The sequence below is a fragment of the Barbatula barbatula genome (assembly GCF_947034865.1).
Source record: "Barbatula barbatula genome assembly, chromosome: 15".
Taxonomy (NCBI): domain Eukaryota; kingdom Metazoa; phylum Chordata; class Actinopteri; order Cypriniformes; family Nemacheilidae; genus Barbatula; species Barbatula barbatula.
In genome coordinates, this window is record NC_136778.1 from 19547248 (window position 1) to 19605205 (window position 57958).

A 57958-nucleotide genomic window follows, 5' to 3' on the forward strand; every position below is an offset into this window, starting at 1 on the left:
AATTGACTATTTAGAGATATGTTTTTAAGTAAAATGATCATTTTGTTCCATTCTGTGAGTGACAACATTTCTACCAAATACCAGAGAATTGAAATGGGACAAACTGGTTCAAATGATATATATTTTTAAAAGATTTAATGTTAGCAAGTGTTAAATAATTTAAATAAAACAAGTTTATAACTTCAGATTTAAACAAAATATACTGATGTTTTCACATGTAAAGTATTGTAGGCACAGTTAAAAAAAATATATATATATATATATATGATGGGATAAGCCTGAGGTTTTGCAGTAATTCAAGACACACTGGACTGGACACAAATTATACACGTAGAGCTGCTTATTTTAATATACCGACAAACTGGAATGGACTATAAAATGTATCGCCGCTAGATGGCGGTAATGCAGTATTTAGGTATGTGAGGCTCCAAAAAACAAAGAAGAAATTGTCCCTCTTGCTTTTCCCTCTGACGTTGACTTGTCGCTGCTGACGTGTGTTTGCTTTTAGTGCGACTGCTGTTTGAGTTTGTGATCATTTTAAACAATTATCAAATTCTTCATTAGTTCGAGTGCAAAGGTTTTGTTGAATATATAAAGTCATGGAAGCCGATTGGGAGGAAATCAGACGTCTAGCTGCGGACTTTCAAAGGGCTCAGTTTGCAGAGACTGTTCAAAGGTAAAAAAACACTATTATTATTATTGTTGTTGTTGGAATTAATATGGTGGTAGTAGTGCTGAAAGTGTTGTTATAAAGCCTACAGTTAAAAAAGCTAAGAAATAAATAGGACATTGCTGTCATGATGATGGCAATTCCTTCTTTACTCGTGTGTTTCCCGTCGTGCTTGTTTGTATGCGAGTTTAATCTATGGCGCACAGTTAGTTTACTCTGTTTTAATCTATTTTGAGAGTGAAATTTGTTTCCGGCTGCAATAGATCCATATGACTACGCGGACTCGCAAATACTGCTGTTAAGTTGCATAGCATGTCATCTGGCTGTTCTTTGCGTCTGAGTGAATGAGCTGCACAGTTTAACATAATGGAGTCGTGACCAAAAGTATTGGCATTGCCATCATCAATTTTGTGTTTTGCAAAGTTTGCTTCTTCTGTATTTGTAGATTATTTCGCCACGTGTTTCTATGGTATACTGTATATCTTAAGTTAGCACATCTTAAATTTTAAATATGTTTATTGGCCAAAACATGATATATGCAAAGAGTCCATATTTACAGTGTTTGTTTGGCCTTGCAATTCGCTCTGGGATACTGGATATAGGTACCGCAGTGAGGGCCACAAAAACTTACAAAGCATTATCCTATACATTTTACATAGGTATCTGCAATCAACTGGGATCGAACCCACAACCTTGCCTTGCGCTTACCACTGAGCTTACCACTGATCTACAGGAAAGCTTGAGCCACCCACCTGGCAGCCAGATCTGCATTATCTTTGAGCCTTTTCAGAATGGTATTTGCTGTTGTGCATTCATCCTAGAGGTCATCCACGTAGGGCTGTGACTAGGGCTGCAAGATTTGAAAAATCTGCCCTTGCCCTGTCTGCTTCACAAAAGTGAAGCTGCAGAATCTTCTCCCACATGAAGGAGCCATAAAATTGGTAATTTCTTCTCTGAGTTTTAGCTTGAAGGTAGACATAATGGAATATATCTTAACACAGGTGGTTGAATCACTTTTCAGCTTCTTGAGAAAGAGGATGTAATTGGAGAACAGAAGAAACTTCCACATCATCCGGATCTTCCTCAGTTGAGGGTTTACTGAGCTTTAAAAGATCTTTAAAAGAGGTTGATTAATTAAGACCTGATAGCAGTCCATGTTTTCAAAAGACAGGAGATGGCTGGAATGAGAGTCAGCCATATTGTTGAAACTCCACATCACAAAACTGGCAAAAGTCTTTGTGGGATTCCCTTCATTTGGAAGATGTGGAGAAGTGGCTCTGCTCACAGTATGCACATACATTGTTCAGTTGTTATCGTGTTCTGTACAGTAATGCACTCGCACAAATGCTCCCAAATATATTTTGAGGTCACGCAGGTTAAATTTAGGGAACATTGCAATTTCACCGGCTCCCATCCCGCCTTCCTCACCACATTGTCCAAGATTAATCAGCATATGTCCCAATAAATAAATAAAATACATTTTATTAAAGAAATTATGTATTTTTTCTTGTATGTTTACATTCCTTCTAGATAGATCAAATATGTAATTTTTTATCATTCCTTGGCAGTTTCACCATTTGACATTTTCAGGTCTTAACTTTTATAAAAAAAAAACGGTGCAGATATTATTTGTAATTACACAAAATCTACATAAATGCGCAAAGTATATCTAATGCATGCTTTTAAAACCAGTGTTTAAATGATTTAGATTCTCTCCTCTTGAATATATGCATAAATGTGCAGTTTGAGTAAATCGATTCAATAAAATAGAATATATGCATACTTTGTATCTTCGAATAGTCTTTAGTTTGATCACATTTATAAAAGACAGATACAGCTGTACGATTATTTCCGAAAACAGAAGACCTCCTGAAGGTGTGCAGGGGGCTGAACTAAAGCACGAGCACACAATACATCATCGCATAACAACATTGCATAACAATCATAATTGCAGATATCTTCTAACAAAAAAAATCTTCCTTTTGTTCTAACAACAAAAATACTTCGTCAAGGCGTTATCGGCCTAACTATCTGTCGTGACACAATACAACTTTCCCTAAATTATGTAAAATTACTTGGGAGTCAGTCCTCACAGAAATCTATGGATGAATATGTGTGTGTCAGCTAATTAAACACCCAGAGAGAAGCCACTCGGGCGTAATTGCCCATCCCGGTGTCGATTATTTGTTCGATTAATCTATGAATCGGATAAAAAATAAAAAAGCTTTAATTTTCAACCCTTTATTGAAAAATAGAACTGACAGTGCAAAACATATTTCGAAAGCTTTATTATTACTTATTATATTATTATATTATTTTTACAGCTTGCTGTGGTGTACATGATGCATTTCCCATCAAGAAGCCTCTCATGGTTTGCTGTTTTTTTCTGGAATCAAAAAGATAGTATGAGTATGTGTAATAGCACAAATTACTTTAACTTTAATACATACTTGTTGTTTTAGCTACTAGTTGTGTTATGGCAAGTAACACAAAGAGAAATTACAGAGAAGGCACGCGCACACACACACACACACACACACATACATATATATCATCATAAGAATACATTTTTAAATATAAATAAAAAAATGTACAATTTAAAATATTACAAATTAAAATTAATCGTTTTCTATTTCAATATATCTCAGTATTGCTGTTTTACTGTCATTTAGATCAAATAAATGTAGCCTTGCTGAGAATTTATACAGGACAACAGATTGAAATATTAATGGGCAAAAAGAGGGAAGGTACTAAAAACTTGTTTTTTGTCTTGCTAACTATATAACGTTACCACCCCTGCTTTAGCCTACTACTGTTATTAACGAGCTAACGCTAACTTGTCATGCTTATTAAACTGTATAACGAGTAAACACCAGCACCAGAAGAGCTACTGGAGGGACGTTACATTCATTTTACTTCAAAACAGAACAAAAGTAGTAATTTGTAGTGACTTACCCTGCTGTTGAACTCCCTTCCTCATCAAGGACTCCAACATATTTACGTTTTAGGTGCTGTATCATCACCGTGGTGCTCCCGTTCCAGGCCATGTCGCCTTTGCATATCTTGCAATGAACACACTTTTTCGATTAATTTAGGGTGAAATATTCCCATACCTTGGATGATATATATCTTGGTCGTATTGATTCATCTGTCTCAGCCATGTTTAAGAACAATGTTACGGGTCTCTCTGATGGTCTTTCCTCTACCTCCGCTCTGCTTTTTTAAATGTATTTTTTCTCCGCTCTGCTGCGCGGTGCGATCAACTTTTGTTTATACTCAAACATGTGGTGTAAGTCGCGCGACACAACGAATCGATAATGAAATTCGTTGCCAACATTTTTAATAATCTATTTGTATCGATTCGTTGTTGCAGCCCTAGTGTGAGCAAACACACAAACTCCCTGAGAATTCCTTGGAGCAATGTGAGATGTTATACATGCATGTGATACAGTGCAAATTCCTGTAACTCTGTGTCTGTAAAAAAAGTTTTAATTAGAATTTTACTAATCATAATCTAGTAACAGCATTTGATGATTAAAATCCACAAATGGAAATTCTTAATAAATGACATTAGAATACTGTAAGCACAAATCTGATCGGTGGACTTAAATTTTACCTTATTTTTCCCATCTGTCCTTATCACTTCTCCAGTGGTTGTAGACTTCGTCCAGGTTGATGGCATGATCCACATTTTTCCCTCTGAAAACTCCCTTGTTACCTTGGCTTCGCAGCATGTTTTGCAGAGCAGCCCTTTCTTGCTCAAAAAAGAAAAAATCTCATCCAGTTTCACCTCTTGTTCTTCTGTGCGCACATACTCCGACAGCCATTCCATCTTAAAAGAACCGCATTTCTTTTTTACTTTGGCGTGGTGAGTGGATGTGCCACTAACCTAAAAACCTAAAGCTATAAAGTGGCACGTACGCATAAAGTGCTGTTAATGACATTGATTGGCTGCGTAAGTAAATAAGTGTGAGCAGCATCATGTCATTGGCAGGACAGTGTTAGTCATTGTTTTACTGTAGTTACCACTTGTTGTCACCTGTCACTCACTGACTTACATTGCAAAATGGTACAAAATAAATTTTTATGCATTTATTTAAAGATCAGGTAGGATTTTATTTTATGCGCTGCATAGATATGCTGTGCGTGGAGATCACGAGAGCCGTGCACGATTGCGCAAGCGTGCAGCTTGGAGGGAACATTGGCGAGTAGTGGTCGGGCGGTGAAGCTAGACTGCCTCCAACACGAGAAGCAATGTGCTGTTGAGTATAATGCTGACGAACTGACACAGGCTAAAGTGATAATGACAGAATTTTGTCACATCAAGAAGGTATTTTTACATGGCATACTAAAGCAGCACATTCGCGTTGCTCTCACCCAGCACATGCAGAAAGAGCGTCTACAGCACCTTGCCAAAGTCTATTTAATGAAAGTCATGCCACTCAGCGGCCTTTCGGATAGCTGAGTCATAGCAAGAGCGCATCCAGGCAGCTACAGTATTTAGCATTGCATTTTTTCCAATTTATTGCAATAGCAGTGGTGCACCTTATTATATTATTGTTGACCTTTCCCATTGAGCGCTGGTGTTCGCAGTGTTACGCACGTTTACTTCCATTACAGCAATCGCAAGTTTTGCATTACGTTATTTTAAATACTCTGATGTGCACAACGTCTTACAGAAAAAACACTTTCATGTGTCAAACCATCAGAACCGACCAAACCGAAAACCTTGGGGGAAAAACTGAGGTTCGTATTGAACCGTTGGTGAGCTGTATTGTTGCATCCCTAGTTCTGTGCTTGTATTAGGTGTGTGGATGTGATGATGGGCTGGTGGAGGTTCGGTTTTGTTCGGTCACTTGTGTTTGTATCCTTTTGACTAAAAGGATGAACACAATAAAGAAAAATAACATCCTTTTTGAGATTTGAATTATAGAACCATAGGAGTTTGTAAGCTTGTGTAAAAAGAAGGGTTTTTGATTTAAAATTATTTTGTGTGTCTGACTCCTGTACAATTGGCTGTCATTACACTGATCATTTTCATGTTTAACACAGGTTGTCTGAGAGAAACTGCATCGAAATAGTAGCCAAGATGGTGGAGGATAAGAGGCTAGATGTGCTTCACACTTTGGATGGGAAAGAGTATATGACTCCTGGGCAGATAAGCAGAGAAATCCGTGATGAGCTCTACATGCACGGAGGTCTGTGATCCCACCACTTACATGACATGCAGTGAGCTCTTCAAACTTAAAAAAATGTGACCAGTTCACTCACCTTCACATTTTTAACTAATGGGTGTTTTATTAACTGTGATAATAGTGTCTACGGATTTTATTTTAAGACTTTTCATAATCATTATCTAACAATAAATAAAACTAACATTTTGCTTTATCTTTTAAGGAAGGATTAATCTTGTGGATCTTCAAAAGGTTGGTTTGAGCTGTCACTTAACACATAACATTTAGTATTGAATTATATTTGAACATCTTGTTATTATATCACAGATTATCAGTGTTGATTTGGTCCATGTGGAGAGCAGAGCAAGTGAAATAGCTAAATCAGACAAGAGCACACAGCTGATTCTTGGCCAACTGATTGATGAGTGAGTGAAATCTAAAGACCTTTTTTCAGTCTTTTTCAATACATTTAGCATTGTTGCCATGCTTTGTATTATCATATACTGTTCCTAAAGTCTGTTAAAAATAGGTGTTGCACTTCTGCTCTCCCCAAATAAAGTAAATACTTGGATTGCCTTGCTGAGGAGGTAAATGATAAACTACAGGAGGCTGGACAGTTTAACATCGCAGAGCTCTGCAAAACATATGATCTACCTGGAGAATTTCTTACTGAAGTGAGTATAGTCTGTATCAAGTATTGAATTTCTGTTTTGTGATTACAGTAGGTTAGAGATAATTGCAGAGTAATCCCAGACAGGGTGCAATTGCTTACAAATCTATAGGGAGACAGTTATTTCAGAGCTGACACATTTTTTACAAACTTGACATCAAAATGTTAAACCATCATACATGCATCCAAATATATGTTCATTCCTGACATTTTGTAAACAGTGGTGTAACACATCGCTGTAATTGAGTCCAAATGTGATGGATTTTCTGTGTTTTGTATAAAACCATTTTTCATTTAAAAAAAATTCTACACTAGGAGCTGAATATAAGGCTGGGCAGAATTATCCAAGGACAAATTGATCAGTACAACAGAGGAGTGATCTTTACCAAAGCTTTCCTCTCCAGACACAAAGCTCGCATATGCGGGCTGTTCAGTGCCATCACAAGGTCAGCAACCCTAGATCATATTTCTCACTGTGAATGATGTACAGTTTATGGAAAATTAGAAGTCTAAGACAACTGTAAACATAAAAAAATTAATTCGCTAATTAGCTCCGCCTTGACTCAGTTGCACTCTGCAGTTCCATGTACAGCCGAAACTGAGAGCTGACACAGCTGTGCGGTGTTTAAAATGATATATTTGCCATCGGTTTGTCTTAAAGCACATTAAAAAACGTCTTGGTTACGTATGTAACCTCGGTTCCCTGATGGAGGGAACAAGACATTGTGTCGAGACTGACAGAATGGGGATTGACTTGAGAACCAGTAATCTCTGACTTGAAAAGGCCAATGAACTTGGCAAATGGGGCGGCACTCCAGACTCCGCCCCATACATACGGGAAGATGGTGCCCATTCACCTTTTTGGGCTGAGGAACTTTAGAGGCACTCTTGTGCGCTGCAGCGTGCCGGCGCTCAGGGAACCGAGGTTACATACGTAACCAAGACGTTCCTTTTCTGTCGGTCTCTCGACGTTGTGTCTGACAGAATGGGGTTACCCTGGAAAACACCACAGTACTGCGCCGCATTACAATTTACAGCGGCACGACACTGACTGGCCTGGTGAGTCACAAATTAACATCCTTGCGAATCGTAACCATCCAGTAGTGTAGTAAGACATCAATTTGTGTGACCACAACGAGAGGTTCTTACTACCAGCCGTACAGGCGGTGGCCTAGCTACTCTGGAGGCGAGTAGGCCGCCCGTCACCGTAAGGAGCACTGGGAAGTGCTACCCCCTCGCCTGCGCTACCACATCTGCCGAAGGGAGATCATATGTGAAATACCTACACAGTCTCACCAGTTGGGAGAACTCATGGGAGTTGTATTGCGGGCCCAACCCAGGGGAGCACGCAAGTGGTGGAGACCACCGAGGGGAGGTCACAGGTTCGCCGACGGGAACCAAGAGTGAGAAAGCGTCAGACGGGACTACCCAAGGAGGGGAGTCACTACGTGTGGAGCACTAGCCCAGGTACATGGGTTCACCTCGTGTGGGAAACTCAAATATACTGGGCGTGAATACGAGCTGCTCTGCCAGGCTCGTACTCTCCAAGTGCTTGGTGATGGAAGGAATGCCTATACTTCGTCTAATGGAGGAAGTAAGGAGGCTGGAATAGCGCACTTACTTGCCTGAAGAGGGGAGAAGGCGCTTTGCAGGATTACACCCTGCCACCGCCGGTCTTACTCAAGACCTGGTCCGACACAGGTTCGATGCCCATGTGGGAAAAAAAAGGCTGGACGCAGCTCAACCTGCAGCTCAACCCGCAGCTCTGCAGATGTCTGCCAGAGAGGCGCTCTGAGCCAATGCCCACGAGGAGGCTGCACCCTGACGGAGTAAGCGTCACTACAGTGGACAGGGGCCTGAGATCGGCAAGCCAAGGGATGGCGTCCACGATCCAGTGCACCAGTCTCTGTTTGGAGACAGCCCCCCGCTGTCCCCGACACAGACAAAGAGTTGCTCAGAGCGAGAGCTCCGCGTTCGGTCCGAGTAGAGGCGTAGGTTGTGGACTTCCTCCCAGGGGCAGTGCTGTGGCCTAATGGTAAGAGCGTTGGGCTTGTGATCAGAAGGTTGCTGGTTCTAATCTCAGTGCCAGCAGGTCATGACTGAAGGGCCCTTGAGCAAGGCACCTTACTCCTGATTGCTCTGCATTAATGTGCCACTGTATAAAACTACTTGTAAGTCGCTTTGGATAAAAGCGTCTGCCAAATGTATAAATGTAAATGTAAATGCCTCGCAGGTTGCCCACCACCTAGTCCACTGGGCATGTGGGGGTCATGCAGGTATGGAGTCGCCAACCTCTGTGCAGCCCCCCACCTTAATGAAGTAGAGGTTGTCACCCCTAAAACATCTCCGCTAGGGGGACGGGCTCGATTGCCCCCTTCTCCAGAAGGGTGGAGACCTCGAGCCGAAGTACGGGAGCGAATTCGCCTCTGAGGATAGAGAATGTCCCATGACTTGGGAGAGTGCCTAGGTCTCTTAGCCTGGTGGATCTGCAGGATGGCCATGGCGTGAAGGGTGAAAAGCGGCCGCAGTGAAAGCCCTCGACATCAGTGATGGCGAGGGTGAACACGCTTTGGAAGGGAGCCTTGATTGCTGCCTCTAGGTAGCACGTCTGTGGACACAAGTGCACTTGTGCCACGAGAGCATGCTCTTCCTGGGATACCGACATAGCCTTTAGCTGCTCCAGAGTCGAGGGAAGTCACATTGACCGAGCCCAAGTTCCGCTGCTCTGCGTCGTAGATCCAGTAGAAAGAATCGAAGATCGCTCAGCATAAGCCTCGCAGGTTCCGAAGAACCAAAAAGGTGAATGAATGGGCACGCCATCTTCCGTTTTATTCCTGTATATATTGGGCGGAGTCTGTCGTGCCGCCCCATTCGCCAAGTTCGTTGGCCTTTTCAAAGAGTCCGAGATGACTGGTTCTCAAGTCAAACCCCATTCTGTCAGTCTCGTCACAACGTCGAGAGACCGACAAAAAGGGAACAACACATAACCATATAAACAGGATTTAAAAACTTGAAGTCTTCCAATAATATTTACTACATAACGCAATTAAAACAGCATCTGCTTGTTTTGTCATCCATTGTCTAGCGTTACATTATATAATCACAGTCTTATTCATGTAAATCACTTAATTTGAAACCGTTGGAATCGGTCAGACACCGCACCAGTTTTAAGTTCTCTTTTTCGTGCTTGAATGAACAAAACCACACAAGATTGAAGGGCTATAAGTAATGTTAAAATAAATAAATAATCAGACTTCTGTTGCAGTGCTAATGTTAGAATGTTGGCGTTCATTCATAAAATGATGCTGTTAAAGAAATCTGATGTTTCTACATTAATTTGGAGATTCAATGTGACATTATTTAATTTAAAGTATTATGTGCGATTAATCATGATTAATGGCAGAAAATATGTGTGATTAATCAATCTTTTTTTAATCGATTGACAGCACTAGTAAATATGATTAATGTTTAAAGCATGGTACAGAAATATTCTCTTCTTCTGTTAATATCAGCCAGTTTGGGAATTAAGTTTTCTGTTTTTAACATTAAAATTCTCATATTAAATTTAAAATAAAATCAAACTATCTGAACTAACTTAAAGTTCAACCAGTATGTTGTCATTTCTCTGTCCTTTGTTCATTGCCGTGTTATGTTTACCATTTCTGTTTCTAGGCCTACGCAGATCAGCAATTTAATTAATATGTATGGTTTCCAGGAGAATCTGTTGTACTGTAAGTATTGCAAATTGTTGTTAAAATAATAATCGGTTAATTAATTCTGTGTAGAGACAGCTTGTGTGTGTTTTGTTTTTCAGCTGTGCTGGAGGAACTGGTCAACTGTGGTCGTTTGAAGGGCTCAGTGGCAGGAGGAAGGCAGGATAAAGCCATTTACATTCCTGACATCTACTCCAAGACCCAGAGCTCTTGGGTTGAGTCCTTTCTCAAACAAAATGGGTATTTAGGTGGGTTCCCTTTTTACTATACTGTATAGTATAGTAAATGTATAGTCCTGTCACACTAAAATGTTGCAAGGATGGCAGGTTTGCAAGAAGATAATTTTTCTGTGGTATCATTCTGTAGATGCTGTTGATAGAATTTTCCAAAAATCTCAGATTCTAGTGATGTAAAGTTGACTCATTTATTGACGCAAGACCACAACAAACGAAGACAGTGCAGGGCAATGGGACTAGGTTTGGAAGCACAGGGCTACAGAAGGACTAGCAGGACGGTGTAGGGAACACCCTGGCAGAGTGGAGAACGACTGAGCGGAGAGCCTGTCACAGTGATGCAGAAACACCAGACAGGGAGCCAAAACTTTAACCAGGGGAACTGCCAGAGAAAACTCTCGGCATGAGAGCTGGGTCAGAAAATGGGTTATGTCCCAGGAGTCAAGACAGAAGACAGCACCAGAGACTCAGCCGGGAGGAAACTGCACGGATGACAGAGTACATGAGTACCCCCATGGCCAAAGCACACTGGAAACTGTGAACATATCTCCAAAAAAAAGATGGCTTGACTGGACATAATACTTAAAACTAATTACACTGGAGAGTTGACTTAAAATTACAAAAGATAACTAGACTGGACATACTAAACAACTTGACCAGTCTCTTAATTAGACAAGAACAAAGAACCTCAACTGAGCAAATGTCTTGACCCAGCAAGACTTGACTAGACTGAAAGAGCAGTATAATACTATGAACACTCAACGAACTGGAAAAGACAAGAGAAACAAGAGGAATTAAAGCTGCAAGCAGCATTTAGCGGGTTCGAGCACTTTAAGGCATCTAAAGTATCTTTGCCTTCATCAAGTAGGCCGAGGACTCTCATCCTAAAGGCTTTAACCTTAATTAAAGCCTATACAATTGTTTATGCACTCCTAAAGCGTTATTTCGCCCCCCGGTGGCCGAATGAGTTCATATTTCTTACAGACCTTCAGGACCACGAGTTGAACAAGCCCAGCGAGTGTCGTTTCGATCGGCCTCCGTTAACCCTGTCTAATGAGTGCTCAAACTTCATTGGACGATGACCGCCATGTTTCTTTAGATACGACAATGTCCCTATATACAGTCATGGTGCATGACACAAAGACACACCATACCAAATAATAAGTCGATCGGGCAAACGGTTGGGTAGTTATAGCCCTTTTCGAATTCATGTATATTATAGCGCCACCTAGTGGCCAAACGCCAACTCCTTTTTACTGTGACCCTGGATTGATAGTCTACAGATATGGTCTAATCCCCATGAAGATTGCTCAAACGGTTCACGAGTTATGGCCATTTTAGTAAAATATGCCACTTCCGCTTCAGACGTTTTGGCGCCCCCTAGCAACGGTGAATTGAAATTTAAACTTTTTTTGGATAATTATTCACATTCACACTCCACAGAGTTCTACAGCTTTGGTTTTGTTCCGATCGTACCAGGGACTAGTTCTTTTTTTTTTATAAAATGCAAATTAGCGAAAATATTTGCATACCGGAAATGAAATCTGAGATATACATTTTTTTAGTTTTGAGCCAATGATTACAATGATATAAAACACTTGGGTGTGCGACAAACGCTTTAGGGGTTACAAACGCAAACACATTCAGCATCGCTGTAGCGCCCCCTATGGTCCGACATGGCTGGCTCAGAGTATTTGAGTAGCGAGCAAGACTACTACCATCTGACCGAGTCTCAGCTCCGTCGGCCTTACAGTTTAGGCTGCCCATTCAGTTTTAGGGCAGAATAATAATAAAAAGAATAAAACTAACAAATACAATAGGTTTCTAGCCCTACGGGCTCGAACCCCTTATAAATAGGAAGGGGAGTGAGGGTAAAAACAATGACAGGTTGTTCATGGATTAACAAGGGGTCAAAACGCATGACGTGAGCACATGGCCATCGGTCAAAACAACAGCCATGTGCTCACCACAAAACAAATACACGGAAATAAAACAAGGACAGACTAGAAAGAACACGTGACCTTTCTCCAGGGATGCCAACTTGTCACCTTTCATTGAAATTTCCCTTTTTGGATCCAAAACCGTTGGACAATCACTATTCAGTTTGCGGGTTATGATTTGAATGCACATACTCAACTCATGAATCACTATTAGATGCAGTCGAATTACTCAGCAATGGAAAAAGGAATCGTGCTGGACTACCTTTTGTCTTTCACGTCAGCAAATGAGTGCACAGAGTGGTCTATCCACACAATAGCTGCAATTTGCATCCATGTTTCTCAGACCATTTTTTTTCTCTGCAGAGTTTGAGGCGCTGACACGTCTAGGGATTCCTGATCCAGTCGGTTACATAAAGAAGAATTTTAAGTCTAACAGGCTGCTATTTCTCAAATCTGCATGTGTTGGCAAAACCATTGTAGATCAGCTAGAGGCCTCAGTTGAAGAGGCCATCAACTCAGCCACCTGGGTAGACATACAGGTATGACCATTAATTATTTTGATTTAAAATTGAATGTTTACGCTTAACAATGCTCCAAGTTTGCTAAGCTAATATCATTTTGTAGCCAATGTTGCCAAGCAGTCTGTTGGAGGAGGATGTAGTAATTCTTTTAAATGAGGTGGTGAGGACCATGAACATGCAATCCAGTGCAAGGATTCTCTCCACTTTCGTTATCAGTGAGAAGTTTATCCGTGGATGTCTTGCTTTATTTGATGACATCATGCAGCAGAAAGCGCAGAAGGTATGTAAGGTTTTCCTACAATTTACAGGGCTCTGTAAACTGTTCCTTTAATGTACTCTCAGCATAGGGCAATATTGGCCGGGCTGGAAAGGTTACTTTTAAAATGTATTTCACTACAGATGACAAAATACATGTTTTAAAAAGGAACCTGTAACGTATTTCTTTGGATTACACAAATTGTGTTACTTATCGAAATACTTTGGAATACTTATAAGGTTCGTAACACCTGGGATCACCAAACAGAGGCTTGGCTTTCTGCTTCATATTATTTTTACAACATCAGTTTTACAGTTTTCCCTAATTGGACATTATAGTCCACAATTGTATGTCTTACAGTTCTAAAAAGAGGTCTGAATTTTGAGTTAGAAACTTAAAATTGTGAGAAAAAGTACCTAAAAAATTACTTTAACAAGAAACATGAAAACAGTCGTTGATCATTCAGACAATAAAGATTCAAGGGTATTCAGTAGTGCTGCACGATTAATCGCAATTGCTATGCTATTAATATAATCTCAACATTTTGCTGTCATGTAAAAAATCTGGTGCATTCATGCACGTGACAAGACATCCATTCTTACAGATATATGCCCATTTTATATGCGAGAAAAAAAAACGTCTTGTGTGGTGGTGGCGTGTGTGCTTGGTCACATGACTTGCAGGGCGCAGTGTGGAAACGGGAGAAATGGATGCGGAGCAGACCGACACTGAACTAGTGCCCAGAGAAAATGCTTCCTCTGTTATTTGGCGATATTTTTGTTCCAGGATGTCAGACAGAGAGCACAGAGAGGTACTGCGCAGAATTTGCTAAACTAAAGTTGTAAATAAAGTACTAAATAAAATGTTTTAGAAAGAGGATTTAACCAGTTGATTGAGCAACAACCATTTAAAGTAACAACAAAGATTATAGAGGTTTAGGTTTTACAGAGTGAACCACACATTTATATCCAGCTTCTTTTTCAAAAGAGTTCATACAAGTATATGTAACATCCTGCTTAAATGTCCTCCGTTATTTTGTATACTGTGATAATCATGCTTTATTTGACCCTACAAACAAGAAAATGTGCTGTTTACTTACTCAACCTAGGCCATCCAATATGTTGCTGACATTTTTCTTCTCTTGTCATTAAAAACCTGTACGATTTCTTGTACAGAACACAAAAGAAGAATATCAGTAACTGAACAATGGCAATACCTATTCACTTTTATTGTATGGATGCGAAACCAAAGCAAGTTTTTTTTTTACAATCGCTATGACAATTCTTCCTATACTTTTAGCAATTTTCTTAACGTAGTTAGCACAACATGACTGTGTAGCTATACAATTGACACATTTCTTGTTGCTTTGACACAAAATGCATATCGGGAACACAAATTGAAAATTATGTAATTTCTTTTACACACAATCGCAACCAAGACAAAAACAAAGTATTTTTACTGCCAAAATAAAAAAATGCTTTCACGCTGTATGTCAAAATGAATAACATCACGTTCTAAACCTATAACTTATATAAACTTAAAGGCTAAAGTCAAAGTGCACAGCTGTTTATATTGTGAATTTATCACCTGCATTTTATTCCACAATGCTAATGAGAAACAGCAAATTGCAATTACGCAAATATAAAAAATGTACCCCCTTTAGTTTTTCTAGGTACTATGAGAAGTCCGGAGTTTTGCGAGCGTGATGGGTTGTAGCGTGATAGAAGCTCTGTTAGATAAGCGGGAGGTAAACTGTTTAATGCTTTACAGTTTATTCTACTTCTAATCACTTATAATGTGTTTAATGACGATGCAGGACAACCACCAAGTAGTGCATTACAATAATCAAATCTTGAAGTCATAAATGCATGAACTAGTTTTTCTGAATTAGAAAAACACAGAATATTCCTCAGTTTGGCAATGTTTCTAAGATGGAGCTGTTTTTGTGACGTTTGAGATGAGATTTTCAAAAGAAAGGTTGCTATTCAAGTTAACGTCAAGGTCTTTAACTATATTTGCTGAGGTAACAGTGCATCCTTCTATTTGCAAGTTGTAATCTGTAATATTCTGCTTACAGGTATTGGGGCTGATAAGTAATATCTTTAGCAGAATAAAATTAATAGCCATCCAATATTAATTTTGAGGTTTCATCTGGTCAAGATGATATGAATAACGGAGTATCATCTGCATAGCTATGAAATTCAATAATTTCATGTTTTCTAACAATGTTACCTGGGCCAGCATGTATATAGAGAATCGCAAGGGTCCTAAAACCGATCCTTGAGGTTATCCAAAATTACTGCCATTTGAATTGATGATTCCCCATTTATCAGGGGTCAGCTGTGGCCTAGCGTTGGGCTTGTGATCAGAAGGTTGTCGGTTCGAATCTCAGTGCAAGCAGGTCATGACTGAAGTGCCCTTGAGCAAGGCACCTTACCCTTGATTGCTTTGCAGTAATGTGCCACTGTAAAAAAACTACTTGTAAGTCGCTTTGGATAAAAGCGTCTGCCAAATGAATAAATGTAAATTTAAATGGACAAACTGATATCGTTCAGATAAATATGATCTTAAGCCTTGTCCCTAAATATAATTCTGTTGGTGGTCAAGCAGTATGGCATGATCTATGGTAACGAATGTGGCACTAAGGTCAAGTCAAACTAGTAGTGAAAACCAGCCCTAATGCTAGGAGTAGGTCATTTGTAATTTTAACAAGTGCGGTTTCTGTGCTTTGATGTGGCCTCCAGCCCAACAGCAATTTTTCACGCAGGTGTTTTTTTTTGTTGGAAAGAGTACAATTGTGCAGATACTACTTTTTTCATTATTTTAGACAGATATGGAAGATTTGATAACGGTCTATAGTTTCCTAGTTCATTTGGGTCTAAGTGTGGTTAATAAGAGGTTTGATAATGGCTAGCAAAAAGAGTTTTGGAGCATGACCTAAAGTGAGTGAGGAGTTAATAATATGAAGTAGGGGTGGGCGGAATGACCAAAAATCTATTTCACAGAATTAATAGTTTTATTTCATGTTATGAAAATGTATCAAATTAAGTTCTGGTAATCAAATTTATTATTTATTTATATTTATCTTCTGGCTATATCATATGTATACAGTAGGAAGAAAGATAACAAGTATAACAATGAAGTATGAACATATGCACAAACAATGATAGTACTTGAATATGACTGGTATTCTCATCTCCCATTAGCAACACGCCACGTTAAAAGCGCTCGCATGGCGAGCACAACATGCTAGCGGGAATATTCTCATCAGGTGGTGTAATTTTGGTGTTTCAAAATTGTTTCATGTTACAGTTATATTCCAAAATGGATTCAATTAATTATTTTCCTCGAAATTCTACAAACAATACCCCAGAATGACAACGTGAAAGAAGTTTGTTTGAAATCTTTGCAAATTTATTACAGTAAAAAATAAAAAACAAAAAAGCACATGTACATAAGTATTCACAGCCTTTCCCATGACACTCAAAATTGAGCTCAGGTGCATCCTGTTTCCACTAATCTTCCTTGAGATGTTTCTACAACTTGATTGAAGTCCACCTGTGGTAAATTCAGTTGTTTGGACATGATTTGGAAAGGCACACACCTGTCTATATAAGGTCCCACAGTTAACAGTGCATGTCAGAGCACAAACCAAGCCATGAAGTCCAAGGAATTGTCTGTAGTCCTCCGAGACAGGTTTGAATCAAGGCACAGATCTAGGGAAGGGTAGAGGAAAACTTCTGCAGCATTGAAGGTCCCAATGAGCACAGTGGCCTCCATCATCTGTAAATGGAAGACGTTTGGAACCATCAGGACTCTTCCTAGAGCTGTCCGCCTGGCCAAACTGAGCGATTGGTGGAGAAGGGCCTTAGTCAGGGAGGTGACCAAGAACCCGATGGTCACTCTGACAGAGCTCCAGCATGTCTCTGTGGAGAGAGGAGAACCTTCCAGAAGAACAATCATTTCTGCACCAATCAGGCCTGTATTGCAGAGTGGCCAGACGAAAAACACTTCTCAGTAAAAGGCACATGACAGCCCACCTGAAGGACTCCCAGACCATGAGGAACAATACTTCTGGTCTGATGAAACAAAGATTGAATTATTTGGGCTGAATGGCAAGGGTCATGTCTAGGGATGGGTACCGAAACCCGGTACTTTATCGGTTCCGGGGCTAAATTGTGAAAGACCGAAGTATCGATAAGCTCTGACGTTAACGGTTCAGCTGTCGGTACTGGATAAATTAAGACAAACGTTTCCTATTTATTATTGCTAAATAAACGTTACCTAGCATATTTTCACTGACAAACCATTTCTAATTTGCGATAATATTAAAGACATTTACCTGCATTATCGTTATTCGCAATCTCGCATGCGAAATGTCCGTCTGTCCCACACAACACAGAGCTTGCGCGCACACAACACGAGAGCGTGCAAGCACATAACACGAAAGCTTGCGCTTAATAGAGTGACAATGGCTGAGAGAATCAAACGGTCTAAAGTCTGGTAACATTTCACTCGAGTGGATGCAGACAATGCTTGTTGCAACAAGAGTGGAAACACAAGTAATCTGGCAAAACATCTTTCTAATGTGCATTATGTGCAGACAGAAAAAAGTTTTCGACTGCCTAGCTAATAGTTCATCAGCCACGTCCTCAGGTACGTATGCTAGCCTAGCAGTCTTCCTAAATAACACCGACATAAACATTGCATAAGGTTTCTTTAAATTAGTATGTAATAATTTAATAAACACATCACATAAAAAAATAGCCTACATTTAAATCAGCAGTAGCCTAAATAAATCTTAAAACATTAGAAATGCTTTCACAGTACTGCATTTAAAATGGATGAATAATAATAAATTATGCTTAAGAAATTATAAAGCAGAGCTTACCTAAAAATGAATTTGTAGTGATGAAATAAGATATGTTAGGTCAGTAAAGAATGTTTTAAATAGTGAAAACAACTCCAGCTTTAGTTTATCTTTCATAAAAAAAAAAAAAAGTACTGATAAGACTCGAGTACCGGATCGATAAGTGGTATCAATAAAAGTAGTAATACCGTTTAAACCTTAACAATACCCATCCCTAGTCATGCCTGGGCAAACCAGGCACCGCTCATCACCTGGCCAATATCATGTTTTTCAGCGGCAGGAACTGGGAGACTAGTCAGGATCAAGGGAAAGTTTAATGCAGCTATGTACAGAGACATCATCGATGAAAACCTGCTCCAGAGCGCTCTGGACCTCAGACTGGGGCGAAGGTTCATCTTCCAACAGGACAATGACCCTAAGCACATAGCCACGAGTGGCTTCAGGACAACTATGTGAATGTCCTTGAGTGGCCCAGCCAGAGCCCAGACTTGAACCAGATTGAACATCTCTGGAGAGATCTGAAAATGGCTGTGCCAACCTGATGGAGCTTGAGAGATCTTGCAAAGACGAATTGGAGAAACTGCCTAAAAATAGATGTGACAAGCTTGTAGCCTCATACTCAAAAAGACTTGAGGCTGTAATTTGTGTAAAAGGTGCTTGCAAGTAAATGAAACCTGTGCTGTGAATACTTATAAGACTGTAACATGACAAAATGTGGAAAAAGTGAAGCTCTGTGAAAACTTTCCGGATGTACTGTATGTCAGGGGACATTTGGATGTCGAATATGCCAATAATAATGCATGCTTATAACAACTATTTAATAGTGAGAATTGCCCCTAAACTGAATTGTTTCCTAATCTTTTTGTTGACCTCACTACTCTGGGAATAGAAGTAATAAAATGATCGAATGCAGTGGGACTTTGAAGTCTGTGTGTACTGGGTTACACATTTTTTGTGCTCTGGATTCAGCATTTTTTTCCTATGTTTTTATGTATATTTTTGTATGTGTGTTTATCTGTTCTGTTTTGTTTGTAGGAAGTGAAAAATAACCCTGTGTTTCTGATGGAGGATGATTTTAAACAGACATGTGCATTACTGGAGAAGAAAGATAAAAAAGACGACCGCCGGAAGAAAGCTTCAGGTGAACAGATTCAAATATTTAGTAGCTTTAAATTCAGTATTTTAGCTTTATGTAATGCTATGACTCTCATAATGTTTACTTTATTCATAATCTCACATTTATGAATTTAGGTAATTTTTTTACATGGCATTCAAATGCTATGACATAAAGCAGACTGTTTATATGCTTCCATGATAATTTGTTAGAAGCCTGTTGTTGTATTTGTGTTGTCTCTATACTCAGAGGGCAGTGGGAGTGTGAAAGGAGGTGGAGGAGGAAATGCCAGAGAGATTAGAATCCGAAAAACAAAAAAGAAGGGCAGGAGAGAAGACGACAGCGATGAGGAGACAGCACATGCCTCTCAAGGTATGGACAGAGATAGAAACAGTTCTGTTGTTTGTGGAAACAGACACGAAACTATGGTACTGGTTCAAAATTTTGTGATAGGAAATGTTATGCTCTATGGATACATATTATTTCCCCCTTGAATACCAGGGCGAAATAAGCCAGCAGAGGTGCCCTTCCTGTCATTGGAAGAGATCATAGAAGTGCTGGAGGAGAAGGTGTGTGACAGCTCGGAGGAGATGCTTCAGGAACTTGCAGAGCAGTTAATCAGGTGCAAAACATTAAGTCACCTTAAAGCAAATTCACAACAAAGTTTTGTTATAAAAATGATAATATACGCTCATGGCGAGCTATCAAAGTAGACCTCTCGTCACCACTTAACGACTGTTCCTTTAAGGTTGAACCACTATTCAGTTAAGTTAATTAAATCAAATTTTGTCTTCATTTACTCACCCTCAAGTTGTTCCAAATCTGTATAGATTTCTTTGTTCTGATGAACACAGAAAAAGTTATTTTGAAGAATGCTCGTAACCAAACAGTTCTTGACCACCATAGTAGGAGAAATGTACTACCTTAGTGGGAAACTTTCAATCTTTTTGTTCTATTCAACACAAATTAAGATATTTTGAAGAATGTAGGAAGACAAGCAGTTCTGTGGCACTTTTGACTACAATTTTCCAACTATGGTAGTCAATGGTGGCAAGGAACTGTTTAGTTTTTGCTTGCAATTAAACAAAAACACATTCATGTTGCTTCATAAAATTAAGGTTGAGCCATTGTAGACACATGGACCATTGTCTCCCAAAAATAACCAAAGGAGACCAAAATCGGATTTTAGGGGAACGTTCTGTGTTTGCTGGGTATATGGACCGTTCATAATATGGACAATAACGTTAATCTTTGAAAAAAGTATTTTTACTTGTTACTGATTATCAGTACATTACAGTAATGTATCAGTACAGTACATTCGAATAATTTAAGTGATACATGCTTACGTACCATGAAAGTTTGGCGAAGATAAAGCATTAAAACCGATTGGTTTGCTCATCTTTGAATCTGTTGACATTATATGCGTTATATGAGAACCAATCAAAAATATTTGTATAACTTTTTGTTTGCACTGTCTCTAGATACTACACAACAAATTAGGTGCAAATAAGAGAAATGGTCAAGGAGGATTTCGGAAAAAGTATGTCGCAAAGATTTTTTTTTTAAAACATATGACGTCATAAGGTCCTAGTGCTGAGCGATATTCTCTAAAGTCAGATCGTTCTATTGCAAGCCTATGGAACGCCGATACACGATAGTATCGAGGGGCTTTTAATTAAATATTAATTTGCAACATATTTTGGCAAACAGCCAATTATCGTCTAGGATCGTAAGGAATCAGCTATCGCCGATATGTCCGAGTATCATCGATACACTATAGTATCGTCAATCGGAACAACCCTATAAGATACAATTGAATCGGCATCAGCCAAGGGTTTAAAAGGAAAATACTTCTGCTTCTAGGAATTACGGTTCAAATGTTATGATCCATAAAGTAATGTGTGAATCTGGTGGTGGCGCTATAGAGTTTGAGTTGGAGCATTCGTTACTATAGCAATAGACTCACTGAGCATTGTAAGTAGCTAAATGTTTAATGTTTTATCATAGAAATGTTAAGTGCCATTCACATGTTGCGTCTATAAACAAATGCAAAATGCTGACTGTGTCGCTTTCTCCCTCTTTCCAGGCGTTCAGGAGTTAGCGCTCTTCTTTTTAAACATTTAAACAACAAACCTGAGTAAATTACCAATTGTAAAATACAGTAATTCAAACTATTGAAAAACGCTGAAAACATATAATTGTGTTATACTAAAACACTACCAGACCTTTACTAGTACATGCTAAACCGCAAACCTTCTCCTCAGGTGTGCTTATAGGTTATGGTTAGCCTATTAAAAAAACTAATTATTTGCAAACAATTCAAATGCATCCCTTTCAAACTAATTCTCATTATTAAATTATGTTTCTATATTATTTTAAGTTGACCTATTTTTAATAAAAAAAATTGTCTGGAACTTCACTTAAAGGTAAGAGAATGATAACAGAATTAATATATTTTGTCATTCCAAACCCAAATGCTCCTTTATGAAAGACAGGTCGTATTTCAGTCTAGTAGTATTTGTATAAAAATATTATTTGACCATGTTTTAACTTTCTCTACTGATGAACATGAAAAGACAGACATGGTTTTAGATATTGTTATCTTATTTGCACACAAATTCATTTTTTGGACCTCAGTATTTCTACAAAACTGCGTACGGCTGCCGTGCAACATTAATTAAAAAACTGAAGTGTGGAACTTATGGTGAAAGTTATTCTCTCCAGGCCATTGAAAAAGACCTACCAGGAAGTTGTGCATTCAGCTTTGATGTCCTCTAGTTCGACTGGAACAGGTGGAAGTCAGAAGAAAAACATGAAGGAACTTCAAGAAGAGGTCACTAACTTGTATAACAACATTCGACTTTTTGAGAAAGGAACTAAACTATTCTCAGGTTTGTTCATCTAAGCAAGCATTTAATTTCATAACATGACATCAAATTCTTGACCGTTTATTTCTCTATTTTATGTACACCGTAGATGAGGTACAGACTAATATTGTCAGGCATGCTTTGAAGACTGTGTGTACAGATGTGACAAATGTTCTGCTGACCTTTGTGGCTGCCGAACACATACCCTCAGACAGCCCATCTGCCATCCCCAGTGAGGTCTGTAATTGTTGCATGTTTATGTTACAGTGGTTTGTTCATATGTTTTGTGAACTAAAAATTACAATGTCATTTAACTTTTTTCTAGTCTACGTATGTGTAACATATCATCTTGTTTTACAGGTGAGGCTTAAGATACTGGCAAAGCTCTCAGATGATGTTAAAGGTCCTCTGATGAAGTTACACAACAGTCTCAATGGAAAGGTATATTCAATTATAGTACATTTCAGTCATATCCAAGCCCACATGGAATCTGTGCGGTCTCTGATCTTTTTTTTAATGCATTTGGCTTTTATCCAAAGCGCATTATCCTATACATTTGTTTCTAAGTATGTATATTCCCCTGGGATTGAACCCACTACATTGGCATTGTTAACGCCATGCTCTTACCACTGAGCCTTTTTTTGTTTGTTTTGCTCTTAGTGTCGACTCTTATGAAAGGCTCATTATCAATTAAGGCAACTAAGAAATTATGTTATAACCATTCTCACTATTTCTCACTTTTTCAGAGCTTTGAAGACTTTTTGTCATCATTGGAGACAAGTGCAGAAATCTGTGGACTCCTTTTAAAGAAAGGAGATAAGAAAAGAGAGCGGTAAAGCCACTTCCATGGTCCTGTTGAACTATCTTTTATTTCACAGCTTTGTCTGTTTATTGTTAACCGTTTAACAAAAATCTAGACTGTTAAACAGTATTCAGCTGTTGCTGATTTGCATTTTGTTTAGTTTTTACTTCTCGTATGTGTTTTTAAAAGGGACAGCATAAATGACCAAACCCAATACTTAAATACCATTTTATTCCTTAAAAGGGAAGAAAACCTATTGTGAAGCAATTTAGTGCATTTTCATGCAGTGTATGCTTATTTTATGTGATGTGTATCTTTGCAGGCAGGCTCTTTTTGTGCACCGTCAGGCTTTGTTGGAGCAGCTAAGAGAAGCAGAAGACCCAGCACTTGTCCTGCATCTGACCAGCATCTTGCTCTTCCAGAACACCACACACTGCATGCTGCATGCACCAGGACGCTGTGTGCCCCATATCATAGCTCTTCTGGAAAGCAAGATACCTGAGGTACCTGTGAGCCTAAAAACCATAGGTTTTGGGTTATAAATGTTATGTATAGCCACACTATACGAAAACGTAAAAAGGTTTCTGCCTAAAGTATTTAAAATGATGTTATCGTTGTTTTAAATTAATCAGTGGTTTTCATCTGGTGGGATGTGCCCCATAAATGAATTGCAGGTCTGTCGGGACAACAGGGAAAAACTATTCTCAATATAAATAATAATTAACAGTGCTTAGACTTATAAATTACCCCGGAAATTAACATTCTAATTGTCTACTTATGCCAGCCATGCACGGTTGATGAAAATCGTGTATGCTCGGATTGTGTAAGCGGAATTACAACCAAAGCTTGTTGCGAGCACCTCCTGACTGAGGCGGTTGTGGGGGGGCCACTGACCCCCTCTCAGCATGCAGGGAGGTAATTTTTCCGTATAATATACATTTAAACATCTACCTCTAACATTACTTTTTCAAAGTCTCTACTGCGGTGTTGGTGTCCCAAATTCACAGCATGCATTGCCCTGCTGAGATCACGTTCCCCTTCTCTATAGGCCACTCCCCGATTTAATATGTATGTATGTATGTATGTATGTATGTATGTATGTATGTATGTATGTATGTATGTATGTATGTATGTATGTATGTATGTATGTATGTATGTATGTATGTATGTATGTATGTATGTATGTATGTATGTATGTATGTATGTATGTATGTATGTATGTATGTATGTATGTATGTATGTATGTATGTATGTATGTATGTATGTATGTATGTATGTATGTATGTATGTATGTATGTATGTATGTATGTATGTATGTATGTATGTATGTATGTATGTATGTATGTATGTATGTATGTATGTATGTATGTATGTATGTATGTATGTATGTATGTATGTATGTATGTATGTATAAGTCCTTGAAGTCTCTACTGAATGCAAACACTGTATGAATGATGTAGATGTGCCATCTAGTGGCTTTGTTAGGAAATCTCTTGAGGCCAAAGTATTCTTTACTCTTCAATTATTGTTTAATGAATGATTACAATGAAATAAAAGACAGACCTAATATAAACACTCAAGGGGTGCCATTTGTTAAGGTCATCTTATTTTGCATTAGCATAATATATTTCCATAAGCATCAACCTATTTTATTAAATATTGTTTAGGTGACTGTTAAACTAATAAACATTTGAAATGATATTTCAAAAATTGTTTTAGTTGTCATAATTGGGTAATTATAATGGTTTGTTTTTTGTTGCTAAGTGAAAAATATATATTTTTGGCAAGAAGTTGCCGGTTTTTAAGCATGTAACATTTAATTACTAACATTAAAGGGTGCGTGCAGTCTTCTTTTTTGTCCTTGGCTGATCACATGCCTGAGCAAGCTTGCCACCCTCCCACACCCCCCCCCCAAACCTGGAATCGTATTACTGCAAACAGAGCGATTTTGGGTGCAATGCTGAGTTTGTCCTGCAGTGGAAGTAATAAGACTTTTGTGCCAAGAGGAGATTACACGGCAAGATCGAATGCCGTTCTACATTTGAAGAATTGCATCTACATCATACAAGTAACAAAAATGTTCATGTAAGAGGTCAGATGCAAAACCCTTTAGATCAATCAGACATTGTTTTGTTTAAATAAACATTTATTATCAGTCTACTATATGTTTCAGTAATACCAAATATTTCAGCCATTGAAGTACAGCGTCTAAGGGGAGAGGAGACTACAACAACAACGGCGTGCACAGCAAATAATTGGCTTTGCTGTAATAAATAATCTTATTAATATTACAGCCATTTTGGCACAAATGGCTCAAGTGTTACACAAATGCCTGATATGCAGTTTATGCATAAAAGTACGTTCACATCTGCTCAGGTTTATTTGTGATCACAGGGCTTTGTTAAATATTATTCATTAGGACTTAACTTTTCAGTTTCATAAATCTTGTTTAGTAGGGAGTGATGCAAACGGTGAAGCCATTTCCATGGTTTCCATGGTAATACTGGTGGAATATTGCATGGCTCCCAGCAATCAGATTCGTGTACCAGAACTAACTTTTGTATAGACTGCTTCAAACTGTCAACATAAACAAACATTAATGTGCATGCTCGTGTTCGTGAACTACCCTTAACTTCCAGTACAAATTCGCAAACAATAGGTGGATATGTCATTGTTGATATCAAAGACCGTCTGTCCAATTTAACTTGTGGCACAAATATATCTCACTTTATGTGATTCAATTGGGCTGCGGTGGTTTTGTTAATGGTTTGCTCTGTTAGTTATCTGAGACTAAAAATAAACCTAAAAATAAAAAAGTGATCTGAAAGGGAAAAAATGTAGCCCCCAAATCACTCACAAACACATTTTATGTCCTGTATGATTTGATGGATCAACCACGAAGAATAAAATTCAGTGTTTGTTTCGCTGGTAAATCACCTGTAAATACCTGTGATTAATTATTGTATATTTTGTTTAAAAAAGTGCTAAAGTGTTTTAATAGTGATACTGTGTTAAATTGTAACACTGTGTTGATTCACTACTGTGTAATGTAAGGTCTGATTACAGATATTAAATATATATAAAGGGTGTTATTTTACTGTTAGAAAAACCTTGCCGTAATGACATTTTCCTCCACCGTGCAGGAGAAGAAACAAGTTTCCTGGTTGTACAAACCTGTGTGTTTTGTCTTTGTTTCCTAGGATCACTACAAACTGTTGTCTCAGTACCAGAATCTTGTGGTTAAGCAGCTGATTGGACAAGATCATGGCAAAAAGAGCGATCAGAAAGAAAACTCCACTTCTGTGCCTTCTAATGATATGGAGACCCTTGAGAGAGAGCTTCACGTTCTAACTGGGGACATTAAAGACCTTACTCAGAAAAAACCTTCTGTAACAGAGTAACACAGTTTATTAAAGTAAACATATATAACCACAGACATTAAATATGTCTCGTCAAGTGAGTTGTAATTGTATTTGTTAAATTAAAAGGTGAATAAAAACATCATTCACCTCTGTCTCATGCCTCAATGAAACAAAGGAGACAACCCTTATGGTTTTACTTACCTTTACGTATATGCCAGACGATTTTCCCCTATAGTCGGGGCGTTTACCATTTTGCATGTAGCAGTGGGAATTATGAATAGAATAATATTAAACCCATCAAAACCATGAAATAACATAAATGTAGCTGTTGCAATTGTCATGACTAAAAGCATAAAAAATAAATTAACGCCGTTCATCTTGTTCAAAGCCTACCTTTGACTAGAATCGTACATTTCGCATTTTATCATGGAGCTTCTTGAGATTACAGCATCTGAAGCTTTTTTACAGTACTGAAGAAGTTTTCATCTATGCTGTACTCATATTGACTGTTTTGATTTATTATTTGGTCCAAATAATCCATTTAAAAAATATGTTTGTAATGAAAATGAGGTTTCCTTATAAAATAAATTATGTTGGCACAATTCTTTATTTGTCTACAAAATATTTTTAAGATCATTAGAAATACATTTTCAAGTAATCCTAAACATTTGGACGGTATGTATATACAGTGGGTACGGAAAGTATTCACACCCCCTTAAATTTGTCACTTTGTTATATTGCAGCCATTTGCTAAAATCATTCAAGTAATTTTTTTTCTCATTAATGTACACACAGCACCCCATATTGAAAAACACAAAATTGTTGACATTTTTGCAGATTTATTAAAAAGAAAAACTGAAATATCACATGGTCCTAGTATTCAGACCCTTTGCTGTGCCACTCATATATTTAAAATTTTTTGTGATCATCCTTGAGATGGTTCTACACCTTCATGCAAGACACATGAAAGCTCGCATGGAGTGTAAAAACACCCGACGGACTCCAAGATGGTGAGAAATAAGATTGTCTGGTCTGATAAATTTTTCAGCTGCAGGGACAGGACGACTAGTTGCAATCGAGGGAAAGATGAATGCGGCCAAGTACAAAGGATATCCTGGACGAAAACCTTCTCCAGAGTGCTCAAGACCTCAAAGTGGGTCGAATGTTCACCTTCCAACAAGACAATGACCGTAAGCACACAGCTAAAATAACGAATGAGTGGCTTCACAACAACTCCGTGACTGTTCTTGAATGGCCCAGCCAGAGCCCTGACTTAAACCCAATTGAGCATCTCTGTAGAGACCTGAAATTGGCTGTCCACCAATGTTTAACATCCAACCTGACAGAACTGGAGAGGATCCCCAAATCAAGGTGTGAAAAACTTTTTGCATCTTTCTCAAAAAGACTCATGGCTGTATTACATAAAAACTGTGCTTCAACTAAATACTGAGCAGTGTCTGAATACTTAGGACCATGTGATATTTCAGTTTTTCTGTTTTAATAAATCTGCAAAAATGTCAACAATTCTGTGTTTTTCTGTCAATATGGGGTGCTGTGTGTACATTAATGAGAAAAGAAAATGAACTTAAATGATTTTAGCAAATGGCTGCAATATAACAAAGAGTGAAAAATGTAAGGGGGTCTGAATACTTTTCCGTAACGTATATATATACACAGGTGCTGATCATATAATTAGAATATCATCAAAAAGTTGATTTATTTCACTAATTCATTCAAGATATATATATTAAATGTATATATATTTAAATTCCGCATATTAAAAAAGTAGAAGTACAGAATTCATGCAACATCTTAACAAACATGCCTTTAAATACAATGGTTTGTGTTATTTATCATTCAACAACACGTGTCCCCCCAGTCAAACTCTTTAAATTTCACCTAGAAAATAAACTACTGAATAAATAATAAAAACATTGTTAATCTGCTTATAATTTATTGAATTTATTTTGATTGGAAAATGCTGTTCCCTATTTACCAAAACAGACGAAAAGTCTCTCTAGATTGATGAATTACTTGGCCACACCGCAAACCATGTGACCAGTAAGCAGTCCTCCCAACCAGAATCACATGGAGAGCTTTTCCACCATTGTGCCGAACCGCTCTAAGAACTGAAGCATCTGATACGGTTATAGTTATGTTTCCACGTGAGGCTGGTTCGACACGGCACGATTACAAACTGTTATCGGCTCAGAGTTTTGAGTTAAATGTAAAATGTACCAATACTATCAATAAGCATTTTTACATTTCTAAGATCTATAAGCATGTAGGAAATTATTCCATAAATCTACATGACCAGTACATTACATATTAACTTATGCTATGTATTTGTTTGATTATCAGTCTAACTATGGCAAACAGCTGTAAGAGGAATAAGCTTAAAAGGTTTCTGATCCTCTATCTGGTGGACAACCTTGGTATTACAGCCTGGAATACTTCTGAAATATGAAATTGTTTTAAAAAAATGTAGCCATAGAACATTGTAAATTCTCAAAACTAAGCATGGTTCAAGAGAATGACTTGTCCTCCATATGTAAAACATTTCTTTTGAAAGAGGTAAGAAAAATACAGTTGGCTTTTTTACTGTTACTTTTAAAAATTACTATGACAAAACCGTTGGAGATATCCAAAATCCATTTGCAATTAAATATCTTCATTATTCTGGCATCACGTTGACAAAGCATGGTGTGAAATGCATAATTCTGCCTGTAGAAGTATTTACAAAAATCCACCTTCAAACCAAAATAGAAGACTTGAAGTTGATGGTAGCTGATGACTGCAGATTAGAAAGTTATAGAATTTATAGAAGAATATATGCACCAAATTTGGTGACTTAAAAAACAAACCTTCCCCACTTTTGTCAAAATGTGGAGCTATAGAGTGCCTGCTCCACGCCCATTTAGCACCGGCATACTTTCACACCCTCCTACACCCCATCAATAACCCTGGGTTCCGAAACGAGTGGTGTCTCATATTTCCGTCTCATAAGGGCCGCTCATTCTCCTTTACAACTCCTTCCTGGTGGAACATTCTTCCTATCTCGATCCCGTTCAACCACATCTTTCACAACCTTCAAAAAACTACTTCAAACCCATCTCTTCTGTGAATACTTGACAGACAAAGGAAAAGAAAACAGGTAGTGGTCTAGTTCTTGTTGAAACTAGTAACTTTGCAACTATTGTATTATTGCTCCTATATGACATATTGCTTATTGCTCCCTGAATTCTTTGTAATCCTTTCTCAGTTTCACATCTGCCATTTCCCAAGTTCGCCCTCGCAGATAAACAGCTCCTTGTTGGGATAGATGGTAAAGCATGGGAATGAAGGTTATGCGTATTTGGCGTGTTGTGCAGGGAGTGGGCTCCGAGCTCGCTGGATCTATCCGAACCCGGAGCACTCTACTCTGGTCAGAGCAAGTGCTCCGGGCTGGGAACCGGCTCGAGCCGAGAACACACCCCCAAATGCAAAATAGAGCTGGACAACCGCCGAAGTATGCATACACCCCCCCAAAAATGGCATGCTGTGCGTTACGGAGGTGCAACCTGAAATTTAGTAAAAACAAAAGGATGAGGGCCCGTCAGGGCTATCGCTGCTGCGATACTGACTTCATTGCTGGTGGTGCCTGCTGCTACACAGCACTTGTTGGAAGCTCGGGCCCCTGCGGGAGCGGTCGCTACTGCGATACTGGCTTCATTGCTGGTGGTGCCTGCTGCTACAGAGCACTTGTTGGAAGCTCTGGCACCTGCGGGGGCGGTCGCTGCTGCGATACTGGCTTCATTGCTGGTGGTGCCTGCTGCTACAGAGCACTTGTTGGAAGCTCGGGCCCCTGCGGGGGCGGTCGCTGCTGCGATACTGGCTTCATTACTGGTGGTGCCTGCTGCTACAGAGCACTTGTTGTAAGCTCGGGCCCCTGCAGGGGCGGTCGCTGCTGCGATACTGGCTGCATTGCTGGTGGTGCCTGCTGCTACAGAATACTTGTTGGAAGCTCGGGCCCCTGCAGGGCGGTCTCTGCTGGGATACTGGCTTCATTGCTGGTGGTGCCTGCTGCTACAGACCACTTGTTGGAAGCTCGGGCCCCTGCGGGGGCAGGCGCTGCTGCGATAGTGGCTTCATTGCTGGTGGTTCCTGCTGCTACAGAGCACTTGTTGGAGGCTCGGACCCCTGCGGGGCTGGTCGCTGCTGCGATACTGTCTCCATGGCAAGTTGTGACTGGTGCTGCAGAGCACTGGTGGGAAGCTTGTGTACCTGCGGGGGCGGTTGCTGCTGCGATATTGTCTCCATGGCGAGTGGTGCAGTCTTCGAGACTTTGAGAACAACGTCGTGAGATGGAAGCGCTGGCTGCCTTGTTAACAAACTGTATGGTGGTGTCGCCTTCAGCAATGAAGACTGGCTCAGCCGAGCCCCAGATGTGAGAACCATCTCCTCCGGATGCGTTCCTGGGTGACAAAGCTGGATAACTGGTAACTGTGAATGCGACACCTGCGTGAGTCGATTGGTCCTAAGGTGATGCGATCTTCAGGGAGTCATGCGTCACAGTGACTGAGGTTTGAACTAACATCCGAGACTATCAGATGATACGGGAAAGGAGTGTTCGCTGGGCTTCCAGGTCTGCGACAGGTCTGTCCGGATGTAGCTTCTAAAAGCCTCCGATGACCATCAGCCTAGGGCTTGGATCTGCGGCTGGGATAGGCCCTTTTGGGCGGCTGTGGTAGCTGCGCCTATGCGGAAGGAGTGACCGGAAAAGTTGTCTGCTGGGATGCCAGATTGGAGCAGGACGGCTTTGAGGTGCTTCTGAAACCAGAAACGTGAGGCCGGGCGATTAGAGTCGTCGACGAAGAGGGGATCCGATAAGGCCGCTGACCGAGGTTGTCTGTAGCGAAGGTAGGCTAGGAGGGTTCAATGTGGCTGAATCGGTGACTGGATGTTGAAAACGTAGACGAAATGGCCTCTCCTGGCCTGGTCCATTTTACTTTCCTTAATCGAGTAAGAAATCATCTCCGAATCCAGCACTTGGAGGTCATTCATGGTGGGGTGAACTGAAGGGTCAAATTTGGATGTGGTGGTGATCTCTGAGGATCGTAGAAAGCCAAAGAAAGCCAATGTGAACATGGCGTCGAGTGTGCGGGCAACATGTGTGGAGTGATATCCCTTGTGGAGGGTGGAGATGCATTTGGTGAGATTCTCCAAGGTAATGGGCCGCCTGGCGTCCTGACGGGCGGGTTGGGATCTTCGTATGCCTTGGATAACCATTGATGTTTGGGAGCATACTATGGCCGGTGACTGGGAGTTGAAAATCAATTTATGGAAGAACTGGAGTCCACTGAGGTAACCTTTGATGGAGCTGGCCTGAAGGTTTTTTGCAGTATTGAGAAATGAGATGTTTGCAGGAATAGGCATGGCGTCCGCTTCGGGCGCCAGCAGCCTGGACTTCTGACAAAATCTGCGCTCTGATGCTGCTGGAGACTGGTGGAGGTTCCATCGCATGCAGCGGCTGTGGCCAATAAAAACGTGGGGCGTGCCTGTTGAAGAGAGAGAATGGCAGCCGTTTGTGCGTTGTGCGGAGACAAGCTCGAGCTAGCGTTGGCAGCGGTGCCGAAGACATGAGGTCCAGGGACCGAGGCCCGTGACTCTAACGGAGGCAGCCTCACGCTAGAAATCACTTCCGGCACCGCGGGCCAAGATCCAGGGACGGGAAAAGCGAATCTAATGGCGGCCGCTTGTGCAACTAACGGATATAGGCTCGTGGTAGCGGTGGCAGCAGTGTCAAAGAATTGTGGTCCGGAGACCAGCGTTTGTGTCACCAGCGGAGGCAGCCTCACGCTGGGGAGCCAAGTGCCCGGGGCGGGCAAGGCTAATCTAATGACGGCCGCTTGTGCGTCTAACGGAGACATGCTCGCGCTAGCGGCTGCGAAGAATTGTGGTCCGGAGACCAGCGCTTGTTTCCCCAGCGGAGGCAGCCTCACGCTGGAGAACCAAGAGCCTGGGGCGGGAAAGGTGAATCTAACGGCGGCCGCTTGTGCGTCTAGTCGAGACATGCTCGCGCTAGCGGCGGCGCCGAAGAATTGTGGTCCAGAGACCAGCGGCCTCACGCCGGAGACGTATGGGTGAGCCAGGGCTCCTGAGAGTTGCCGGCCTGCCTGGCCGGGGCGGTCAGCTGCAGTCGCGGTGGTGTCCCACGCATTGAGCTGAGATGCCGCGGGCTCCTGGAGGTGCTCGATCGGGATATCCGTGGCTTCTAGCGTGACCTGAGCGCTTCCAAGACTTGCCGAAGGCTTGCTGAGTCGGCTCGAGTGAGGGAGGCCATGCCGAGCCACTGAGGTAGATTGCCCGAGCCTGGAATGGACGGGACCCCGAGCCGAGCCTGGCTTGTTATTGATAGCCGATCGTGCCAACCTCATCGAGGGGACATCAACCTGGGACGACACGTAGAGGGTGTAGAGCTCTAGTTTCGACATCCGCCTGCTGAATGGGACATCCGCGTTGGCAAGGGCCAGACGGAGGCTCTGGATCGTCCACTTGCTGCATGCGGATATCTTGGGGAGCGCAGAGGCGTATGATGACGCCGGTGAATGAGGTGGAGATCGTGCTGGTGGAAGCGATGCCGAACCCTTCCTCTTAGATGCACGCCGCTCAGAGCGGCGGGGATGTTGGCCCCGCGGCTAAGCTTGGGTATAGTCTGTATAATCCGACCCTGAGCTGGAAAGCTGGGGTGTGCATGATGGCACCAAAGGATCTGGAACGTTTGCTACTTTGGCGACCATGGGAGACTCTGACATCGTGGCGAAACTTGACGATGCTTATCTGGCAAGATGCATCAGGTAAGATTGATAGGGTAGATATGGTGATTGCTAATGGTGAACCAGCCTAGATAATTAAATAGAGATTGCGTGCTTTGCTGATAGGTAATTGCTGCTGATGGAACATCGGGCTGATTTATATGCTTAGGTTCCTCCCGAACTTTGTTAATAAAACATCATGTTTTGGCAATATGCAGGGGATGTTTGTAGCAAATCAGGTAAAAATATAAGGCTGATTTCAAAGCTCGAAAAAAAATTTGACTTCCTTCTGCCAGTTAGTGGTGCAACAACTTTGATTCACATAATAGTTGCATGTTCGGCCTAGAATGTAACATTTTCAGAATTTTGATAAAAATCAAACAATTCATGTGGTAGGTATAATACACTTCCTCATTTCTCGCCAAAACTGAGGGTGAGTGGGGGGAGTGCCAGTGGTTTCTCCTGTTTAGCTCCAGGCTGTTATGATTGCAACAGACAGAACAGAGTTCTATGAAAAGCATTTATTGACCATATATTAACAATAATTTGTAACAAATTACATAATTAGGATGCAGAAAGTTTATTTATGTAGAGCATTAAAGTGTATTTTGAGTCAAAGCAAGTGATAATGAAATGATAAAGCACAACATTTTGACAAGTTCACGATGTAGCCTACTTTCTTTTAATGTAAAAGAATGACACATTTTAACAATTACACAACTATTACAATTTTATAAAATAATAAATGAATTTGAGGACATAATGTAACTACTGCACACACACTATATTGTAAACATGGTTTCTCTTTATACATTCTCTACCTTATGAACTTTAAGTACAAGTTGCTACTGTCTTTTTATAATGTAAAAATATACCCTACAATTTACAATGATTTCCTTTCATTGAAGTACACAGGAATACAGTCTTTCTTCCCAGGGATAAAAATATGATAGAAAATGTATATTCAGTCACAATTTTAGTAGTTTACGTGTCATAAGTTGGAAAAAAAATTTGAATTCCCGGACTTCATTAACACACAAATTCTGGAATAACTGGACAGTGTGTGCAGAATTATTTCATACAATCACTTATAAATAAGTATATACAAACCAACAGTAGTCATTAAGATTGATGTAGTTTGGAATTGGTCAAAAATATAAGAATATCAACTTGCATAATATTACACACAAACACTGTGAGATCATTATACAGTATATATGTATATACAGTATATGTATATGTTATATATATATATATATATATATATATATTACAGACAGTAAAATAGTTCAACTTATGTGTGTAAAAAAGCAGATCATACATTAATGGCATTTAACCGAAATGACAAAAACATTTTCACCATACATAGCAGTGCCTGACTCTTATAGTGAACATTTAGTCAATTATAAGTAAGAAGATAAAATATTGTGCAATTTAAGCAGTTTAATGTAAACTCTCTTCAGTAAAGTCTCTTACAATTAAAAGTTCCTGCAGTTTTAAGAGCAAACATATCACAGCTTGTCAAGATTGTATTATAAAATTTACAAAACAAGATCCTCAAAACATTGAAATGAAAAGTTCTTCGCTATATCACAGATCGATGCTCCCCGCACACATAAATGGCACTGGGACGGATACGTCTCTTAGTGTGGCAAGGCAGCTGAGGAAAGAACTTGAAGTACTTGGGCATTAGATCAAGGCAAGCATCACGAAACTTCTTGATTCGCCAGTAGTAGATTAAAGGATTCAGAGCTGATTTGAGGTAGCACATCCACAGTAACCATGTACTTATTTCAAAGAAGTTCTGCCTGTAGTAAAAGGTATGACTGAAGGTAGATAACAGACTATAGGTGGCAAATGGAGCCCCGCATACAGTAAAGACAGAGAAAAGAATAAGGATTGTGGTGAAGGCACGTGTTTTGAAGCTCATGTCAACGTTCATCTGAAAAGGCCTTTGTAGACTCATCAGACCCAGCTTGCTGGCCTGCCTGAGACAGATAGAGTCAGGATGGGAGTGAATGCGCAACTCATTGTGGCGGAGCCTATTTAGGATCCCCATAAATGTGTACAGCATGACAAAAAATGGTACAAAGAAGAATACCATCATAATAAGAACTACATAGGCATGGTAACCACGTTCAACTGTGTATCCAAAAACACACTGTGGTGCTCTTGGGGGGATGTATAGGGCAGGTTGTCCAATAGCAAGAGGGAAGGAAAGGCAGAAAGATGTAGACCATGATACTGCGATCAACACTTTGGCTCTGCGTGGACTTAGTTTATCCTGCTTTTGCACAATGATCAGAAAGCGGTCCACACTGATAATAAGCAAAATAGCAACCCCCTCCAAAACAAACATCCAGAAGAACATAGCTGAAATGCGGCAAAATACCTCTCCAAAGATCCAACGTGTGGTCACCATGGTGACTAGAGCAAAGGGCATGTTGAGGACTGCTAACATCATATCAGCAAAGGCCAGACTGGCTAGCAAGATGTTAATAGCAGAGCGCATAGCGGCTCTCTGGTAAACCATCACACAGATAACCATGTTGCCCAGAAAGGCAAGCAGGAGCACAGAGATGATAACCAGACATAAAAACACTTGAAGGGGCAGGTTAAGCCCCTGAATGGGGTCCTGCCACACAGATGTGGGTGTTACATACTCAGCCAGTGTCCTGAACTCTAGGGAGTCGTTGTCTTTTGTAGAGGAATTCTCCATTCTCCTCTTATATCCGTTGACTGGGTCAGTTTCCCAGGCAGGAGCAGCAGAGGGGTCTAGGCTGCCCTGAAGCTACAGGTGGCCTAGTGGGGAAATAAAGTATCCTTCTTGCATTTACATTGTAATGAGAGCTCGCTCAGCCAAAATGTGAAGTCACTAGCCAGGTATGGTGGCAGATCCTGTAAAATAAAAATAAAAGAGATGATAATGTTTACAATGGAAAAAAACATATGGTCAAACTATGTAAACAGCTGACAGCATTTTAGAACATTTTCTAAACTGGTTGTTTTAGTTTGGAATAAAGGCCATTCCTTGCTTTTTTTTTATTTTGCCCGATTGAAGCTTTAGGTTTTGTTCATATTTTTTCCTAAGACAAAATAGGCCCAAACACGTAGTGATGAATGCAGCAATATTATATTCCTTGGATCAAAATAAGTAATCCATTTGGGCTGACCCCGAATATTCGATGCCTCAATAGGAGGGGTCTGATTCGACTACCAATCTTTACACAAGAAGTTAGCATCGTATTTTAAATAAGTTTCACTCTTTAAGACTGGGTTTAGGATAACCAAACGTGTCATTGTGCAAGTGAACGTTAGGCTCCATTAACAGATAATTAATTAGAAAAGAGAGATCGGTTCCCAACATAACTGTAACATTGTTTAGATCAGGGTCGGAAATTAAGAAAAATTACAACAAGGTGAACAAAACTGCCCTCCAAATTCAAGATAAAAGGGGAAAAACGGGCCCCTGCGTAATAAAAACTAACTACGACAGTCGCAATCTAAATAAGACTAGGTGAAAATAAATGAATGTCTATGACTGCGTTACATTTTACTACGTTACAGCTTTAAGCATTACAGCCAAACACAGTTCGTCATATGAATATGCTGGCCAATCAGAGGCGTTTAGATGATTCACCGCTATCGAAGTGCGCCACGCTCTCAAGGTTTAGCATAAACAACCGTGTACAGACACGACGTAAAAAATGAGATTCAGCATTCAGAGTATTCAGACTCTTTTATGTATAACCTGAAGCCATCAAGTGTTTTAGTGATGTTGAATGTTCTGTGATTGGTTCTATGTCTCTTGTTTGAATAATTAACCGTTTTGAATTTCATGTTCCTTAGAGATTCATTGTAAACAACAATAAAATCATCCATAAACGCTTCTCTGCGTGTTTTGTAGCATGTAATACATTTCCATGTATTCTAATATCTGAAAGTAATAATCAAATCAAGATTACAACATCAAGGGCAGCATCAATGATTTGGTCTTCATCTTGCAGTCTTATGGAATGAGTATATGTTTTATATTCATCTGACATGCTGCTCTGATCCACATCAGTTTAAGGAAACTTATGGTGCTGCTTTGTTTCTGTTTAAATTAAACAATTTGTCAGGGTTTAACTATGTTCTTCAACATTTTCATCTTTTATATTTTATAATCTATTTCATCTACATACACTTAGAATTAGATTACTCTCATTACATTGCACAATGGTTTTGTATAGTCTACAGCTGTCACATTTCTGACACAGATTTTGGAACTCTGAAAAGTAAATTATCATTTGCACCTCTTATCAGCAATCCCAGGATTTATTTTTGATAATTCGATGTCAGGGACACACTTATTTTCTGTCATGGTATGTGGACCCCCTTAAGTAGCCTTGGCCACCCCATATATAAAACTCTAGCTCCGCCACTGAATGATGACTACAATGCAATGGCTTCCACACAGGGCACTTTGCCAATATAATTTGTAATTAAACTAGATGTAAATACAAATGATTGTGTATTTTTAATAAGTATTTTTTTACAATAGGTCTAGCGTGATGTGTAAAGGACTGCAGTGGACGTCTATTCACAACATTTTAAAAACAAATTGGGGCACTTAAATTAATTATTGCCGTATTAGTCAAGGTGTTAGCACATATGCTTTTGCATATTTTATAAGAATTTTATAGAGGGTGTATATGGATTTACACGTAGCTAAAAGTGAAGGGAACACTTTTACTTGCAACCCCAGAGAACTGTTGATATGTATAAAATGTTTCTGAATGCATTTTTAGGAAATGTTCTGTGTCACATATTTTTACCGATTTAAGTTGTCCTACCGCGACTATTAGGCCAGGGACACTGCGTTGCCGACGGACCAATGTGTGGGTATTGTTCAACTTAATGCAAGTGATGAGCGACTTTCGGGAGTGCTACCAATGGGAGTAGTGGAGCTCACGTCATCTGTGTCTCATCAGTACCTGCAGCATTTGTTTATAACTGTTTCTAGGACAACAAAAGCTAGGAACACCTTCTTACTCAATTCATAGACTAATATGCATCTGATCGATCCACTTGTTGCACTGATGACATTGGTACTGTTAAACAGTAGCCCAACTGTTTATACATAAGAGCTAATGCTCCCGGTTATGGTGAGGCGTGGAATATCTCCCCAGAAGTAGCTTGACAAATATGAGCATTTAGAAAAGTAGGACTTCGTAGAACCAGGAACTCAGGTGACAGCGGTGTAGAAACAGGTGAAATGTAAAATGTAAAGCTTCTTTTATCAAAACATTACTGTTTAGCACCCAACACATAATGAAGACCAAAATTTGAATAACCAGAACGCAAAAATCAGACTAACCTCATAGGAATAAAGCATCTTACAGAATATAGATCAACAACGGTATCTGAAACCTAGGTAACATTACCAGTCAAAGTCAAATGTATGCTTAATACCTTTGGGTCTTAACAAGATTTAAAGTTTGCTTTGGTAATGCTGTCTTTAATTCGTTCAAAACCATGTTTATTTCGAGTGGCCCTAACAGCATACAACATGTCTGGATGCTTGAACCTAGTAACCATTAAAACAGGTATGAGACGGAAAGGGCCTGCGACCGATAACAAGAAATGAAAAAGCAAAAGCATACTGATAACATGGTCAAATAAAATATTCGCATGTTTTCAATTTGATTAAATAATGAATTACTATATGGTTCAAAACACTACGTTAATATTCACATTTAAAGATATCCCATATCTTTCAAAACATCTTAAACCCCAAATACCATTTAAATCGCATCTTTCTATTGACATTAATAGATCATCACGCGTCACCACGGCTAAATGTCTGAAAGAGAATCAATTCGGTAGCGTAAAGAAAATTGGCATCGTCGTTTCTTTTTATTTAAACATTCTTTCTAACTAAATACTAATAAATGAAATGGCGTTTACCTTGCTTTTACTCCGTAGCTTGGGTTAAATAAACGATGCATCATTCACATTGCCGTATCATATGCTGAGATTTACACGGATCCATCCTGCAGATGTTTGAAGCTCCGACAACCCAACACCAATACATCCGTAAAATGTATTTGAAGAAGACACGATAATAACATAACACATCAGTTTCTTAAAAAAGGACACATCTGTAAAATAAATGTTACTCCTGTTCGTAGTCTGTCTGATGAATCTGCAAAGTAGATGTCTAATTTCTTATTCGTTTAAAAGAACAGTGATTAAACGAGGTTTTACTAGTCCAAAAGCTCATTCTAAAAAGGGTAAAAATGCACATTGTATTTTGTAAAAATCTCTTGCTTTCGCGTGCGCATCTCAACATTTGCTCATGCTCTCCGCATTCACTGAACGTGCGCGTCACTGGAATAAACCAATGGAATTGCAATGTCGGATTTGACAGACAGTCTATTGACCAATAGAACTGCACTGATGTTGGGTCAGCGCTTTCACTTTTGCCAATCATCGCCGTAGATGTGGGTTTGGTTGTGATTATTTAAGGTGCGGTCACATTGGACTTTAGCACTGTCCCAATTGGCCCCGGTCTTGTGTCAGGAAGTGCAGACCTATAGGGCAATAGGCACGAGCGCTTTATTATGACATAGGCTACTTGATCTCGTCTGTTTCATCTCTGTTTGGCGACCACAAAATGAACTATTTACATCAAAGTCATCAGAAATAAACCTATGGAGAAAATACTTTGTGGGATAGCATCGATGTATCATTTTAAAATACACTATTTCTCACTCTTATCTTTTCATTGTATTTAAAGATCAATTAAAAAATCAATTACTCTCTTCTGACCTTTTAACAGTAATTACGTATTACGTGAAGTTGTGAGCGCACTTTGCAGAACAGAGCAAGGCGGCATTTGTGTTTTTAAAGCATTTACATTTAAATTTATATTAGAAAATGACCGATCGTTTCACTAGACAAGACCCTTATTCATCGTCTGGTATCGTTTAAAGCCATTTGAAGCTGCACTGAAACTGTAAATTTGACCTTCAGCCGTTTGGAGTCCATTGACTAAAGAGAAAAATACATCTTGGATGACAACAGAGGTGAGTAAATTATCATGAAAATGTATGTTGAAAGTGAACAATTCCTTTAAGTTGTTTGCATCTCTGTATCTTACCATTTAACATTTTTATTGTAAAACCATTGGCTTTGTTATGTTTGCCTTCTTACATCTCACTACACGGTCATCATAAAAACTGATTCCCCACATCGGAGTTCACGCATGTTAAGCATTGGCCTACCGACAGTAAGTTCTGCCTCCTTCAATTTGATTGGCTGAAAGTTCTGTCTTCTTTAGTTTAATTTGCTGTATTCTGCATGGTCTCTGGCTGGAATTCTGTGAACCCGGTCTTTAGTTAATTTGATTGCTTAATCTTTTCACATTGACGAGCACTTGTTACCGTTGCTGCATTAAACCACTGGGACACAGAAATCAAAACAGCCAGAGAGGGAGAGGGCAGTACATTTGCAAGCAAAAATACACGCTTTTTCGTCAGCGGCGCCCGCATAATTGCGCACTTATCCATCTGCATAGAAAAGAGATGTAATATTATGGCTTCTGAGTTTTTGTTCTGAGTGGGCTGGCCCACATTTGCCAGCTGCCCACAGGGAAATCTCACGGTGCTCCCGATGGTCTGTCCACCGCTGCCGCCAGGGGTTGGTCAGGAAGAAGCTATCTTTCAGAAAATCTGGGTCTGCACCCCACTCGGCACGCGTCCACTCAAACGTGCAGCAGATATTTTCCCACGTGGAGGGGGCTGAGACCCATGAAAATGTGCGCATGCCCCCCTGTGGATCAAGTGTTCGCCGAGAATCTGTGCCCCTCCTCTTTGCTGGGAGCTGTTTCCAGCCTGACTTCCAAACCGTGCAGGATTACAGCGCAACTGGTGGAAAAAGCGGAGGAAGCGGCATCAGTGCTCCATCCTATGACAGTCCTCCAGGTGTACCAAGCCAAGCCCCTCCAAGAGTTCGACAAGGACAGCCCATAGGAATCAAAGACCGTCAAAGATCTGAGAAAGGCAACCGATTACTCGCTTCTCACAGTGGTCCACTCCCGAGAAAAAGGAACTGTGATCACAGGAGCCTGCTGCAACTCTCCACAACTAGCCATCCCGCCAGACCGCGACCCTGGCATGTGGGCAGAGAGGGAGGAAGAGCTCATGGGGAGCCCGGCTCCTAAATGTTTCAAGGTTCACTACATTCCATAGCCGTTGCTGGCGAAAGTGCACTGTTCACAATGTCTTGAAATGTGTGTTATGTGCAATAAACACCAATACTCTGTCACAGAAAGAGCTTTTTCCCCCTGCAGACACATTTTTGCCGCGTCTCGTCTTACTTCACAGTGACGCAGAGCCATCAATATTGATGTCCTCAGACCAGTAGCGGTTTTAGGCACGGGCGAACCGGGCAGTCGCCCGGGGCGGCATTTTTTCATGTCATATGGGGGGCGGCACCGGCACGAGCAGTAAAAAAAAACTCTGGGCTGCCGCGAATCGGTTATCTATTATCTATCATTCATTCATTGTGTGGGGAATTGGCCAATTGGCGCCCCTGCATGCTGAAAAGATAAAGGTATGCAACTATAATGTTCTCTCTGTGGTATGATTACTGTATCCATGTTGTCATCTGAAGGGCTAATTTTAACTGTAGGGTTAATAACTCTTACTCTTAACATTTATTAGCCTTTTTGCAGTGTGAAAAGACACTGCTGTATTTAGCCTCTTCATTAGAGCACCCGACTCTCATTCGGACAGACGTCAGTTCAAGGCCCGCGCAGGGCGGGTAGAACCGACAACACTTATACAACAAATTTGGTTTTAAATCAACAAACACGAGATCTAATTTCACCATAATATTGTGCTTTGCAACAAAACTGTTTTAAGTTCAGTTATTATTATTTATTTCCATCAGTTGGGTTAACGTAAGGCCCCATAATGAGCAAACAGAATTTTCCAATCTGTAGCTAGTTTCTAAGACGAACATAACCTTTGCTATTTATTTGCTACATGACACATGTCATGAATATGAAGGAGGTTTTATGCATGTTTATGACAACTGTCATTAAGTGTCATACGCTCAATTATGACATTTTTAATGCAAACATTGTTTGTTTGAGGTCTTTGTTGACAACTTTACATTAACTAATACATCATAACCTGTCATAATTGTCATAAAAACATGACATTAATTATTGAATTTAAGACACTACTTAGCTGGGTTAACTGTCATATTGGTTTTGACATTGGCTGTCATGAGGCCATTATAACTGTGTCATGAATTTTTTTCTGACCACTTTTTTTTCCAGTGGTACAAATTGAATGTCAGTAAAATATCATTAAGTGTTAATACTCTGTCAAATTGTTTTACAACAATGTCATGTATACTTTTCTTGACCTCAACTACAGTGGTACAATTAAATTTTAATGACAAATTCAATTTGTACCACTGTAGTTGGGGTCAAGAAAAATATTCATGACACAGTTATAATGGCCTCATGACATAATTTAGTTTTTTCGAGGGGGGGGGGGGGGGGGTAGGGCGCTCAAAGATGTTCTCGTCCGGGGTGCAATTCAATGTAGAACCGCCACTGCCTCAGACTCTCGCAACTCCCCGCCGAGGATGTGGCCAGTAAGCCGGGAATTAGCTCTGGCTTCTCAGGAAAGAGAGAATGGGTAACATCCCTCGCTCCTTTTATAGAAGCATGGAGAGCTCTCCCAGGAATTTGTATTCAAGGGTGCTGCATATCAATACACCATTCTTCCGTTTGGCTTGGCATTAGCTCCACGGATATTCTCAAAATATGTGAATGCGGTACTCAACCCCCTTTTTTAAATATCCACATAGATAGTGATAACGTAGATAGGTAGACCTGTAGGTAGTTGCGTTTACTAGCGGAGGCAGCCTAGCGCTAGAGTGTGTTGGAGGGGCAGCCTACTGCAGCAGTAGAGACCAAGAGAGTGCCAGCAAATGCCATCGCCCAAAATGCCCAGGCTCACTAAAAAGGCAACCCTTTATTCGGGAGGGTCAGAAAATGCAGGCCAAGCCTTTAACCCCAGATTCAAGTCTGCTGAGTATAGTAAGGGATTTGGAAATGCAAGTTGATTTAAACCACAGACTTACGCACAAGACTTGCATAACAAATCGCAGCGACCAACCTGCAGCCGGAGATGGCTCTGTGGTCCAGCTGCAGTAGGACAATCATCATAGTTGAGTTGACTGTACCTTGGGAAGAGGCAATTAACGAAGCTTATGAAATGAATAATGGCGACTTGGTGGCGGAGGCTGAGGACCAAGGGATATACAGAGAGTGTTCCCGGTGGATGTGGGCTGCAGGTGTTTTGTTTCCAATTCCACTACAAGGCTGCTTATGGAAGTGGGGATCAGAGTACTGGCCCAACGGGTGGTAGTTAAAGAACTTCCCACTTTTTGCTTTTATCTTGTGATAAAGCTGAAGCACCCAATGATGCTGAGATGCACAACTGACAATGTGTTGCATCGATGGGAACCATACAAAGGGCATTATCAACAGCACCTCACCAAACGGCATCCTTCACCCCGGCTGGTGGATGTGATGAAAGTTGGATACACAACTCTTCAGATTTTGCTCTGATAATAGCAAGGAAAGGTAAGTATGCTATGTATTTCAATAATCATTTGTCTCCCAAACACAGAGGATGCCTACCTGACAAACCCAGGGAAGCCTCAGACCTCCTTTCCATATTCTTGACTTCTTCCCCCTTGTCATGCATAAGGTGTGGGAAATATCCTATTGGGCAATTAAACTGTGCTGATATTGTGGGATTATAACACCTAGTCCTGTTAAGCGAATCTAGTTGTAGGATCATAAGAAGTTCATATCATTTAACTCAAATTTTGCCTTAGATTTTTTCTACTTTTTTAATATTCATATTCTCTTTTCTCACTCAGATACTGTGAACAGGTCTAGCCCAAATGCAACAGATTCAGACTTTGATGCAGCAATGACAGAACACCTGACGCATGTGGGAGTGGTGGATATAAAACAATTGCGATGAACAGCTTTCACCAACTTTCACCGACACATCTGTAAACTATAATCCAGTATGCTGTTGTTTACTCGTTTTATTGCTGTTAAAAAAAATTATTGCGGGCATAAATGCACCGCAACGACAAGTTCCACCTCGGGCACGTCGACGTAGCCCCTAGCTGTCCCACCATCGAGGGACTGAAAGGGCAACCGAGCTACTCTGACGGGAACGTGCCGAGAAGGTGGCATCCCAGGTCTTACTAAGCTCCTCATGCACTTCCGGGAAAAATGGCGCCGGAGCCGACGCGGCTTGGAGTCGCGCTCGGTCCCTAAAATCCAAGGGTCCAACCACGAGCGTTGGGGGAGGGGCAGTACACTGCCATCCAATACTTTCGGCGGCCCGGGAGTATTGTTGAGATCTCGGCGTCCGCTTCTTCCTGGGCTCAACCTCCCGAGGGAGGGTGCTCCAAGGAAACGTCGGGGTCGGATGCATTTTCAAGATCTTAAAAAATAAGCCCTGTGATTAACAACAGTTTATGATGTTTGCATGTTTTGTCTATTGTGGCGGATGTCGATGATCCTGGGTCGGGTCAGTTTTTCTTTTATTTATTATTGGAATTTATTGGAATTTATTTCAGTAAAGAATGCACAAAGACATTAATTTGGGTTTAATAAACTTTATTTAACTTTCGTTTAGATTTAAGTGTACGTACACTTTAACGTTTAGTTTGCTGAATGTTTTCTTTTACCGATCTCCTTGTTTGCTTGACTGTTATGGCTGAGACCGGTGAGCTGGCGTACCGTCAAAAGGGGTCGGGCGGAAATGTCGGATGTATATATATGGTTCCAGCCAATGATTGGGCCGCAACCATTCCGGTTCCTACCCTGGGGGACTTCATGGACTATTTCAATGATTTCTTCCTTGTTTAGAAATAGGAAGTACATTTATGAGTGAAGTCGTTTGACTGTGTTAATTGAAGTGCTTGTGTGAGTGTTTATTTTGATGTTTTCATATTTGTTTGTTGTGTATAATGGCCATTATGTGTTATGTATTTCCCTTTTGTGTAGTAATTGGTGCTGGCCACCAATATATATATATATGCGTTGGTTAGTTGTGTTTGGTAGGAGGGTTGGTCTGCATGAGAACAGGTCCTGTAGTCCCTAGACCTCTATAAATGTTTGCTTTGTTTTTTGATCAATGGTTTTTGTCTTCTTCCTTTTTTTTCTTGTTAATACTTTGGTTTACCTCAGTTGGGCTAACATTGGTTTCACTTTGTGGAAAATAAACCCCTAAACGTTTACAGAAGCCTGCTGTCTCCGTGTTCTTCCTTTATTGGTCATGTCCATCACATCTATAAACATTATCTTTACAAGTGAACACCACATTTGTTACTTTTGAAGCCGAAATACAATTGGCGGAAGTAAAAATCGAACACGATTCTATAAAGAGACAAAAGAGTAGACGCTATCCTATTGGCTGGAATTTTAAATGCAAAGTTAGTGAGTGAAGAAGAGCTACTTGTGTTACTGGAGCAAGCCACAAAAAGGTTCAGATACTTGTTCTGTTGATCTCTTTCAGGCAAATTCACCACTTTGTCCAAAGATACTAGTAGTTCAATGAAAAAAACAGGATAAAGAGAAAAATATTGTCTTACAGTGAATAGTATTCCAACACTACAATGTAGTGTAAAACCACATCTGTTCTTTTCAGTACATGAAAGTCGTCTGAGACGGTTTTGTGGGCTGTGATTGGTATTCGGTCCCGTAGGCTCATCAAAACTAAGGATTCGGACATACTATAGTGTTTTCTCTTACTACATAGTAGATAAGTAGGCGTATTTGGAAGCAGCATTAGTATAAGCACCTCCAAATCTTGCGAGAAATAGTGCACCAGCCGGGTATTTCGCATACTTTTCATCACTAATAGAAGAAAACCAGCATTACCCTAGGTAAATTAACCAAAAATAAATCATCAGCGACTTCTGATTCTGTGTACCAGCATAACAGTGATGAATTTACGAACTATTTCACAAATAAAATCCAAGATATTCAAGAGAAAATTATAACTATGCAACCAGAAGTGAAACCTGCTGAACAAACGACTGACTACAGCGCCCTAAGGAGAAATTTGCTATTATTTTCTACTATAGATCAAAAGGAACTCTCTAAAATCATTAGATCATCTAAATCAACTACATGCATGCTAGACCCTATACCTACAAATCTACTGAAAGAGATGCTCCCAGAAATTATAGATCCTCTTCTTAGAATTATTAACTGATCTCTGACTCTAGGACATGTGCCTAAAGCATATAAGGTGGTTGTTATAAGGCCCCTTGTCAAAAAAAAACCCATCTCGAATTGGAAATACACAACTACAAAAAAAACTAATTTATTTGATTATGTTTTATCACCATCATTACTTCGAACTCAGTAACAAAAACGTCTCGGTTACGTATGTAACCTCTGTTCCCTGATGGAGGGAACGAGACGTTGTGTCGAACCTACAGATGGGGTTCGCCCCTGAGAACCTATCATCTTCTGACTATTTTGAAAAGGCCAATGAAATTGGCGAATGAAATTTGCATGCCGGGCTTCGCCCCCGGATATCCAGGTATAAAAGGGGAGCCGGCGTGCTCATTCCTTCACCTTTTGTGCTGAGGAGCCTGAGAGCATCTCACGATCGCTGCAGCGGACGGCTAATGTTGTGGCATGAGGGACACAACGTCTCGTTCCCTCCATCAGGGAACAGAGGTTACATACGTAACCGAGAAGTTCCCTTTCTGTCGGTCTCTCGACGTTGTGTCGAACCGACAGATGGGGTTCCTATTGAAAACGCCACAGCACTAAGCCGCGTCACAATCTCTAGCGAAGCGACGTTGACCGGCCTGGGCGAGCCACACGTGAGCGCTATCGCGAAATTTTTAACCTTCCAGTGGGCAGGCAGGGGCTCCCAGAGCTTTTGGCAAAGATGAGTAGCCCCTGCCCTCGGCCACCACAGACGGAGGCCTTGTTCTCTAAACGAGAAGCCGTCCGGTACCGTAGGGCTACTGGGTAAGCGCTGTTCCCTCAATGTGGAGGTGCGCTACAGAGACCACTTCCCACCATAGGGGGAATACAGTGGAGACACCAACATGGTCTCACCAAATAGGGGAGAACTCATGGGAGGTATGTGCGGAATGCCGCAAGGTGGATGTCCACCTGGGGGAGGTCATGGGTTGCCACGCGGGGAACCATCTCATGACGACATCTCAGATGGAACCACCCTAGTGGGGGGTTACTACGTGTGGGGCACTAGGTCCGGTTAGAGCTATATGTAATAACTCAGCTTGATACCCGGCCATAGGTGGCAGGGCTGCTCCGCCGAGCCCGCCGCCCTAAGTGCTTATTGATGGATGGACGGACTGCCTATTCTTCACCCTTGGGGAAAGAAGGGAGGCAACCCATAGCGCACTGATCCACCTAAGAAGGGGAATGGCGCTATGCGCAGGCGTACGCCCTACGACTGCTGGTCTCACCTGTTGGCAAGACTCAAGCTGCCGACTCCCCACGGAGGCTGCAAGCCTCTGCGAGGTATAGCGTAGCCCAACCCGCAACTCTACAGATGTCTGCCAGAGAGGCGCACTGAGCCGATGCCCACGAGGAGGCCACACCCCGAGCGGAGTGTACCGTCACTTAAATGGGCACGGGCTAGGATCGGCACACCGTAGTGACGGCGTGTGCGATCCAGCGCGACAACTCTCCTCGGAGACAGCACTCCCGTTGCTGACCTCCATAACAGACAAGAGCTGCTCAGGGCCTTGAAGCCCTCCGTGTGGTTCGAGTAGAGGCGCAATGCGCTTACCGGACACCCCATGTACAGGTTGGGTCTTTCTCCCGGTGTGGGAGCACCTGCAAGTTCACCACCTAGTTCCCAAGGGGGGCCGGGGTCTCAGGATCACGTGAGAGTCACTGGGCCTGAATTTTGGCAATCGGTGGACACGGAATGCTTGCAGGTGCCTCACCCTCTGGATGGACTCGAGCCCCAGCAGGAGAGCCAACCCCCCCTCGCAGAACGAGGAAGGGGGCTCTCCGCAGGGCCCGAAAAAAGGGGACCCAAAGGTCCACCTTAAGGTCCCAAGAGGGTACGGGGCGCGGACGAGGCCTTAGCCCCTCGCGCCCTAGAGGAACCTAATAATCAGGTCATGCCGCCCCAGAGGCTCACCAGCAACTGGTACGTGATAACCGCGACAGCGGGTACCCACGCTCCAATGTGGAAGGGGAGATTACTCCCCAGCCTCTCCTGCAATAGGACAGCACGTTCCTGAGCGAGCAATTCCGCGGGTCTTCTCCTCGAGAAGAGCACCAGGACGAGAAGGGGCGCCACTTAAAGGCATCCAGCCTTGTGGGCATGGCCCTTGCCTGAGTGATAGTCTCCACCACTGTGGGGGGTAGATCATCCAGGAACTCCTCGTCCCATCCAGGAGCCAGAACCAAAGATCCGGCTCAAATGCCACAACGTGCCCATCCCCTGCGAGTAGGCCCTTCGCCAGGGGATTTGGCCAGGGGGAGTTGTCGTCAGGAGTATTAGCTCCGAGGACCAAGTTTAGTTGGGCCCGTAGGCGCAACTAGCAGCACTTGATACTCCCTTCCCAGACCTTGCACAGGACCTGCGCAATGAAGCTCACTGGGGGGAAGCGTACTTCCGCTTGTCCCGCGGCCAGCTGCACGCTAGGGCCTCCGTGTCGAGGGGGGGGCCTCGTCCAGGGAGTGCCCAGCGGTACTGGGTGGTGTTCAGGGAGGCAACAGGTCCACCTGTGCCCGCCCAAACCACACCCAAGCCGGCCCGCAGGGGTGGAGTCGTCACTTCCCACGAGGTGTCAACTGACGAGAGAGCGCTTGGCTGTCTGGTTCAGGACACCCGGTGGGCGTGTGACATGCAGGGGCTTTGCCACCTGCTGTCTCCACAGGAGGAGGCGTTTGGGCGAGTTGCGATGACTGCAGCGAGCGAATGCCACCCTGAGGTTTAGTACGCTACGCCGGTCGTGCTGTCCGGGCCAGTATGCTGGCTCTGCACGAGAGGCCGGAGCCTCATCAGTGCATGCAGGACAGCTAGCAACTTGAGGGCAGTGATATGTCAACGCAGGCGGGGGCCCGTCCAGCGACCCGACACTGCGCGCCCGTTGCACACCACACCCCGTAGGGAGGCGTCTGTCGTTACCACGACCGGCCTCAAGACCTGCCCGGGGTTAGGATGCGAAGGCAGCAGGCGTAATGACGATACGCCTACTGCCAGTGCGCCACGCTCTCCAGGGAACTCATCTCTGTAGTCAGTGCTGTCGCGGTCCCATGTGCGTCAACCCGAGGGGGACAGGCCACCCCCGAGGACACCATGCCCAGGAGCCTCTGAAACTGATTTCAGGGGACCGCTGGCTGCTGCCTGAAAGTTCAAGCAGCTCAGCACTGACTGTGCGTGCTCGAGAGCGAGCACGCCGTCATGGAGACAGTGTTGAGTTCTCTACTAGGAAAAGGGGAGCTCTGCGCCAGGGAGAGCTGCTCTTTTTCCCGGCTGACCCGTTACAGACATGCCAGCCCCTCGACAGTGACGAGGGGACTTGACATGAGAGAATGCGGTCAGTTGTCATGAACCACTCCTAGCATCTGACAGACATGAGAGAATGCGGTCAGTTGTCATGAACCACTCCTGGCATCTGACAGACACCAGGACGCGCTTCTGCGCCTCCTGAATGGCACCCTTGCAAGGTGCTGCTCAAGGTATGCAGCGACCCCTGGTTTTGTGGATGATGAAGTGCGGCTGTAGAAGCCACTGGACATCTCGGCCGAGGGGACGGTTCGATCGCCTTCGCCAGAGGGGTGGCAGCCCCGGCCTGGAGCACGGGAACATCCCTGCCTCTGCTGAGGTAAGAGGATGCCCGAAGTCCGGCGGAGGTCTGGCGAACTGGATCGAATGCCGAGACGGACCACACTCCCAGCCACCGTGATGGTTTGAAATGCTAACCTAGCACCCAGGGACCTCACAGGGGGGGCTACGATCTGCTTCATCAACCCGCGGGGGTTGGTTCAATGACTAGCAGTGCTGGTCCCACCCGGGGGGAACAGCTCCGCTAAATCACCTGCCAGGCAATGGCGCAGCTCGACGCACCGTCGAAGCGAGAGTGCTGAGGGCTGCTTTATACTCGCCATTGCGTGCCGCCACGACGCAACGTCGAGTTGCCGAACACCATCTTTCAGAGGGTGAGAGCGGCTGCAAGTGGGACCCAGAGAGAGACCTCTCCTGGAGAAAGTGGCCTTTCTCGACATCGCCCACCTGCGCAAGATTGAGTCAGAGGCGTCTTTCCGGGCCACTGATGTGGACATCGTCCGACCCAGCCTGCGCTGCCACCGTGGTCCCCGGAGGGCCAGTCGGCGGCGGCACTACTTGGGTCAGTCTTACCCCGTGGGGCTCTCTTTAGCGCCCTGGCCTGCAGGATGGCCATGGCGTGAGAGTGGTGGCAGCTTGGCCCACGGCACTGCCAGCCTCAACACCAGAGATGTCGAGACCTTACATGCCCTGGACGGTGAGTCTAGGTCAAGCTCCGCAGGTGGCCGCCGTCTGCGGATATCCGCGACTGCATGCTCCACCCAGGGTGCATTGACATAGTCCCTAGCTGCCTCCCCGCCCCGAGGGAAGAGAGGCGATAGAGTCAGCCAAACGGAAGCGCGCCGAAGGGGGCGCTCCAGGTCTTACTGAACTCCTTATGCAGCTAGGTAAAACTTGGCACTTGAGCCGGGCACAGCTTGGAGTCGCGCCCAGGCCCAATGTGCGAAGTACCCAGCCGCGAGCGCCAGGGCTGCGGCGCACCGCAATCCGACACTCACGGCGGTCCGAGCGAGCATGGCTGACATCTTGACGTCTGCTCTCACCTGTGCTCGACCTCCCGAGGGAGGGAGCTTCGGGGAATCGCCAGAGTCTGATGTCAGCAGGTCGCGCTCCGATGTTGCAAGAGACACCTCATCTCCACGGCTCGTGTCCGAGCGCGTGGCTGAGGAATAAGATGGCTTAGGACCATCCTTGGGGAACTGCTAAACAAGCGAGACGGGGCGCGAGCGGTCCGCGAGCCGGCCGGCTGACGGATTAAAGCTCACGATAATCCCCACATCACCCTCGCTGCTCGTCGCCGCTGACGGCAGGGCCGTAGCCGCTGCGGTCACAGAACGGGAAGCAAACGAGGTGTTGGCTGGATCTTACAGAACACAGCCACCGTGACGCAATGTCTGAATAGCCATCCGCCCGCAGTGACGCAACTTCTGAATAACCATCCGCGCGCAGTGACACAACGTCTGAATAGCCATCCGCGAGCAGTGCGGGCAGGACGAATCCACGAGGCTGCCACAGTGGTCGGACCCCCGAACACCTGCGGCAACCACCGTGTCCGTCCCCGTCCTCGATGAGTGTACTGCACCCAAGAGATCAGCGGGCAATGCCACGCTGAGGAAATTGCTCTTTTAGAAAAATACCTCTGGAACTGCCAGGACGCCCAGGGGAATCTCCGCTGCACCGCGTCGTAGAATTCGGCAATTCGAAGAATGTCATCAGATGCGAAGGCTCCGAAGAACAAAAGGTGAATGAATGAGCACGCTGGCTCCCCTTTCATACCCGGATATCCGGGGGCGGAGGCCGGCATGCAAATTTCATTCAATTTCATTGGCCTTTTCAAAATAGTCAGAAGATGATAGGTTCTCAGGGGCGAACCCCATCTGTCGGTTCGGCACAACGTCGAGAGACCGACAGAAAGGGAACTCTATAACACAGTCAATTATATTTTAAAAAACTGATGGTGTACTCCTCCAGGTGGTGTACAGATTTATACAACGGAGAGCATGTCAAGTATAAAAGCCTCGTCGGTTTAATGAGGAGTGCGCGCAGTAAACAGGTTCACAGCGTATCCATGCGAATCACGAAAGTATAAAGAAGGCTTCAACTGCAAAAAGCTACAAGAGAAAGCGGCAACTGTGCGCTTATTCCAACGCTTGCGTCATGCGTGACACTCCGTCTCGGAGAGCGTGCACAAAAAAAACTTCCTGCCAACGTGCAAAGTGAGAATTTGAATTTCCTTTCCCGGCAGTTATAATAACACAAATCACAATTACACATTCACACTTGTTTATTTTTCCACTCTCATGTTCCAATTATTCCTGCCCACGAAAAGGTGCACGTAAACACTTGCTGGGCACTTTATTAGGTACACCTGTCCAACTGGTCGTTAACGCAAATTTCTAATCAGCCAATCACTTGGCATCAACTCAATGCATTTAGACATGTAGACATGTAGACAACCCGAGCGTCAGAATGGGGAAGAAAGGTGATTTAAGTGACTTTGAACGTGCCATGGTTGTTGGTGCCAGACGGGCTGATCTGAGTATTTCAGAAACTGCTGATCTACTGGGATTTTCACGCACAACCATCTCTAGTGTTTACAGAGAATGGTCAGAAAAAGAGAAAATATCCAGTGAGCGGCAGTTCTGTGGGAGCAAATGCCTTGTTGATGCCAGAGGTCAGAGGAGAATGGCCAGACTGGTTCGAGCTGATAGAAGGCAACAGCAACTGAAATAACCACTCGTTACAACCGAGGTATGCATCTCTGAACGCACAACACGTCGAACCTTGGGGCGGATGGGCTACAGCAGCAGAAGACCACACCTGGTGCCACTCCTGACAGCTAAGAACAGGAAACTGAGGCTACAATTCGCACAGGCTCACCAAAATTGGACAATAGGAGATTGGAAAAATGTTGCCTGGTCTGATGAGTCTCAATTTCTGCTGCGACATTCGGATGGTAGGGTCAGAATTTGCCGTCAACAACAGGAAAGCATGGATCCATCAACGGTTCAGGCTGGTGGTGGTGGTGTAATGGTGTGGGCGATATTTTTCTTGGCACACTTTGGGCCCATTAGTACCAATTGAGCATCATGTCAATGCCACAGCCTACCTGAATATTGTTGCTGACCATGTCCATCCCTTTATGACCACAGTGTACCCATCTTCTGATGGCTACTTCCAGCAGGATAACGCGTCATGTCATAAAGCGTGAATCATCTTAGACTGGTTTCTTGAACATGACAATGAGTTCACTGTACTCAAATGGCCTCCACAGTCACCAGATCTCAATCCAATAGAGCACCTTTGGGACGGGAGATTCGCATCATGGATGTGCAGCCGACAAATCTGCAGCAACTGCGTGATGCTATCATGTCAATATGGACCAAAATCTCTGAGGAATGTTTCCAGTACCTTGTTGAATATATGCCACGGAGGATTAAGGCAGTTCTGAAGGCAAAAGGGGGTCCAACCCGGTACTAGTAAGGTGTACCTAATAAAGTGGCCAGTGAATGTATATTTACTTACCCCAATAGCTCTATAAACTATTTAGAAAAAGTTAAATCAATTTACAATTTATATAATCGCTACAAATCTATGACATGTTGATGTTGTCATGACATCATCACCGATACCTAACATGCAGTAACGTTAATATTTTAAACACAAATAAAATTGTTCCCCTTATTCCAGAAAAGTCGCAGATCCAATGCTTGGTTGTAGCTACAGCTGAAGCTCAAGTGCATGAATGTTGGGGTTGGGGGAAGGGCGTGTTTGGCCTGAACTAGGCTAGTTGATGCACAAAAACACCCTGATAAAAAAAGGTTGACTGGCTCAAAGTATTTTGAGTATTTTGAAAATACAAAAATACTCATCTTAAATGTATTTAAATACAAATTACATTAGATTTTTCCCCTAGGCTTTAAAATACAAAATACTATTTTGTATTTCAAATACATATTTGAAATACATGTATTTGAAATACTGCCCATCCCTGCCTCTAGGAGATATAATAAAGTAACACAGAGTTAGCTTTCACTGTTATGCTGATGATACACAACTTTATATTTCCTCGAAGCCTCATGAAACACAGCAATTCCATCGAATAGTGGAATGCATATTCGATATAAAAAAGTGGATGAGTACCAATTTTTTATTACTGAACTCGGACAAAACTTAAGTGTTACTTATTGGACCGAAAACCGCCATACGTAACAACCAAGAATACTGCTTAACTATTGATGGATGTTCCATAAAACCGTCATCTTCAGTAAAGAATCTTGGCGTTTTATTCTATAGTACTTTTTCCATCTTAAAAATATATCTAAACTACGTCATATGGTGTCACCATCAGATGCAGAGAACCTAATTCATGCCTTTATGTTACAAGACTAGATTACTGTAATGCACTATTAGGTGCTTGCCCTGCAGGCCTATTACAAAAACTCCAACTGGTCCAGGAGTCAGACACACTCTGTCAGTTTAAATCTAGACTAAAGATGCATCTTTTTAATCTTACATACACTACACTATCATAATATATATATTCCGAAGATTTAGGCTGCACTAGATCAACCAGAACCAGGAACACTTCCAATAACAACTGATGCATTTTTGTTGCATCAAAGAGTGCAATACTCTACTCTCAGCCAGTCTTGTCTGATTGTTCCAAGCATAGACTGCGGAACTGGGGGGCCACGGCCCGGGCAACTTTTGTACTCTGACAAACTATCTTATATGAATAAAAGCCTAAGTTGTATCTGTGTTTTTACGAGCCAAACAATACTAGTCACCACACAGCTTCACTCGCTCTCACCAACTGCTGCCGATAAAAAACTCACACTGACTGCTGCATTTTGATTTGAAATTAGTGTGCATTGTTTATCAACTACAACGTTACGTCGACGTAGTTACTAAGTCTGTCATGTGAGAGTGCCGTCGCGAGCTAACGGCGGGCACCTGTTTAACCGCTGGCGGCATTACCAGGCTGCGACAATGAAGGGACAGAAGTCAATGTCAGAGTTTTTACAAAAAAACTGGCAAAACAAAATGAGCAAACTACTCCAGCTTCCACTGTGGCCTCAACAACAGACCCGGAGCGTCCATCTCCACCACGAACTCAGACGAGCCCTGGCTAGCTGCTCTCCTCTTGCGCAAGCCAAGCTACCGACAGCCACAAGTGAGTGCTGCGGGGGGATCTCACAAAACCCTGCCGTTCTTATGAAGACCAAAAAGGTACAGGGGACTGGGTCTTCACAACGAGCAAGATCAGTTCAATATCGGTGGTTCAAAGATTTTAACTGGCTGACATTGTGTGACACGAGCGGAAAACTTTACTTGTTTTGTTGTTGGGTGTGTGCGTCTGTGCGGCTCTGCACATCAATCTGATGTGAGTGTTGACTTTTGATGATAATGACTATAATGTTGATTTAGATTCAAGGCAGCAAGATGAGTTGTGGTTGTGGACCGGATGTACTTTATGTTTATGTGTTTGCTATAGTTTCATATGTGTAAATAGGCTTGGCCTGTTGTGTGTGAATGTTAGAGTGGGATCAGAGGGGTTAATCTGAGGAAGCATGTGTGCGTGTTCATTATGTGTGTACTGTAGATGTGACTGTGTGGTGTCGGAATAAAATAAAGTGCTCCGCAACGTTATTTAATATATCAGTAATATTGTCTGTTTCAATGCATCTGCGCCCCCACCCCCTCCGCGTGACTGGAAATGATCCCCCCCCTTGTTCCGATGCGTTCCGCGGTCCATGGTTCCAAGGTTACTAGAGCGGGCAGGATGCAGTCCAAGGTTACCAGAGTGGGCAGGGCGCAATCCATACCTAGACTTGACAAATGCTGTGATGATAGAGCTGGACAAAGCTCAAAACTTCAGCCGCTATTAGATTACTAATGATAATCTTAAATCTAACTTTTTTTTTTTGCCTTGTTGCGCAAGCACTGTCAAGCTTGTGCAGAGGCTGCAGCTTTTGCCAGAGGGGAACTGGAATCCCCTGGTCAGGCCTGATTTTCCTCTGAGGTTTTTTTTCTCCTCCAATGGAGTTTTGGGTTCCTTGCCACCGATTGCATACTGTTTTGCACTGTTTGCCTGGCCGGGGGAGCTGCTAGAATTTTATAGTCTTATTTAATTAACACTGCATATAGGAATTTATAGTGTGTCTGATATTTGACCTGTGTTTTGACTTGCATAACCTTTTATGTTTTGCTTATAGTCAATGAAAATTGTAAAAAGCGCTATATAAATGAAGCTATATAAATGACGCTATATAAATGACTTGACTTAATATGGCAGCGCTGTTAACATTTTGCAGTTTCGCAATATTATTAATCTTTTTTTATTGTAGTTATACTAGTTTTTTTATTAATGTACAACGTTTTAAAATTATTATGTGGGATAAAAATTAACATACAGAAAAAGGATGTCATATTTTTCTATGAAAATAGTAAAATATCCAAAAGCAATATTTTTAATATTGTTATTATTTTATATGCAGAATTTCACATCCACAAATGTAAGTGGTCCGAAAGGAAACCAAATATTATCCAGTTTGAAACACTTAAAGGACTTACAAATAGAAAAGCTGCCAAGAATATGGACTTCTACAGTGCTCTTGATTCATCTTTTTAAGTTGATTGTATTGTTTCATGTACCTTTTTTCCTCTTGTCATATTATTTTTTGCTTTATTATTGTATAATATATGGATATTACAATTTTGATTTCATATTAGCCTACTTACTGTTATGTTATAAATTTATATTGTTGTATTTTGATATATTTTGAAACACTGAAAAAAGGGAGCGGAGCTAAGGTATTTAAGTCATGCGCAATACAAATCGCGTTTCCGGTACGGAAATAGTGTAGTGGAGAACCCTTAGTGTAGGAGTAGTGACAACGCCTATTAAATCCGTTTTGAGAAGTCGTACCACTCGGCGCCACGTTTGCGGACAGCTATTTCTGACATAGCAAGACCAAAGTCCATTCTACTAGAATGGGGGAATGCAGATTTTTCTATAATCCTTGAGAATTTTTTTAATTAAATAGCATAATTCCGATCAACAATTAAGACTGGAATGAACTGTACCATTACGTTTGTTTCTTATCTTAAATTGCGCTAAAAATAACCTTTTTCGAGGTCACTCATCTACTGCACATGCGCACAGGCTGGCAAGGAGAGACCTGCCCCCGAGAATCATCAGCTTTTTCGTGCTCTCACTAAATCCTTGTTTCGAGTCAGACAACATTGCGCCGTCGTGTTTTTTGTGTGGGTTCAATGAGCATAGGTAGTTTAAGTGGTTGTGGTTTCGTAAGTATCGAAACACGAAGGATTTAATGAGATCCGTCTTTTTCGATTGTCTCTTCCTTCCCCATAGCGGCCATATTGAGCGTTGCATTCGCTCCGCATTCTCTGTAACGGCAGTGGCCCATCTTGTTGATACTTATCGTCTTTGGTTATGTGTCTTAACGCCAGTTCATAAACTCCATTGATTTATATCTAGTACTGTAGTGCAGACTGTACGAATCTCTAGTTCATTTGGGAACGTCTTTCAAAGCTTTTTAGATATCAAACGGGAACGTTTGTGTCGTCTGGTTGGAACAGAAAAGAAAACCCATAATAACAAAGTAAGTGAAATATAACGTGTTGCGGTTAGCCAGTCCGAACTAAAGCATTGCACTTTAACAAAGATAATATCATGAGTGCATAAATTGTATTTACAATTTTAACAAATTCAATTTTAACAAAGATTGTTTTATATTTGGAAAATCATATGCAGTATATGGTCATGTTTGGATATGACATGAACTGCAATGTAAAAAGACAAAACATTGATGCAACGAGAAGTCATTATTAAACATTTCTTACATTAGATTCCAATGTGTGCAGCTTTCATTGCTGTGTTATCAAATACATGACCAGTTAAACCTTTGAACACTTCTTGGACTTACCTTTGATCGAAATCATTGTGTCTAAATGTCTGTAAAGAAGTACTGTTCGTTGGTATACAGTCCTACTGTAGGTATTTCTATGAAAATATAATTTTACTTATGACAAAAGAAAACGTATTTTGTGCCAA

General features: G+C 41.9%; 3 protein-coding genes across 5 annotated transcripts in view; 2 read left to right on the plus strand and 1 right to left on the minus strand.

Annotated features, from left to right (window-relative positions):
- The first annotated feature begins 369 nt into the window (after window positions 1-369).
- On the plus strand, window positions 370-27036 carry ufl1 (UFM1-specific ligase 1). 2 transcript variants are annotated; one of them, XM_079474174.1, is made up of 20 exons: window positions 463-676; window positions 1330-1611; window positions 5723-5868; window positions 6068-6096; window positions 6172-6269; window positions 6404-6518; window positions 6830-6960; window positions 10187-10245; window positions 10329-10475; window positions 12764-12939; window positions 13025-13201; window positions 19083-19188; window positions 19411-19533; window positions 19663-19783; window positions 21886-22052; window positions 22138-22265; window positions 22389-22469; window positions 22775-22860; window positions 23153-23333; window positions 26031-27036. In XM_079474174.1, the coding sequence occupies exons 3-20, from the start codon at window positions 5760-5762 to the stop codon at window positions 26229-26231; spliced, it is 2235 nt and encodes a 744-aa protein (XP_079330300.1). In that variant the 5' UTR covers window positions 463-676; window positions 1330-1611; window positions 5723-5759; the 3' UTR covers window positions 26232-27036. The 2 variants fall into 2 exon arrangements, with proteins under 2 accessions (XP_079330299.1, XP_079330300.1); XM_079474173.1 differs by lacking the exon at window positions 1330-1611 and having other exon boundaries at window positions 370-676.
- A 7248-nt stretch (window positions 27037-34284) lies between these two features.
- Window positions 34285-39341, minus strand: gpr63 (G protein-coupled receptor 63). The gene is made up of 2 exons (XM_079475625.1): window positions 38936-39341; window positions 34285-35884 (listed from the first exon to the last, which is right to left on the minus strand). The coding sequence occupies exon 2, from the start codon at window positions 35703-35705 to the stop codon at window positions 34572-34574; it is 1134 nt and encodes a 377-aa protein (XP_079331751.1). The 5' UTR covers window positions 35706-35884; window positions 38936-39341; the 3' UTR covers window positions 34285-34571.
- Window positions 39342-56726: 17385 nt separating this feature from the next.
- Window positions 56727-57958, plus strand: part of bpnt1 (bisphosphate nucleotidase 1) — an 8416-nt gene continuing 7184 nt past the window's right edge. For both annotated transcript variants that reach the window (XR_013787677.1, XM_079475191.1), the window contains exon 1: window positions 56727-57506. The gene's annotated coding sequence lies outside the window, so the exon portion shown is untranslated. The remainder of the gene's footprint in view (window positions 57507-57958) is intronic.

Bases quoted from the DNA above. Each gene is read 5' to 3' on its own strand.
- ufl1 (XM_079474173.1), top strand. From the start codon at position 600: ATGGAAGCCGATTGGGAGGAAATCAGACGTCTAGCTGCGGACTTTCAA. The intron at 22,053-22,137 runs GTTTGTTCATCT...TGTACACCGTAG, and splicing joins AGGAACTAAACTATTCTCAG to ATGAGGTACAGACTAATATT. The intron at 22,861-23,152 runs GTAAAGCCACTT...GTATCTTTGCAG, and splicing joins GGAGATAAGAAAAGAGAGCG to GCAGGCTCTTTTTGTGCACC.
- gpr63 (XM_079475625.1), bottom strand. From the start codon at position 35,705: ATGGAGAATTCCTCTACAAAAGACAACGACTCCCTAGAGTTCAGGACA.